This window comes from Polypterus senegalus, chromosome 10 (assembly GCF_016835505.1).
Source record: "Polypterus senegalus isolate Bchr_013 chromosome 10, ASM1683550v1, whole genome shotgun sequence".
In the NCBI taxonomy this organism is placed as follows: Eukaryota; Metazoa; Chordata; class Cladistia; order Polypteriformes; family Polypteridae; genus Polypterus; species Polypterus senegalus.
Window position 1 is genome coordinate 129444156 of NC_053163.1, and position 57779 is coordinate 129501934.

A 57779-nucleotide genomic window follows, 5' to 3' on the forward strand; every position below is an offset into this window, starting at 1 on the left:
GGCAGCACTCTGCGGGCATGGACCCAGTAAGGACGCCTGCAGAGATGCATGGAGATCGTAAATCCTGCCAGGTGCTGCCAGGGGGTGATCCTTCACTTTAACCCAGAGCAGTAACAGCAACAAACAACTTCACACAACATCTGACACCATCCTTAAAGACTTGGCATTGTAAAATTGTTTATCTGTGCAAAGATAAACTTCTTCTTTCGGCTGCTCCCGTTAGGGGTCGCCACAGCGGATCATCTTCTTCCATATCTTTCTGTCCTCTGCATCTTGCTCTGTTACACCCATCACCTACATGTCCTCTCTCACCACATCCATAAACCTTCTCTTAGGCCTTCCTCTTTTTCTCTTGCCTGGCAGCTCTATCCGTAGCATCCTTCTCCCAATATACCCAGCATCTCTCCTCTGCACATGTCTAAACCAATGCAATCTTGTCTCTCTGACTTTGTCTCCCAACTGTCCAACCTGAGCTGACCCTCTAATGTCCTCATTTGTAATCCTACCCATCCTTGTCACACCCAGTGCAAATCTTAGCATCATTAACTCTGCCACCTCCAGCTCTGTCTCCTGCTTTCTGGTCAGTGCCACCATTTCCAACCCATATAACATAGCTGGTCTCACTACCATCCTGAAGACCTTCCCTTTCACTCTTGCTGGTACCCATCTATCACAAATCACTCCTGACACTCTTCTTCACCCATTCCACCCTGCCTGCACTCTCTTTTTCACCTCTCTTCCACAATTCCCATTACTCTGTACTGTTGATCCCAAGTATTTAAACTCATCCACCTTCGTCAGCTCTACTCCCTGCATCCTCACCATTTCACTGACCTCCCTCTCATTCACACACATGTATTCTGTCTTATTCCTACTGACCTTCATTCCTCTCCTCACTAGAGCATATCTCCACTTCTGCAGGGTCTCCTCATCCTGCTCACTACTATCGCTATAGATCACAACGTCATCAGCAAACATCATAGTCTAAGGGGGCTCCTGTCTAATCCAGTCTGTCAACCTGTCCATCACCAATGCAAATAAGAAGGGTCTCAGAGCCGATCCCTGATGTAATCCCACCTCCACGTTTAATGCATCCGTCACTCCTACCGCAGACCTCACCACTGTCACACTTCCCTTGTACGTATCCTGTACAACTGTTACATACTGCTCTGCGACTCCAGACTTCCTCATACAATACCACAACTCCTCTCGAAGCACCCTGTCATATGCTTTCTCCTGGTCCACAAAGATGCAATGCAACTCCTTCTGGCCTTCTCTAAACTTCTCCATCAACATCCTCAGAGCAAACATCGTATCTGTGGTGCTCTTTCTTGGCATGAAACCATACTGCTGCTCACTAATCATCACCTCACTTCTTAACCTAGCTTCCACTACTCTTTCCCATAACTTCATGCTGTAGCTCATCAATTTTATTATTTTAGTTACTACAGTCCTGCACATCCCCCTTATTCTTAAATATCAACACCAGTACACTTCTTATCCACTCCTCAGGCATCCTGTCACTTTTCAAGATTCCATTAAACAATCAGGTTAAAAACGCCACTGCCATCTCTCCTAAACACCTACATGCTTCCACAGGTATGTCATCTGGACTAACCAATCCCATGGGGAGAACATTCAAAGTCAAGTCAGATCGAGCATTGGAGCAGCAGCTCTTACCATTGTATCACCTCCAGTAACAGAAATGGCGACTGTATTACAATTTCTGGGTTACAGACAGAACATTAGAAAATTGTGATGAGAATAGGCTATTCAGCCCAAAAAGCTTGTCCAGCACATCCACATTGATTGTCCAAAATAACATCAAGTTGGGATTTGAAGGTCCTTAAAGTCCTGATATCAACCACACTACTTGGTAATTTATTCCATAGTGCTATGGTTAACTAAAGAAAAAAATCTCTAACATGTGCAGGAAATCCACCTTTAAGTAGTTTCCAACTGTGTCCCCATATTCTTGTTACAGTCCTCATTTTAAAGTCTATCACTTAGACACTTCTCAAAAGCCCGACACACCCCTCTGACAGGACTGTTTATAGACTGTTTTCGGTTACCTTCCTCTTGATCTCAAAGACAGCACAGTATGCAAAATGTGTTTGGGATGGCACAGTCAAATGCAGCTCCCTCTGGATACAAAAAATAAACAAACATTTTAGAAGTCTTTCAGCAACTTGTTTTTCAAATGTTTGTGGAATTCTAAGCAGGAAGAATCAAATTAAGTAACCAACATAAAAAGAACTAGAGTAAAATTACTTTCATTCCAAAAGAATTGCCATCTCTCAATACTGTACTTGGATCTTAGTTTAATTGCTGGTTGAGGTGCCATCACTATGAAATGTCCCAGGATATGCAACTGACCTGGTGTGTGGTGTGCCTGGTAATGGGTGAACTAACAGGGTGATGGGGAACTGGTGCCTTCACTCATATAAACAATAGCTATTTAATAGTTCTTTACTGGTTTGTGTGGTTCCTCGTAGAGCCATTGCTTGACAAAGAACCATTTAATTCTTTGAAGGGTTCTTGTGACATTGGTTATTTGGGCATTGAAAATGTTCCTAATATGTGGACAAAACAGAAATCTTCAATGTATAGTAGGCTGCCTAGCAGGATACTATCAGATCAAGAAAGCCTGAACTTAGCCTGTGTTGTTGTGTTCAGCAAGAATCCTTTTAAAGTCAGGAAGCCATTGGTATTTCACAAGCCTGTTAACTACTATTCATGGTTACTTGTGGATCCTGTTACATATCTAAATAAAAGGTTTTTTTAGGAATCCTTCATATGAATGGTTCTTTCACTTACTTGAGCCCTTCATCATTCTTGGAGCATTGGCCATTGATGACCATTCACCAGAAACTCATATCCTGTACTGCTGCCATAGGTTATCCACATCCCAAGCCAAAGTCTGAGACATTTACATTGAGATATCTGTGCTAAGTGTTTCTCAGATCCTCGCTTACTGTTCCCTTGCGGGTTTAAAGTTAAGACTTGTCTTGAGATGTTGGTACCTAGCTTTCTCACAGCATGACCAAACCATCTCCACCTCTTCTTCAGAATCTCCTCCTGAGTGGAGCACAGCTGCATTCTTTGACACAGCTAAACATGGCTGATAGTCTCTGGCCATCCAATCCACACGACTTAGTGTAGGCAGTAATTGATGAATGTCTGGGTTTTCCACAGTAGACATTGTTGTCCTTCAGAACTCTGTTCAATATACATAGGCTAGCAGCCATACAACAAAACAGGTAATCCACCTGAAGTTAAGCATGTTTGGATGAGATACCATCTAGTAAAAGCTTTGCTTACTGTAGGAAGAGGTGTTGGTGAGGCCATTGAGGCAACTTACCCTGGGCCTGTAAGTAGATCCCAATACCCCACTGCAGTGATGAGGACACTGTAAAAACTGGTGCCATCGTTTAGATGAGATGTTAAACTGAGGTCCTGACTCTCTGTGGCCATGGCCACTTTTCAAAAAGAGTAGGGTATACTTCGATGTCCTGGCTAGATTGCTCACTGTAATCATCCTCTGTCCCTTAATGGCTAACAATCTCTTCCATTCATTCACCACTTAGTAGCTTATGTATGAGCATACTGGTGCATAAATGGCTGCCATCACATCATTCAGCTGGATGTTACGTATAAGTGGTTCCACACTGTGTAAGTAAAGTAATTTGAGTAGTTTAGAGAAGCATGATATAAATTTTGGAAGAAGATGATCCACTGTGGTGACCCCTAATGGAAGCAGTCGTAAAAGGAAGAAGAAGAGAGAAGCATAATATACATGCAATCATTTACAGCACAGACTTGACCCTTGTATTAAAAAAATAAAGTCTGATGGCTCAGCCAAACGCTTTCGAGTTCCAAATGTTCCTTAGATGGGTAAATGCTGATCTTGCCTTGCTGATCAAAGTCTTTATATCTGCATCTGTTCTGCCTTGTTTGTCCACCGCTCCTCCCAGTTAAGTAAATAAATTCACTTCTTCTAGGTATTCTCCCTCAAGCTGGCCAGGCTCTTCAAAGTCAGCACTGATCTTGAGCAGCTTGGTTTTTCACTTGCCGATCTTAGGCCCTATGTTGACTGGGACAGCAAACATATTTGAGATTTTGTGTTTCATCTGTTGATGGTTATGGGACAGAAGTGCGATATTGTCAGCAAAGTTCAGGTCTTCAAAAATGGCTACTCTATAGTAACACTCTGCAGAACACCTTGCCCCCTTAATTTTGAAGAGAGCATTGCAGATGGAATGAAGACAGAAGTCAGCTGGTAGCAGGATACCACCCCTACCTGGTGATACACTTGTAGTCACTCTAAGCTAGTTTAGAGCCCATGGCATGTTGCTGGACTCAGAACCCTAAGCCAAAGGCTATCAAAACATGCAGAATGCCACCTTCACCAGAAACCAAACCGAGGTCAAGCACTTTGAGGTGACTGATCTATTTTCTGCACAACTGTCCATGTGTAATACTCCCATCCTTGTTTTCCTACATTGCAGTCAGGCCCGGTTCTGCCGGTCATGGAAAAGGCACATGCATGGAGGTGGTCGAACATAACAAAACGCAGGCTCGGCGTGGGGCTCGTCTTTTCCCGTTGAATGACAGTAACTTGCTTCAAAGAAAAATGGGCAAGTCACAACACATGAATTGTGGCAGCTCAAGTACACAGCACATCAATCAAAGGTTTTTATTTGGAATTTTACTGATGAATTAATTTAACTTGTTGTCGATTCGTTAAATGTGTAAGTCAAGTTTTCTTCTACCTATGAAGAAATTTTCTTTAATTTTTTTTGACATTAAGGAAACTGCTAAAATTCCATTCATCCATTATCCAACCCGCCATATCCTAACTACAGGGTCATGGGGGTCTGCTGGAGCCAATCCCAGCCAACACAGGACGCAAGGCAGGAAACAAACCCCGGGCAGGGCGCCAGCCCACCCCAGAATTGCTGAAAATTTTTATTTTAAATACACTGGTTTAGAAAACGACTGAAGGTATTATAGGTTGAGGGGGCGGCTGAATTTAAATGGTACGATGGCGGCTTCGCCTCTAGAGCCGGGCCTGATCACAGTAGATCCTTTCTTTCTCACACAATCCCTCTCCTGTCTATCCCTGCCATGCACTCCTCTCTGCACCGTATCGCCTTTTCTATCTTACCTTTAATCGGCCCCTTCCTTTTGCGTCTCCCATGCTCTCATGTCCACAAAGTAACAAGCAGGTTTTTGATCTCGTTTTACTTTTGCTTTACGCCGGCCCACCTGTGAATACCACATGAAAGACTGTCAAACTAACTCACGGGGTTTTTCTTTTTTGTTGCCTGTATTCACTGTTTTAATGCACTTTGTGTTCAGTTCCATTCCTTGCCATTTTAGTAACTCACCACATTAAGTGAACAACCGGTTTCTTTGTATAGCACTTTGCAGAAAGGCTCACTAAACGAAAAAAATAAGCTAAATACAAGAGATAAATGAACGTTACAGTTCATTATTGTATATGTAAAATTCACTATATGGGCTACTATAAAAGAAAAATAAAGTAAGCAATCAATTGCCCTGCTGATGCTAACGCAAAAGAGAAGCTAGTAAATTTTAAGATCACCGCCTCCCGGTCTCCCAACTGACAGCGAAAAAGTGTGACGCCTCGGGATAGAGGTGTTACTTGGCAGAGAGCAAGCGCAGGTCTGTGGGGAAGGAAGGTGTCGCATCACAGTCCCCATCGCTGCGAGTCTGTGATACAAGAGGCTTGCCGTTTCCTGAAACGCCTCCAGTGTCCCCAGCAGCGCAGCTCAGCGCGTTGCGCCCGTGTAAAAGAGCGCATTAAACATGACGGCCAGCACCGATGTGGGACCCATATAAGAAACCTGTGCGGAACTGATAACAGACGGATATGCAGACTGAGACAATGGTACGTAACGCGACTCAAAAAGTGTCGGAGTCTTCAAAATAACTTTTAAGGTTTGGGACGACGCGCTTGAAATACGTCGGACTGCTGATAGGTGCACGCAGCGATGCTCGGGCTGCAGTTTTATCGGGTTGGATCGAACGGTTTGGAAAAAAAGTGGGGGGAACGGAAAAGCGCCCAGTTTACAGGTGGTGGGTGTGTGTGTGTGGTGGGAGGATACAAGTACTGCAAGCCGAAGACGGCTGACCGCGTGCCGTCTAAGAGCAGGTAAAGGCTGGTAAGAGACCACCTCGGCAGTTGGGCTTTAGCGGGTGTCCTACTGTCTCGAATCGAATTCTTTTTCAGTGTATACGTGCCAAGTTCGAAAGCCTTGTCTGAGTTAGTGAAACCGCTGGTTCCTTCTTTTTCAGTATCCTGGAGATTTTCGAAAGTTTAGAAAAGTTTAACACGTTATCCGGATGTGGCAGGCAGACTTGTAGTGGTGTTATGTGTGTGTGTGTGTGCATGAGTGTGTGAGGCGGATGGATTTACCAACAATTTTAACACCTCTCTTTCTTATTGATGATACTGGTATTAAAACCAAGTTTATAATTAGAAGTTTAAAATATCATCCCGGGTACTGTGTGTGTGGAGTTGGCATGTTCTTCCCTATCTGCATGGGTTTCCTCCCACAGTCCAAAGATGTGAGGGCTAGGTGAAATGGCGATCTTAAATTGTCACAAGTGTGTGGTTGGGGTTGATGTGTGTGTGTGTGTGTTTGCCCTACAATGGAGAGGCACCCTGTCCAGGGCTTGTTCCTGCCTCGTGCCCAATGCTAGCTGGGATGAGCTCCTGCAGACGGCCATAGCCCTGTTCAGGGCTAAGCAGGTTAGAAAATGACCAATTGACCTTCTTTCTTTCTTTTGATGCGCAAAATAAAATAGAACAGATTTCATTTGCACTGTTATGTTTTGTTTTTAGCATAAAGTCTACTAAACAAGAAAGGTTTCCAGTTTGAGAGTGGCTCTATATAAATGGCAGGATATCAACCATTGCTGTACACCACTCCAGTCCGTACACACGTAACATTCCCAATTGATTTGGAAGTAAAGCAGTGCAGTATACACTCTTAAAAATAAAGGCGCCCAAGTGGTTCTACAGGGCAATGCCATTGGGGAACTATATTTGGTTCTCAAAAGAACCTTTAATTTAGAACTGTAATGAGGTCAATAAATCGCCATGAATAGATGATAACAGATTTGTGAAATACCACTGGGCTCCTAATTTTAAAAGGAATTCAGGTGTTCTTGATCTGTCAGCCTAGGTCTTGGTCCCTCTCAGATAGTCTTTCCTGGGTTATTCGGATAAAAAAATGAAAGAGTGGGGGGCTTGGGAGGCTGGATTTGACCCCTTGAAGTTTCACAATCATCTATCCAAAATAAAAATCCAAACGTTGGGGATCAACAGACAAAAAGATCAGGGGCTTTGTGCTCATATACATAAATGAAAATCAGGGGCTGGACATAATAGATCAGGAGTTTAAGCCTCTGAAGCCCCCATCCCTTCCAAACCTTCACCCACCTCTGAAGCCACTGCTGTCAGCATCCTGCGTACTTAACATAAAGATTTATGTTTTGTCCATAAACTTTTCAAAGCCCAGAGAACAAATGTCTTATACACAAAAAACACTTGCAAGAATGAAATGGCTCTTTGTCAAATGAAGAACCACAAAATCCAGTAAAGTGCCACTACAAGACCTTCATTTTTAAGAGTGCATAGGCTTACATGCTGTAAAGGCACATACCTGATGGCGCTGCTCTCCGAGTGCTGGTTCTCTTGTGGCTCCGTTGTCCTCCTCCCTCTCATCAACTGGGCTCTGCGGCTCTTCAGTTGCTGAATTTTGCCATCATTTGACAACAACAACATTTATTACTATAGCACAATTTCATACAAACAATGTAGCTCAAAGTGCCTTACATGATGAAGAAAGAGACAAAAGACAAAATAAATAATTAAAATTAGGGAACGCTAATTAACATAGAATAAAAGTGAGGTCCAATGGCCAGGGAGGACAAAAAAATAAAAAATAAAATCTGCAGGGGTTCCAGGCCACGAGACCACCCAGCCCCTTCTAGGCATTCTACCTAACATAAATGACCTCAATCAGTCCGCATTATATTCAGGGTTCACATGGAAGAATTTGACGGTGATGGTCATGTGGACTTCCATTGTGGACAAACCATTAAGATAATGTGTCTAACATGAGTACAGAGGTTAAGCTTTATGCCAGGTTACACTTTTATTTATGTGGCAATTGTTAAATGGTAAAACTAATCCTGATGTATCTGAAAGCTGGTGTTACATAAAATAGAGCATGCAACAGTTTACATCATTGGCTATAATAAAATAGAATAAATAAAATCAAGCGAAACCTTTTTTTTAACTGTGAATTTGTTTTGTATAACATCGGACATTGGTGGATCAGGTGATTGGAGAGGTGAGCTGAGACCACATCCAAAAATCCCCTGTCTCTCTGTCTCTACCTCACAATGGCCAATCTATGCATTTCACCAACTCGGCAAATTCTGCTTTGGAGGCAGAGAAGTGAATGCACTCGCCATAAAAGCAAACGTGTGCAGCCTCCCTTTTGTGTTATAAACACGGCCTTAACTTTAGCATTCTCGTAAGTTCATGGAGATGAAGTTATCAGGGAACCATGGTCATTGAGCTGCTTTGATGCAACTGGCTATGCAGAAAAGCACAGATTGGTCACCTTGATAGCATGTTTGAGATAAAGGAAGCTGCCCAACCAGACACATAGCATGCTTATTGAAAGATGTTAATGTTTGATCCTCCTCAACAAGTGAACAATTTGCCACTTTTGGCCTAGTAGATGCATGAGTTTCAGTCAACCTTGGTCTTTATTTGTTAGAGCACCATTCACTTAGTTTTTGTTTTTCTTTTTTTTTAAGTTAGACCAAAAAAAAAATAATCATCAAGCCAGTACACGGCAGTGACAAGTGTGTATTAACACTCGGATGCTGGCAGACTAGTGAAATCAGAATGACCATCTAGTCATACAGCACTTTTGATGCACATCACAAACCTTAGATCCTTCTCAGCAAACATCATTTTCATACAGTTCTGTGTCTGAGCTATTTGCTTCCTCATTATCATCAAAATTGCTTTTATACTGGCACTTTTAAAGTTAAATTAATATGTGCCATACTGACAACAGAGGAACGTAATAAAACTGTACATGTAAAAGGCAAATCTAAAACAAATGAGAAGGTAAGTGTCACAGTAAGATGAGTTTAAAATACACATAGAAAATAAGGGGACGTTTTTTCTGGTTCCTTTTATAGTGACAGCCATCTGCAATGAAGTATTATTAGAACTTTAGCGTAAACTTTTAACACTTCAGTTGCAAGAAATCAGAAATGTCCATTAGACAACTGGCAGAATCAAAAGATGGCACTGATTTTAACTTCAATATGATTTTGCATATAAATATATCAACTAGAAGGCAGTAAAAGATTAAACAATTGCAAATGACTAAGTAAGTATCCAGAGTTGAGCATTACATATTATTAATTATTAACAAGCATTTGAGCTCAGGTGTGTTTGTTCTGCTTTTGTTATCTACTTAGCTATGTACTTGTCACCTGAAATAATCACTCAGAAACCAGCCCTTCATTTCTTGCACTCACACAGTGAGGATGGCCACAAACCAGGGTCTCTGAGTCAGCTAACACAGCTTTTCCAGTTGGAAAGGAATTTAGGGAAGTGAACAAGTGGGCTTCTGACTTCTACTACAACCACAAGGGTATCTATCTATCTATCTATCTATCTATCTATCTATCTATCTATCTATCTATCTATCTATCTATCTATCTATCTATCTATCTATATTTATATAAATAGTCTATCTATCTATCTATCTATCTATCTATCTATCTATCTATATTTATATAAATAGTCTATCTATCTATCTATCTATCTATCTATCTATCTATCTATCTATCTATCTATCTATCTATCTATCTATCTATCTATCTATCTATCTACATGTTGTTATATTGTTTTTTGCCAAGTACAGGCTAAGAGTGTATAGACATATTTACAACAATTACTGTATATAATAGTGGTAAAGTACTATGTCTTACAACATCTGCATATAAAAACACATCAAAGTAAGAAAGACTAAAGCAGAAATGAATCTCAGTAATTAAATATGAACAAAATAGTGCAAGTAGAAAGTCTTGCTAGCATAAGCATGGAGATTTGGCCAGTTGAGAGTAGTGAAGAAAGCAAAACTTCGGTCAACAGCATTCTTGGAGAAAATAAAACTCGAAGGCAGGGGTTCTTAAATGTTTTAATCTCAAAACCCAAAAAATGAAAATCAGTATATCACTGGGACCCAAGAAGAGGAATATTATGGAACAGTAAATAGCTAAATAACAATGGCCATATAATTCAAAACAATACATTATTTTGTCCTTTCAAACATGTATCTCACATATAAATTAAGAGAAAAGTGTAAAGCAAATGTATTGCTAATATATTATTATTATTATTATTAATAATAATAATACATTTTATTTTTAGCACCTTTCTCATGATGTTAATAAAGCAATCATTCTCATTCAAAACTGGGAATAGACTCCTGAGGTTCATCACTTCCAATGTAAACACTTACTGTAAGATTTTGTAAACCTTAGAAAAATCAGTTCTTAGGTTGCAACATGGGGATATGATGATTTTTGAAAGGGTAGTATAAATGAGCACCTAACTCATGGTGACAAGTAAGGAATACAGGGGTGGCCAGCTCCGATCTTGGAGAGCCGCAGTGGCTACAGGTTTTCATTCTAAACATTTTCTTAATTAGTGAATAGTTTTTGCTACTAATTAACTTCATTTATTTGTTATTTAGGACTCAGACCCTTTAAATCAGGGCCACAGTTGCTCCAGTTTTTGTTCCTACTTAATTGCTTCATGAGAAATCATTCTTTGCTGATGAAGCACTTATTGTTCAAATGACATTTTCTGCTTCATTTGACTGGTTTTGATGTTGATCCCTCAATTGCTTATTTTAGTCTTAAAAGTTGTATTCATTTTTTAACTGCTCTTTATTAGCAAAATGATGCAAATGACAAAGGGATCAGCAGTTCTACATCTAGCCTTTCTCCATTTCAACCCGTGTGTATTCATCATTCACTATTTGTTTTAATTATGCATTCAGAAGGAAACTGAAGAGAAAATGAAGAACTGAAAATTACTCATCCGTTGTAGGCTTCACATCACTTGGATGATGCATGTATCATTTTGGCATAGTTTAGTCTATAACACCTGGCAAATGAGTTGCTGCCTGAATGTGAAGAGTCGGAATGATTTTCCCTGCCTCACAAGCATGTTAGTGCTATATGCCCACCGCCCTTTCCTATACGTATCTTTACTTGTAAGTCATCTCCATCTGATTTCTTCACTGGTTGTGAGAGGGGAGATGTTCTTGTAGGAAGTATCTCTATAAATACACTATATATATATATATATATATATATATATATATATTGACAAAACGTTCATTGTCCATCAGTGGCCAAGTACAATGTCAGCCAGTTTCCACAACAGGGTTGGAATATCCAATGAATAAAGGTAATAAGAAGCAGAAAGCAAGAGGAGCATATGAGTAAGCATTTGTAGTTAACAGAGGTTCCAAATTGTACCACATGTGCATTTCGTTGTGCTAGTTCATTATTTTTTCTAACCCTAGCAGCACAGGTTCTCTTTGATCCATCAACAGTATTGTTTCACATACTAACAAAAAATACTATGCTAAAGCACAGAATGTGTGCTTTGGTGAACACAGAGATAATTTGGTTCATGGCACATAAGTTAAGAAACACTGCTGTATGAGATCCATAGTCATTTATAACCTGCTACCGTTTTGTGCGCGCAGCGGTATAAAATAGATGACAATAACTTACGGTGTTGCATAAATACTTGTTGAACCTCATCCATCATCTATCTATCTATCTATCTATCTATCTATCTATCTATCTATCTATCTATCTATCTATCTATCTATCTATCTATCTATCTATCTATCTATCTATCTATCTATGTCACTTTTACTTAAAATGTTTAGTGTTCCCTTTTGCTTTGTTGACATACAGTAGGCCAAACATAATACATAGGCCTATGTCTTTATAATCCCCAGGAATCCGTTCTTGCTAATAATGAAGAAAAAATTATTTGAATTTTAGAGAGGAAAAGAATAAAAACTGTGCAACATTCACTTGAGGTGTGTAGAGGTGCACACACAATCTCAACCACTGGTACAATTAATGCCATTGGAAATTTCCCTGTTTCTTTTGCTTGTGTTATAAAATTAATTAAATGGGGAAGAGAGACATTGCTAACATTATTTCTCAAGACAGATTATTGGTTTGGACACCTTGCTATGGACTGATGCTCATTCAGGACTGCTTTGTGCCCTCCACCCATTGCTGTCAGGATAAAAATAGTACTGGTATAAACCAAAGCTAGTTGAATGGATGTGGAATGTATGAATTACAAAAAGTGCTTCATAAATTTGAGATGGACTAATAACTTGTCACAGTAATTTCTACATAACTGGTTCCATAGACCTGCTTGTCTGATATGTAGCCAGAAAGACTGCTCTACTTCGCCTCCCCTCTCTTTTCTCACACACCTAAAAACTACCATCTCCTTGTCCATTCATTGATTTTTAATTCAATCATCTAGATCAACATTGTGTGGTGTCATTGCTTTCCAAGTTCTTTCAGCATAAGCAGGGAACAAGCCCTGAACAGGGCGTCAGCCAATCACAGCAGACACTCACCTCATTACCCATACTCACTGGGACAATTTAGTCTTACCTTCAAATGCTCATGTTTGGTAGGTGGAAGGAGTACTTAAACACTTACACTAAAAGGTGGCAAATGTACAAACTCTACAAGGGCAGCGCCCAAGATTTAAACCCAAGATCCTGGAGCCTATGCCTTATACCAAATATACTGAGCTCCTTTCAGCACATCATAATTAACTGGAACTCTTTTCAAGCTCTTTTGAATGTGCTTCACCTACTTTTTTCCTGGATTCTCCCTCTGTGGAGTCACTTAAAGCTATGGTCAGACTCATCCTCACATGTCAGTTTCTTATGTTAGGGCTCATCATTCTGACTGTGGCTCTTTCCTCTCTAACAGCCTAACTTGCCTTCCATGTTGCACCTTGTTCTTTCACTTCAGCCTTAGGTATTGCCATCTTCTGCAGGTTACTGTTGTCTGCACCAGATTTTTTTTTCTTCTTTCTTCCTACACTTCCTTTTGTCAGCAGTTGCATGCTCCTGATTGGCCGCCAGGGCATCGCATTGTTTGGGTGGGTGAGTAACTTCCTTGCCATTGTGCAGTGCTGCATTGTGCAGCACATCCATTGTCTTCTAAGAAAAGCAAATAAGGTAACTGTCGTTTGGGTGTATCTTTGAGTGACAGGACATAGCAGTGACTGATGAGTAACAGAGTCATCATGACACTTCTCAGAAGTGCATCCTGGTTCTTCGGTGGCTGCTCATGTCAAACACACACCTGCTGGCATTATAAATAAACATGAAAGTAAATTTGGAATGCATTCTGTTTAATTGTTTAAAATGCACAAATTCTAAGGCTACCATACATGATTAAGTATGTGATTGAATGCGTCTGCTATGTAAAATACATTGTTATAGTGTATTCTATGAATGGTACTATAAAAACTACTTGACTGAATGATTGATTAATTGAGAGCAGCCAGTCAGTCTTTGTTTTATATACAGGGCAATAGATGATGAAAGCAGTACACCAGTAATCACAGAGGCATCCAGTCCATGTCTCCATAGTAAAGTACGTTGTTCATCCGTTATCTGGCCATTTTATTTAATTATCATCAATGATTACCGTCAACTATAAAATGGCTTGCATCTCTCTAAAGTGTAAATACACCTTTAAATGTAGTGCTGCAGTGCCAATGACTTTTATGTCTCAGCTGCCCCATGTGTCTTGACTTTTCACAGGAGGAGAAGAAGGAAGACTTCAAAGCCCTGAGAGCAAGGTTTCATGCCCAAATGGAATTAAATGACTCTGGAGGTCCCAAGCAGGCACTCCAACCTCCAATTGCTGCAAGACAAGGACCTTCTTTTGGCTCAAGCTCACCTGGAAATGGGGCCTTCAGGGGCAGCCCCAGAGGCCCTGCAGTGACACTTAACATGGGTCCACCTCCTCCAGGACCCAAAATGCAAGGAACCCCTAGGAACTTTAAAAATCCCCCACGTTTCCCTCGACAAGAAGCAATAGATTCCAGCAGTCCAAGTAATGACAAACCTCCACTGGGGATCTTAATTCCCAAACCTCTTACACCCATTCGCTCTGCCTCTAGTGACGATAAAGCGCCGGGAGATTTGCCAGAGGCAGAGTCATCCGTTAAGCAGAGGGCCAATGATCTTCGGCAAAATCTCATGCTGAGGCAGCAGTTGAACAAAGGCTCACAAGAAGGCATCAGAGAGGCCCCCAAGGCGGTGGTCCTCACACCACCACCTCGCAGCCAGAAGAGCGTGACAGAATCACCTGCACCACTGAGAAAGCCTCTGCCATTGGAAAAAAATCTGGGACCAAGGCCTTTTAAGCCGAAGAGACCTCCTCTTGTCTGCCTGGACAATTTCAAAAAAAAGAAAATCCCTCCAATACCTGAACGCCCAACACCTGGAAAAATTAATGGTGAGTGCTTCGTAATATCGGCTTGGGAGTTTTAATTTCTGCTGCACAATCAAGAAATTCTGGACGCTTATTCCCACCATAAAAAATATTGCATTATTTCACAGTAAATATTACAGTATTTTGCAACAGCAAAGTTTTATTTCTCAAAGATATTGCCTGCTGCTCCCAATACAGGAGAAAGTAGGGTGAAAGGACATTTTTTATTGGCTAACTAAATAGATTACAAATGCAAGCTTTTGATGCAGCTAAGGCCCCTTCATCAGCTGCCTTGAAAGCTTGCATTTGTAATCTATTTAGTTAGCCAATAAAAGGTGTCCTTTCACCCAACTTTCTCCTGTATCAATCTATGGCTAACACGGTACAACACTCTACTGCTGCTGCCAATAACATTGTAGCACACACGCTTCGATCATCTAGTAACTAGATGGTCCTCAATCACGGTCCTGGAGGGCCGCAGTGGCTGCAGGTTTTTGCTCCAACCCAGTTGCTTAATAAGAAGCCCTTATTGCTCGAGTAACACTTCTGCTTCACTTTAGTTGTCTCGCTTGTTAAGATTTCGAACCCTTATTTCTTATTTTAGTCTTAAGCAGCTGTATTCTTAGTTTTAATTGCACCTAATTAGCAATAACATGCAAATGACAAAAGAGACCAGCATTTCTCCGTTTAGCTTGTTACCATTTACACCCGTGTGTATTTATCATGTACTGTTGGGTTTAATTAAATACTTGGAAGGAAAGTGAAGAGGAAAAAGTGAAGGACTGAGAATTACTCATCCATTTCAGCCTTCAAATCATTTGGATGATATAATTTAAAAGGGGAAAAAAATCTAGGATATGAGAATTACCTGACTTTACCGAGTTAAAGCACTAACAAGCCATGCAAATAAATTATTGGCAAGGATTGCTTTCTAATTAAGCAACCGGGCTAGAACAAAAACCTGCAGCCACTGCGGCCCTCCAGGACTGGGATTGAGGACCCCTGATCTAATTACTACTATTGGCAGGGAGATTAAGCACACACATAGCATTTAATCAAGTGACAAGAACTGGACAGAGTGTATAGGCATACGTTTCATTTTAATCAGGTTAAAGTTCAGTATGATAGGTACATCCAGCCATCCATTATCCAACCCGCTATATCCTAACTATAGGGTCATGGGGGTCTGCTGGAGCCAATTCCAGCCAACACAGGGCGCAAGGCAGGAAACAAACCTTGGGCAGGGTGCCAGCCCACCGCAGTACAGACGTTTTAACAAATATTCAGAGTGACATCACAGATCTAGCATTCCTGCCTCACAGTGCCACAATTTGCACCTTCTTCCTGTGAATTTGTGGATTCAGTGAGTGTGTTTAACTGCAATTACTTGTTTTAACACTGAGTACAGAAAATGTGTTTAACAAACCGAAAGTGTGTTTAAATTAACAAAATACATTTCATCCTTCATGTGCTGGGAATTAAATAATATCAATCCACTTTTTCTATCCCCAACCAGATCCCCCCAGCGTTTGAGATTTGGTATGAACACTAGTCACTGCATCACTAGATCATTAGATTAAAACTGAACAGATACTTTATTTATAGGTTTTTATTTCTTAACCACATGCGGAAAGCTTTTTTCTGAATGGCTCTGAAATTGACTTGCCTAACATCACCACCTTTGCTTCTTGTCTTACACCCAGTGCTGCTGTGCTGATCACTGGCTCCCTGTAACCCTAATCTTGGCATATTAGATATACTACTGGACCAGGCACATGCCTGGTGATACCTGACCACATAAAAAAAAATATTTATTATGAAATAACAGAAACTGCTTTGTAAAAACATGCAATATTTACTGCAACAATAACTCAATACTTTGGGTGAAATAATACAATCAGTTTTGTTTCTTTGAGATGGAGAATAAGCTTCTGTAAAAAGTGTCAATTTCAGTTCATTAATATTCACAGATACAGGTAACAGTTTCTCTTCATAGCCACCCAAATCTCCAGTGAGTGGCTGAAGAAATAGGAAAATAAAAACTAAATATTTATCTCTGTGCACTCCTGTAAATCCTTTTCTGAGAAATGTTGATGTTTTTTATTTTTGTCCTTATTATTGCAAAATGATTTGACTCATTGTCAATCTCACTTTAAATTCTGTAAAATATTGTTTTTCACTAGCTGAGTTACAGTAAGCTGCACAGGTCAAAAAGAGGAAAGGCGGGTGGGTAAAAAAAATCTTGAGTGTGGGCGAGAAGTTCCTGAGTGGCATATTTTTAATCAGTGGCATCAAAAACAAAGCTGTGAATAAAAAACACACAGACCGACAAACAGAGATGGAGCTGCATAGAAATAAAGAATAAAGATAAAACATAACATTTTTAGACCTGCTAAATCCAAAATCAGGGTCTGGGGACTAAGAAAAGACTCTCTGAACTGAAAAACAAGATTAATTTAAAGCAGTTTAAGACCCAATGTTGTTCAGTTTTCAAATTGAGATAGATAAAACCAGTCTAGGTTTACCTTTATTTAATATACAGTTGTGCTTGAAAGTTTGTGCACCCTTTACAATTTTCTATATTTCTGCATAAATATGACCTAAAACATCATCAGATTTTCACTCAAGTCCTAAAAGTAGATAAAGAGACACCAGTTAAACAAATGAGAGAAAAATATTATACTTGGTCATTTATTTATTAAGGAAAATGATTGAATATTACAATAACTGCAAATAAACGTTTCCAGTAACTTTTGCACACCAGCTTGGAGGTATTTTAGCCCATTCCTCCGTACAGAACAGCTTCAACTCTGCGATGTTGGTGGGTTTCCTCACATTAACTGCTCGCTTCAGGTCCTTCCACAACATTTCGATTGGATTAAGGTCAGGACTTTGACTTGGCCATTCCAAAAACATGAACTTTATTCTTCTTCAACCATTCTTTGGTAGAACGACTTGTGTGCTTAGGGTCGTTGTCTTGCTGCATGAACCGCCTTCTCTTGAGATTCAGTTCATGGACAGATGTCCTGATTTTTTTCTTTTAGAATTCTCTGATATAATTCAGAATTCATGGTCCCATCAATGAAGGCAAGTCGTCCTGGCCCATATGCAGCAAAACAGGCCCAAACCATGATACTATCACCACCATGTTTCACAGATGGGATAAGGTTCTTATGCTGGAATGCAGTGTTTTCCTTTCTCCAAACATAACGCTTTTCATTTAAACCAAAAAGTTCTATTTTGGTCTCATCCATCCACAAAACATTCTTCCAATAGCCTTCTGGTTTGTCCACGTGATCTTTAACAAACTGCAGACGAGCAGCAATGTTTTTTTTGGAGAGCAGTGGCTTTCTCTTTGCAACCCTGCCGTGCACACCATTGTTGTTCAGTGTTCTCCTGATGGTGGACTCATGAACATGAATATTAGCCAGTGTGAGAGAGGCCTTCAGTTGCTTAGAAGTTACCCTGGGGTCCTTTGTGACCTCGCCGACTATTACATGATTTGCTCTTGGAGTGATCTTTGTTGGTCGATCACTCCTGGGGACGGTAACAATGGTCTTGAATTTCCTCCATTTATACACAATCTGTCTGACTGTGGATTGGTGGAGTCCAAACTCTTTAGAGATGGTTTTGTAACCTTTTCCAGCCTGATGAGCATCAACAAGTCTTTTTGTGAGGTCCTCAGAAATCTCTTTTGTTCGTGCCATGATACACTTCCACAAACATGTGTTGTGAAGAGCAGACTTTGATAGATCCTGTTCTTTAAATAACACAGGGTGCCCACTCACCCCTGATTGTCATCCCATTGATTGAAAACACCGGACTCGAATTTCACCTTCAAACTAACTGCTCATCCTAGAGGTTCACATACTTTTGAATGTAATATTCGATCATTTTCCTCAATAAATAAATGACCAAGTATAATATTTTTGTCTCATTTGTTTAACTGGTTTCTCTTTATCTACTTTTAGGACTTGAGTGAAAATCTGATGATGTTTTAGGTCATATTTATACAGAAATGTAGAAAATTCTAAAGGGTTCACAAACGTTCAAGCACAACTGTACGAATCAAAAATCAGAAGCTATTTTTTTTTGCCAAATATACAAAGCACACATACATACATCTGCATACTGATAACATACAACATGTGACTAAAAGGAATATAGTCTAACAAAGTCCTTATAACAACAAAGACGCTAATTAATAAATTATATAATACTTAAATATTAGTTAACAAGTTCCAATTTATATGGGATAACTACTAATTACAGTATATTAAACTAAGCCCATTACTGTTAAATAGACTAAGGCTGCAATGTTTATAGCAAGAAAACTGTGGCGAGGGCATACTTAATTATCTTCCTTTACGTGTATAGACATCTCTACCATTAAATTGACAAACATGGATGTTCACACACCATTCTTGTCACAAACAGTCAGTTAAACAATAGGGTGCTGGTGCCCGGTCTGTCTCAACTGGCATCAGAACATTACGATTCTACCAGTACTGCCACTGTCCTTTGACACTTCATCATCTGACAAAGTCTCACAATATAAATGAAAGCATTAAGAGAACTGAGAGCCTGGCAACCACTCAGTGTTTGGCTGTGAACTGTCTAAAATGAAACAGCAACACCTCAACGTTAGAACTGAAAGATTCGGAGGTGAAGCCATGATAACACAGAAAGAACATGCAGACTAAGGACATTGCACGACTTGAACGCAAGTCTCTTGGTTTGTCTGCACTTCTTTAAAACAGGGTCAACATACTGCTGGCCTCTTTTGCACAAAGTGGAAGGCATTCACATTAGGCTTCCTTGGTGGCTTTTTCAAATTTAGTGTCATTATATGGATCTTCTCGCTGGTGGGCAAAGATCAAAATGTCGCTCTGCCTTATTCTGGTGATCTCTTGTGCTTGATGCTACCTGATAATGATCTGCTTTCATTTTTTTTTTCAAATTGCTGTGGTTACCTTGATTTTTAGCAAAATGTCTTTTCATATTTCTTCACTGGGTTGCACTGCATAGTCTTCACTGGGAAAAGCTCAAACTGGCAATGCAGGAAAAAAAAGACACAATCCTTATTTTAATGCAAGGGACAAGGGGCTCACACCCCATTGCTAAACTGGAAAGTTTAAGTTGTACACAAGCTATACACCCAATGGTAAACCTGGAACACTGCAAGGCCAAGAGATAGGCTTGCAGCACCCCCAACAAAGATGATTTCTCACAATGAAAAAAAACGGTATTTTTCTAGATAAGAAATAACATTGAAAATATGATGGAAAATTGGAGACAAATTGCTTAATAAAACAATGTTGAGCCTTAAATGTAACTGTCTGATCAGAAATCACTCAGGATCAATATGTCGTAAAATAATGAAAGCTTTTGCATGTGGGTAGAAATGATTCAGATGAAGTGTAGTGCTGGTCCTGGCACCATTTTCCCAAAGGGAGCTTTTAAAATTAAAAAAACCACCAGCACGTGCGCAACCATTTCCCCGAGTATTACAAGTCGCCATGACTGGGGATTGCAACTGGTCAGTCAGTCTTTCTGCCATCATAAAAATATGTCGTAGTCTCTTTCTTTATAGACGGCAGATGTACTGAACCACAGTGTAACAGTACCAGAAAAAGTACAAATATTTCCCTTAACAGATCTGTACAATGCTGGATTTTTGTAACTTTAGCAAAAAGAACATCCTCTGATGGGCATTTAAGATTGTTAGTTATGGGGGGCCCTAATAAATCTGAAGGAATTCTATTTTTGTGATCATCAGTTATCCAGTAGAGTGCTGGCCCAGTCTCTGTGTGAAGTGTGTGAGGTTTAAGTGTTATCTCTGCAAATGTTTTCTTCCAGCGTTTCTCTAACATTCCTAAAACCATGCCCAGTATGAGTAAGTGTGCATGTAAATAAATGAGTGTGTCCTGTAGTGAACTGGCATCCCACCCAATGTGGTCCCAGTCTTGCTGCCAGTGTTGCTGGAATAAGAACCAGCACCCGTGACCTTGATGTGGACCAACCTCATTAGAAAATGAATGGAATAACACTTATTTCCATACACTCCCACATACATACTTACATGTACACTTACAATATTCTATTTTTTATAATCGTTTAACATGAAATATGCCCAGGCTATCCCATTTTTTTTTCTAACTGTAAACATAAAATTATTTGAATTCCCTACTTTGCAGGTGTTTTTTGCCCCTGGTCATTGGATTCACCTCCTGACTCATGAATTTCTTTTAAATTATATCTGTTTTCTAAAGTGGCAGATTATTTGCTTCCAGTGTGTAGTCAGACATATTGAGCATAATAACAATTATTATTATTTCAAGAAGAATATCAGAAGCATCTTTGATAAAGCAGGAGGAAATCTCTCCTGAGAGTGGCCATTGAGATATTACTTGTTTTTTCTTTATAAAACAATGACAACAACATTTACTTCTATAGCTCATTTTCATACAAAGTAGGTCAAAGTGCTTTACAAGATATCAAAGAAATAGTGGCAAAAAAAGAAAAACAAGTTTGAATTGGACAATATTAACAATGAATAAATGATAAGAATAAATCTGTACACACGTACATAACAGATTTATACAAGTAATAGAAAAAGCAGAGTCCTTATACATAGATTTGTTTATTAAGTCACCAATGAGAAGTCTGGTAGTTTGGTCAGATATCTGGGAACGGCAAGAAAAATAAAAATAAAACTTTAGGGACAAAGGAAAAAAAAACCTCTACATGGGTTTAAAGGTCAAAAGATCACCCAGACCCCACTGGGCATTCTGTCTAACGTAAATGTACTTAGGTTGTCGCTCTTTATTGTTTTGTACGCTTCGTTCTAGGAGATTCTATGCAGTCCGTTTAATGCACAGTTGGATTATTTGCTTAGGCTCTAATATCATAGGCGACTGCACAGGACATTGATTGACACAAAGTGTCACCACGGATGAACCACAAACAGAGACTAATAATGATTTCAAAACCATGCAGAGTATGATAATTCTATGCATGTATGGTCTATTAGGAGTAGAACTAAAATGCAGCAATAAAAAAGCCAAATTAAAAACTGGGTCTTTAGAGGTTTTTTAAACTGTTCCACGGTGTTAGTCTGGCATATCTTTATCAGTAGAATATTCCAGAAATTAAGGCAAAATAGCAAAAGGTGCCTTCAATATTTCTTTTATTCTTAGCTCTTGGAATGATAATCAAACCACTATTAGAAGATCTAAGGTTCCGACTGGAAATGTAGGGGGACAGGCACTCCAAAATATAGGTTTTATACAAGTAATTGAAAAAGCACAGTCCTTATATGTAGTTTTGTTTTTTTAAGCTTGTAATGATAAGTCTGAGGGAACGGTCAGATGACAAGATTATTTAAAGCTTTATGTACCTTTAATAGTATTTTTAAATCAATTCTAAAGGACGCAGGTAACATTTCTAAGACTGGTGAAATGTGCTCAGATTTTCTTTTCTGGTTGAGATTTTCGACTGACTGACAGGGTCCTTCATGAGCCGTCCTAGCTTGGTAGGGCACCATTTTATTTATGGGTCCTGAAGGGATGGTAGTGGTATCCCCATGAAGTGTTCAGCTGAGTGTACAACTCCCTGAAGTGCTGTGTGGCTTTCTTTGGAGCCATGCCACACAGTTTAGGTCAGAGTCCATGGTTACACTTACAGTACATTCTATACTTCTGCCTTGACATTTAATGCTGAGGGATCACATTTATTTCTAAAGCCTTTACTATTTCCATTTTTGCCAACAACTAAGATTTCTTTTCATTCCTAATTAAGCTTAAATAAATCTCTGGATAATGGACACAGAGAACTGGTCACTTCCTAGCTCAGAAATAAGAATAAGCTAATAGTGACCCTTTAAAACTGTCACCCTAAATATCAATTAGCCCATCAATTACTGTATTTAATTTGTTTGTGGCACAATGCTTATTGGAGTTGTTTTGCAGCTTCAGAAGGCCGTGTTAAAATCCTGGCCTAGTTGCTCTTTATATGCAAGTTAAGTTAACATGCAACTCTAAACCTATCCCAAGTACATTAATGTGAACCATCACCCAGGGCTTGGTCCTTCCTTTCACTCAATGCTACTAGGAAGAGCTGCAACCATCAGGGAACCTGTAATGGAGCGAGCAGAAACGTTAGTGGGTGAATTCATATAAATATAGGCATAGTTTCAATTTACATTGCAATATGTTTTCTGTCCTGGCTGTTGTGAGTGTGCAAAATGGTAGCTATGATAGAGATGCTTGTACAGGTAAAAATCATTGTTTATTTTTGCTGAAATTTAAAAATCACTTTCTGGGAATATAATACTAATATGGTGCCCTTCACCCGTCTGTCTGTCTATCTATCTCATTCCAATTTATTTCTGTAAAGTGTAATAGTGTTTTTTGCCGAGTACGGGCTAAGAGTGCCTGTAATATAAAGTAACATCTGTATGCAGATGTTATAAAGTAATAAACCTTATAACATATGCATACATAAACACAACAAAGTAAGAAAAGATACAACAATTAATCTTAGTAATTAAATATGAAAACATTATAAAAATAGAAAGTTTTGTCAACATAAGCCTTGAGATATGAGCAGTTTATAATGCTAAAAAAAGCAAAAACTCCAGTCAGCAGCATTTTTGGAGAAAATAAAACTGCAGGGGATCTATAGTAAGTTATAACCTTTTAATATTTTGTGTGCACAGCTGTGTAAAATGAAGGGAAATAAGATCTGATACTGGGGTGATACTGGGGTCCTCCCTGTGTGGAGTTTGCAAGTTCTCCCCGTGTCTGCATGGGTTTCCTCCGGGCACTCTGGTTTCCTCCCACAGTCCAAAGACATGCCGGTTAGGTGGATTGGTGATTCTAAATTGGCCCGTGTGTGTGTGTGCCCAGTGGTGGGCTGGCACCCTGCCCGGGAATTGTTCCTGACTTGCGCCCTGTGTTGGCTGGGATTGGCTCCAGCAGACCCCCGTGACCCTGTAGTCAGGATATAGCGGGCTGGATATTGGATGGATGGAAGATCTGGTACTGCATCGGTAATTGTTGGATCCAGTTCATAAATCTTTCGTACGATATGTATCTATCTAATATGGTGCATCTCTAGTGATTGATTCTTCTTTTTTATACATAGTATCTCATAAAGCACCACTGCCAGGATTATCTGCACCCCCAGCAATGCCTCGCCTAGGACCGAAGCCAAAGCCTGCCCCAGTGACACCACAACGTTTGCTTAAGTAAGTGGAAAAAACTGAACCTCTAGGATCTTTTCTTTCTTTCTTTCTTTCTTTCTTTCTTTCTTTCTTTCTTTCTTTCTTTCTTTCTTTCTTTCTTTCTTTCTTTCTTTCACTAAAGGACTCAAATGAGAAGAGAACCAGACTGCAAGGGTTAAAGTAAATTTCTTTGAAGTGCAAGGCATGCAGCTGCAGATGCAAGACGTGCAGCCTTGTTATTTTTTTGCTCTTGTGTGTCTAATGCCCCACATTTTCCTTCAGGCCCTCATCAGATGATCAGGACACGTATGATGATGTTGAATCTACAGCTCCACTGCAGCCTCCTCCTCCGCTGCCTCCCAAAATCTCGTCAGAAGGTCAGTTGCCGTGCAGGTGTATTCTGGGTTCATGTAGACCTCCTTTCACTTGATGCAGGTTGAACTCAGAGTTGCAGAGTTAGCTTTTGAAGCACTCTTGGTGTAGACAGATCTGAAGCTTAGTGGCCTGCTTCACGGGTGTTTTGATGCTTATCTTGTGTGCATTTCAGATTCCCTGGCAGAACAAGGAGATGAGGTAAGAGGCTGTGTGGTAATATGAAGTGTATGGTGGGTGGTAGTGAAAAAGAGGTTATGGTGCTCAGGGGAACAAATGCTCACCTGTTTCTCTTTACAGGAGAGTGACGGCAGTGATCTCTATGAGGAGGTGGACAGGTAAGGTGATTTTTGAGCACTGTGGTTAGGTTGTTCTTTATAGATTTGGTTTTAAGGTCATTTTTCTTTTGCCTCAAACATGAAAACAGAAATAAGATACCTAACACGAATAGACAGACTGCTTGATGATATAAAGCAGGAGTGGCAAGCTTTTACAGTGGTAGGCCAAATTATCAATGATGACTCATACAATGGACTGTATACAATCTAGATGTGCCCACGACCCCATGCAATCTAGCACATGGTAATGAGAAACATCCATCCATTTTCCAACCCGCTGAATCCGAACACAGGGTCACAGGGGTCTGATGGAGCCAATTCCAGCCAACACAGGGCACAAGGCAGGAACCAATCCTGGGCAGGGTGCCAACCCACCGCAGGACACACACAAACACACCCAGCACACACTAGGGCCAATTTAGAATCGCCAATCCACCTGACCGGCATGTCTTTGGACTGTGGAAGGAAACCGGAGTGCCCGGAGGAAACCCATGCAGACACGAGGAGAACATGCAAACTCCCACTACCACTGCGCCACCGTGCTGCCCAATGACAAACATTCATTTCAAAAATACTTGCTCCCAGAAATGGTTTAACTGGAAAAAAGTGATTAAAATCTGTTAAGAGCAATGCTTAAACACCAGTAAGAGAGTACATTTAAAGTGATTTCACAACGACACTGTCCTATGCATGAGCATAAAAGTTATTACTTCTGCACAAGCTGTTAATATAAACCGAGATGCTCTATGCCCTAACAACGAATTCATTGCAGATATTTGTATTTGTTCTTCTGTACATGCTACGATTGTGAGCAACATACATTCTGTGTCAAAAACAAAGAAACTGTCGATGTCACATTATGTGATATCTAGTCATGTGATGTGTCCGATTTGCAGACTGCAATTGCTGATTGTGTCACCAGACCATGTCATCTTACACGACTGAAAATCACTGGCCATCTCACATTTAGCGACTGCGTGCAGACCTTCCAGCACCGTCTTATTCATCCGTTTTTGTGACGGCCAATAACATTCTGTGTGACAGAGCCTGTGTCGTGCGAAGGGTTAACAGGTACAAGTTCAGCCGCAGTCTTTACACACAAGCCGTCTACCATGACTAAAGACAAAATCGAGTGAGTCATGGACTAGTTGGAGTGAATCTCTGGTCATGTCAAATTACACAAGCATGACACTGACTGCTTCCATCTAAGATTATGTGAATAAAAACTGAAAATCACTAGAAAAGTTGTGTAATGTGACCTGGCCTTTACTAAACTTCTTTTTAAGTTCATTATTGCACTGAAAGTCAATTATTTCAATTTGTTAGACGTCTAGAGCATTTCCACATTAACAGGAAAAGGAGACAAATGTATTTTGCGGCGCCTAAAGTCCTGAAAATGAAATTCAGATTCACAATGAAGGTTGGCAATCTGAGGTACATATACTTCTGTTTAATCACTGTTCCTTAAAACTGGAAAAATGAGCAGGTTTTGCTGTGTTGCAACTGACTTAAGATTATTTCAAAGTGTGTATTTCAAGACAACGATCCCTTTACTCAATAGAAAAAAATTAAATGAGCTCACCTAGAAAGTTATAACTATCCTTCCCATCTGATTCAGTGATAAGCATTTGGAAGACACGCACATTGCCTGGAGACACAATCGGGAAGCTGCTGCCAGTACCTGCAGTTTGTTTCTTGTCTCACTTAACACACAAGTTGAAGTACACAAATAATTCATTTTGGTTGATGAGAAACTTTAAAACCTTTCGCTCTGTCTACCCTCCTATTTTGACATTTATGAATGGCACTCTTTATATTGATTTGTGCACTGAGACAGTGCTACAATTGGCTTCATTGGTATCACTGACAACCAAATCCATTGTTGAATGCAAACTTAAATTCTTTAAAAATGTACACGCAAGACAACAGCCCAGATGCTCTCCCCTGATGTAGAGTCTGGAGACAAGAAGCTCACATGACACAAGACACTGTATTTACTGGGACATTCACAAATCGTCAGTTCATCCTTAATTAAAATGAAACACTTTTGTTTCAATAAAATCTGCTGGAGGAAGCCTCATGGTTTTTAACTCCCTCTTCTCTAATGTAACAAAGAAGCCACCCTGCTTTAGACATTCCATGATGGAGTGGACTGCTCATCAGTCGGACGGGCACAAGAGGCCAATTATTCCATCATTTTCAGAATACTTGGTGACTTGATATACAGATGAAGGGCAGCATGGGTGATATAAGTGAAGACATTTTTTCATTTTAATGGACAGTGTTGCTTTTTTATCCTTTGCAGCATAGAGGTAGTACACAAGCGGCATGACAAGAGCAGGCAGATGGAGCTGAAGCGTCAGCAGGAGATGGAAAGGAAAGAGCAGAAAGATAAGGAAAAAAGGGAGATGGAGCTCCGCAAGAAGTTCAAGGTAAGTTGTGTTAGAACACCACATACAAATACACACAACAGAATCCTTGGGGTCAAGGTTTTAAAGAAGGTGAAGATTTATGGCTTTCACTCCATGTCAGTGGCTCATATTCTTCTTTTCTCTTGTGTTTTTTGCTTTCTTCTCTGTCCTACTAGCTCTCTGGTCCTATAGAGGTGCTCTACACGGCCAAGATGAGACTGGATAACCGTGGGGGAAAGTATGACCTGACCGTTAAGGCGGGTGACACAGTTGAGATTGTGAGAGTGAAGAGCAATCCAGAAGGGAAATGGCTGGCACGCACCCTGGATGGCACATGTAAGTGGGTGTTTGGTGGGCATAAAGCTTCTGCAGTTTACCTAAGCCTGACCAAAGCCTGGTGCCCATGATATTTCTAGAACAGGGGTCTCCAATCTTTTTTCCCCTGAGAGCTACTTTTACAAAATGAAAATGTTTTCTAACGTTTATTCTCATAGCTTATTTCAGCGTTTCTCAACCTTTAAGTATTTGCGTCCGGAGTTTTCATAACAGTTTTAATCGTGCCCCCCTAACGTTTTTTTGAAAGGAGCCCACTAATACCAATTTGTTCTTTTTTAATTAATGATATATCATAGATGCATATTTTACTATACCTACTTAACTTTTATCAACATTTATCTAACTCTATATTTATTTTTCTAGTATCAGAATGTAGTTTAAGTTAATTTGTTTTGGTTTCAATAGATGTATTTTTCATATTTTCAATTCTTGTTTTCTTTTTTCACATCTTCGTGCCCCCCTTTTTGTTTCTTTGCACCCCCCTAGGGGGGCCCACCCCACAGTTTGAGAACCACTGGCTTATTTCATCCCAAACAAATTGAATTATCTTGTTTTGCCTGAACATTTACAAAACGTTGGTGTCCATGACTCACATTTTGAATTAAAACATCACAAAATAATATTTGGTTCACCTGCAAGAGCATTTTGTATGTCTGTACGTATTTTCTAGTGTATCTCACACTATTGAATTAAAACATGAATGCTGTCAAAACAAAACAATGCAATTCCAAATACACAGATATGATTATTCATTTGTCATTTTGTTTCATGTCACTGTTTCACTTCACAAGAGTGTTCACATGTCCAGTTGCATGTGTGATGTGTTTTTTAGTTAGTCAGAACACTCAACATGAGGTGTATGGTGGAGTGGAGCCACTGAGGTTCACTCTTATGGAGTCATTGAAATGTTCATCTGTCTGTCTTGATCTGAACTTTGATTTCATGACATTCATGTCAGACTCACAGAGGTATGGAGACCCAAACAAAGCAGACATTTTCAGAGCTGCTTGGTGAAGATTCTTATAGTTATCTGGCTCTACTAAGCCCCAGAAATGCTGTTGAGACTTTAACTGCACATTATTTTGAAGTTTTACTAAAATATAATATATAAAATCCAATGTCTTTCTGTCTGTCTGTCTGTCTGCTTTTCACGAGAGAACTACTTAACGGATTTAGATCGGGTTTTTTTCTATAACTTGCTTGAACATTCTGGTTGATTATGCGACTTCCTTCATTTCACTATGTATCATAGTTTGCTTGCAGTACCGATTTATTTTTGTGCAAATCCAAGAGAGATGCAGCGGACCAAGGAGAGTGGCCTTCCTCACTCACTCGCCAGCTTCAGGGCTTGTTCCTTAACTCCACTTAGCTAGCAAACGAGAGAACAACTGAATTCAACTTTGATATTTAAAATAAAGTGTTACTTAGATCTTGATGAGTTTGAGTGTGGATATTCTCTTAAGTGTATGCCACATTGAGAAGATAGATTGTAACTCAGATTGTGGATCGTGATATGATTTTTTGGAAAGATCTCCCACCCCTAATTTGACTAATCAAGTTTTCAAATTTATGTAGGATTCATTAACCCTTTGGCGAGCTACCAGTAGCTCGTGAGCGACGTGTTAGAAACCCCTGTTCTAGAATTTAATTAATATTCTGCTAGGCAATGGCCACACTGCTTGACTTGGTTGAATGGATTTCCTGTCCCATGTTTGAGCCCAGCTCACCTAAGACTAGCTAAGCTAATAAATTGAGGTACCAGGGGGTTTGAAATCCCCTAATACAGTGTTTCTCAATCACTGGGTCACAACTCACTTTTGTGTTGAGGGCTGCTAGTGGTGGGTCTTAGCTTGGTATCGTTGGGTGCACAAGTAAGATGGGATAGGTTGCCTAAGCAATCAACTGAGAACTCTTTACAGCAAAACGGGAGGATGGCTGTCTGCAAGTGCTTCACAGGCTGAATGGGGAGAAACGAGAGGCAGTTGGTAGGGCTGAGCAATACTTTTTTTTTAAATTTATTTAAAGCAAGTAATGTTCCATGTACAAAAGTCAAACTTAGCCAAACTAAATTAAATTCAACCCGCACCCAAGAAAAACAGAGGAAGGCCAACCTCCAGAGTAAGATTTTAACAGCAGAACAGAGGAAAGAGAATCCTTTTCCCCACTATAAATGCTTATTCTAAAATGTTATTGATTAGATCCTGTCAGGTTTTAAAAATGTTTTGAACAGATCCTCTAAAATGAGAATTTTATTTTTTCCAATTTCAAATAGTATATAAAATCAGTTTCCCACGGACTTAAAAGAGGTGGGCTAGTATTCTTCCAGTTGAGCAAGATAAGTCAACGTGCTAATAGTGAGGTAAAGGCAGTCACAGTTTGTTTGTCCTTCTCCACTTGAAGCCCATCTTGGAGTCCACCAAACACAGCTGTTAGTGGATTAGGAGGGATTGGGACACCAAGGCTGTCTGAAAGGCATTTAAAGATTTGGTCCAGAATGATGTTCATGTGGTGCACACCCAAAAAAGATGGCCCAATGAGGTTGGATCTTGCCCTGGAAAAATTTTGAACAATTTTAAATGATGTGCTTGAGAAAAGATTTTAAGTTGAATAATTGTATGCTTTGCACATGTGGAGCTCGAGTGAATTCTGTGCATGGCTGCCTTCCACTCCTTTGCTGAAATGTTGAGTAAGAGATCCTTTTCCCACTGTACTCTGGGATCTTTGAAAGGAAGGGACTTTAAAAGGTTTTTATATATTATGGAAATGCTGTCTGAGTCTTCAAGACTGATCAATATTTCTTCTGCAATAGAAATAGGTGGGAGGTGAGGAAAACTGGGCAGATTTAGTTTACCAAAGTTTGGAAACAGTGGTTAAATTGTGTTGATGGGAAGCTAAATTTGGAGTGTAATTGTTTATAGGATGCAAATACATTATCTACATACAAATCGCAAAATTATTTAATCCTGTACATTTTCCAAACATTAAAAACTGTGTAAGTTTAAGAGGGTGGAAAAACATGGTTATCATGTAGCGGGGCCACAGATAAAAGCTAATCTGTCTTGAAGTGCTTCCTACTACTTCCATATTCTGAGTGAATGAAGGACAATTGGGTTGTTAGTAAATTGATGATAACTTGTATTTACTTGGACTGGGATACAAAACAAGGAATATAAAGAAGTACTCCAGGATTTAATTTCTACCAAGCTAGTGTGTGTTCATCAATTTATGTCAATGTCCTGGTTTTTATAGCTTGTATACAGTATCTGCTGCCCAGTAATGAAACTGAAAGTTAGGTAGAGCCATGTCGCCTTCTGCTTTAAGTTGTTGTAGGGTCGCCCTTTTGAGTTCCAAATAAATGAGGCTATGATTGAATCACATTTCTTAAAAAATGATTGGTTAATGTACATGGGGATGTTTTGAAATACAAACTAAAGCTTAGGAAGGATATTCATCTTGACAGTGTTAATTCTCCCTGCTAAAGTGAGATGGAGGGTAGACCATCTAGGGCTGAGCAATTCTTATAGTCAAACAAGAAAATCAAATTATTTTTTTAGATACAGTTAAACGGGTAAGCTAACACCATACTTTAATCAGCTGGTCAAGTGTGAGCAGTCATTGAGCTTGATTGTCTGCACCGGGTGGTCAGATGGTTATAAGAGCTCACTTGGAGAAAAAGATTTCTGTACATGTGGCTCACACCAGAGAGCAGTACTTAAAAAAAAAGCACAGGGAAGAAGCTGTCTGTTGTGCTCTGTCAGCTAAATTGTTTATTTAAAGAAAGAAAGAAAGAAAGAAAGAAAGAAAGAAAAAAGTCACCCGTAGTAAAAGCATGTTTTAGGTAAAGGAAAGAGCAGTGAGGGCAGCAAAAAAAGAAAAAGTTGTAAAGAAAACTGCAGAAAATTGAAGTAATGTGAAAAGAATTTTGAGGCCACAGGGATGAAAAACGAAGACTGCAAATGTCGAAACAAATTCCAAAAAAAAAGTACAGAAAACTCTGCATATAAAGAAGTTTCTTTATTTTGCACCTTTTCTCTTAAGGCAATTTTTATTATTTCTAGGAAGGATGTAATTGTGTTTCCAGTTTGCAGAATGAGGACAACCTTTTCATTTTGTGTTTTAGTTGAAAGTGATTATGAGCATTCATTGGTTGTCAGCTCTCATAAACACAAATCCCACCCTTATGAATAAAGACAACATCAAACTTGTTTGAATTTTTAAAAATGAATTGCAGATTAATTGAAGTGAGTCCCGGGGTATGTCCCATTAGACAACCATTTCATGGGAGCACACCACCGACTGCCCACGACTCACTATTATTCTGTAACTAACGGCTACACTGGACATTTTCTGGAAAAGTCACGTAATGTGACATAGCCAAAACAGAGATAATACAAGTTATTGAAACTGAAATTCAATTTTGTGCATCATGCACATTTATGCTAGAAAGGCAGGAAACGTCTAACAGTTTTTGGTTTGAGGCAAAAGGTTTTGGAGACTGGCGAGTGAGATCACACACAGAGTCTTGTTTGGAGCCCAAATGCCAAATTTGATACTAAAGAGTCCTGTGGGAATTAAAAAAAAGTAATTGGAAACCAAATATAGTGTAGGGCAACACATACACAATGTAGAAAGGCAGGTAACTCCATACATTGTGGCAAGTTAAAAAATAAGACCATCAAGGTCCAAGTTGAAAATGAGGGACTGAGATGAAAAAATCAAAATCAAATAAATAACTGAGGTCAAAACCAGAAAGACGCCTGACTAGCATAAAGGATTGTTTCTTGTGTTCTCTGCAGTTTTTTTCTAAATTAGTATGTTTTTCTTTAAGCCTAAATATTTTAAATGTATGGTTTTCAGCATCAAAGCTTACTTATTTCCTGTCTATATGTTAAAATTCACTTTGTTAATTCTGTTTTGCTTCTTTGAATGTTTTCCAAAATAATTTTAAAGCAGCGTTCCTATCACACAATGGGCTGTTTGTAGGAGTTGTGCTCCTGGAAGTTGCTACTTTTCATAACTGTTGGTGTAGTATTCTGGTGAAGAAGATTGTGGATAACAAATAAAACATTGTGAATGTATTTTGAGTGTGGTGTAGAGTTTCAGGGCTAAGATTTTGACAATCAGTTTTGATTACAATTTAGGATTACATTTTGGGTTTGGTTATTGGCCAGTTTGCTACTTGCTTGTTTTGACTGTGATTCTGTTTAGTTCATCTCCTGGTGCTTGAAATGAAATTTGTCTTTTACTGCCATTCACTGCCTAAGTATGCCATCTATAAACAACACTGTAATGTGTCTGGGTTGGAATCCTTTTCTGATTTTACATTTATGTTTTTCTGCATTGAATATTTTAATCTTACTCACATTTAGGTCTTTTTTTGAGTCACTGATTCTGATGCTGACATCCATTTTTGACAATTTGTCTTTATTTTGAAGGTTAATAATTTTTTGGACCCTTTCAAACTCCATTTGGTTTTCACACTCACCACCATTTTGGACCTGCCATCTTTAGGGCAAATGTTCTTATCCTCTAAGATAATTACACAATGTAAACAGTCCTCCAGGAAATCTCTTCTTCATCTGAGTTGCCATTTCACAACCCCTTTTCAAATCACTCTTTGTGTAAGTTATAGTACTAGGGTGTTGTACCGTGTTAGCCATTATGAATGTAGAGAAAAGCCAAGCAAAATGACACCTTTTATTGGCTAACTAAAAAGATTACAATATGCAAGCTTTCGAGGCAACTCAGGCCCCTTCTTCAGATTGCAAGATGTAATGTAATGTATAAGTTATGGTAGTTCTTCAGTTTCCCCCTCACCAACACTGTCTATTTGCACCACTAACAGATGGCTACATAGATAACAAGAGTGTGAACATTGACTACGAGGAGGTGCGACGTAATATTCGGAGTCAGGCTCAGCAACTAGAGAACAGCCCTGGTTGGCATAAAAAGGACGAGTTCTACGATGATGTGGGTTCATCTGACCAGATGAATAGGTAGGTTGGGGAGCTCTATATATTGCTTTTTCCTTTTTGGCCAGCTCTGAAGGCATAATATATGCTCTTCTAGTAGACAAAGTTAAGGTCACAAGCAGTTGTGGGTGCAACTAATATTCAAAGTCCCTTCTTTTTTCTGTTTACAGCAGCCGAAATACAGACAACGGTGAGTAGTCCACCTTCAATTCTGAGAACTTTTTTTTATCAGTGCTAATGATTGGCAGGACACACTAACCTGCAAAGGGGAAAGATATTTTTTGAAGGGTTAAAGTAAAAAATAATGATCAACTGAAAACTGTCCTTACAGATGAAGTGTATGATGACGTGGACATCATTTCTGAAGAGTTTCCGCCACCCCCACCGGAGCTCAGGTAATGGGAGAACTGGTGTCATCTGCAGTTGTGCTTATTCAGTTATCAGGAGGCCATTCATCTGAGAATAGTGCAGGCTGACATTCGGAAGTGAGGGAGGGCCAAAGCATTGGCTTTTAGTCCCCCTGAGAGTCATAAGGGGTCTCCAGTGAATGAAATGTGAAATCTGTGAAAAGATTTAAGGCAAGTGAAATTCGAATAATTTGTCTTCACTCCTCATTATAGACAGCTGACATTTGAATTTGATATAAAGTAAGAAATGGTGCCAGTTTGGGATTGCTATTTATAAATATGGAGGAGCGTAATGATTTGGTCAACTCGGCTGTTTGGCCGCTGGCTATAAAATATAGAAAGAATACTACATTTATTTATTTGGCTGATACCTTTATCCAAGGTGACTTACAACATTTATGATACAATGTTACATTTCTTTTTGGTTTTCCAATTGTAGTACAAGCAGGTCAAGTGACGTACTTGCTCCTGGACACACAGTGTCAGTAATAATAATACATATTATTCATATAGCACCTTTAGCAGGAGTGGGACTTAGCCAGTAGTAGGATTTGAACCCACAGCCTCGCGTTTGAAGCCCAAAGCCTTAACCACTGCACCAAAGTAGAAAAAAGAACTGTAACAGTTTAGTCTTTAGTACTAGATGGTAACTTTAAGAAGTATTACCACAATTATTTCACTAATGGCATGTATACAGATGGCAAGGACTGATAATAGTAAACTTTAACGTAGTGTGTTGGGAGGGATTGTTAATAATTGGAAAAACCCAAAAATATCTTATCTTTTAGTTTGGAGCCAAAAAAGAGCAAGAAGGAAGAGAAAGAAGAGAAGGAGTTCCGGAAGAAGTTTAAGGTACAGAGGCTCATCAGCTCTTCTTTGTGTCCTTAACATTAGTTCTTTGGTCTAAGTGACAAAAATAGTCAAGTCCCATCGTCTGTTTGAAAAAGTCTGAATCAAAGTCAGTGAAGAAGACAAGCCGAGTATACTTGTATAGACCATCAGTATACACAGAGAAGGCAAGAGGATTGGAAAAGGCTGAAAGGGAAAGTAGAGAAAATTAGACAACGTCAATCTTAGTCAGCACTTTCCTACATATGATTCAATCACAACGTCCATGTCACACTTGTCTTCTGTATTCCAATTCATACAAAGTGACACGTTAGCTGCTGATCCTTCTCCATATGGCCATATAACTCAACAGTCGTTCAACTTCCCACTACTTATTTGGTAGCAAATCATGTTACATGTGAAAGTCTTGTTCAGCCTATTACTCACAATTACCCATTCAGGCATCCATTTACTCAACCAACTTAATCACTTTTTAGTGTTATAGGGTCCTGGAGCCGATCCCAGCAGCATTAGAGGCAAATCAGGGACCGTCCCTAGAGGTGCTGCATCAAAAGGATCACTCATACTTAACATTGAGAAGCAGTCTATGGCCAACAGCTAACCTAAGAGGACATATCAGAATTTCAACTGTGAGATGAGATTGATGTAGCCAGCAAAAAAAAAAAATTAAACACATAGGGAATGTGTAGCCACCACACTCAGTCACCTACGGCTGAGAGAGAGAAAGAATAATCTTCAATAAGTAATAATCTTCTGCCATAATACTTGCAAGTAAATGTGCAATTGCACAATTAAGTACAAATATGTTGACTGTGATATTGATGAATAAAAACACTGACATTGACATTCCATTCAGGATTGGGTCCTACCATAAATCTCAAGCAGCTTTGATATCTGGTAATGGGGAAAGTAGGCTTGAAAAATAAATGGACTGATGAGCATCTATAGGTACTAAACAGTTAATACATGATTGATGACTAAATGATGCCAGGGTAAAAGAAATAAAATTTTGAAATTTACAGATATAATGGTGCCACCTGGATGATATTCCCATATGAGATAAGAACATAAGATCAACTGTTATAAGAATAGTCCATTCAAGCCAACATAGCTCACAAATCTCTGTTCACGAAAATATTCTACCATCCTGAAGGTTTTTTACATAATCAGATATACACATATTTTTTTTACAGTTTGATGGGCCAATTGAAGTACTCTGTCGTATGATGGTGGATCCCAATGCCAACATTAAGAAAGCCTCTGGGAAGGACCTGTCTTTGTCCCGTGGAGAAATCCTTAGTGTGATCCTCTTTGTCAATGAGAAGAAAGCCATCTGCCGCAACGAGAAGGGAAAATGTGAGTGGGAAATGGGGACTGGTGATGGTAAATGTTTTGATTTCAGGGTTTATGTCCAAAATGGCAGCATGTAAGTGAATTTCACTTGGTTCATAAAACCCCCACTTTCACACCTGTCCAAAGTGTCTTAAGCATAGTGTTGACATCAAAAGCATGTAGACACCTATTTTGTCATGGTAGGGTCCTAGAGTGATCCTGTTCTCCCCTTTATTCACGGTATCACATAGATTTAAACAAAATAACCCAAAATTCCTGCTATTCCCATCATATGTTACACTACTTTTTATATCTATGGCCTCACGCAACAACATTGAGCACTAAAACAGACAAAGATGAAGTTACACATTTTTTAATGCATTATAAATGATATGCCCAAAATAGCAGGAGACAATGAGTGTTACAAAATAATACAATCTGATAGCAAGCTGTTCATCTTGCATCCAATATACTTACTACTAGGTGGCTCTCTGTCTTAGTATACTAATTTAGTATCTGGACTGGCATGGCCTTTGATGGAATGGCAGAAATAGGCAGAATGCATAGGACACCCGAGAGAGAGAGAGAGAGAGAAAAAAGAGACAGGGAGAGAGAGAGAGAGAGAGAGAAGTGATCTCTCTTCAGGATGAAAAAACACATAACACCTGCATTGTTCAAGAAGACTTCAATAAAGGCTACGACTGAAAATTACTAGAAAAGTCACGTCATGTGGCATGACCTTTATGTCTGTAAATTGTTCCTGGTGGAGGTGGGCCTATTGCCAGAATGTCCATCAGCAACCAGCCCAAAGTGCGGAGGAATGGCAACAGAAACAAACATTTGCTAATCTTTGGTTATTTCTCCCTTTTTTAGATGGTTATGTCCCCAGGTCTCTTCTTCTACAAGCGTAAGTATTAAATATTTTTGCACTCCAAATGTGCATGTAGGTTTTAAAATTGCAGTGGGACTGAAATGGGATTACTGAAATATCAGCCTTTATTTTGTATTACTTTTACAGTTAAAAGCTCCCGAAAGAAAATACTGTCAAACATTTGTGACTTTCTAAATGGTATAGGGCCTTGTAGTTTATTAGACTTTACAGAGACTGTAAGCTTATACAGTATGTAGTGTTATATGTAGTGTTACATGAGACACTTAGAAATGGACACATCCTGGCTTAGACATTTTTTGAGATGCACTTCTGTCTTAAAAGGTAGTTAGGTGACTCTTTCCATAATTGTTTTTATTTTTTTGAATTCATTTCAAGGAGTTTTATACAAATTACCCCCTAAATGATAGCTGAAACAATTCTTGTGAAATAGAATATGTTGAGAATCTCAGTATTTACAAAAAATTGAAAAAATAAATTGTCTTTTGCTTTTTACACAGCATGAATGGGATTTAGTTGCTATCTGGAAGCTGTTTCATTCATTATCTCCACATGCGTCAGTCTTTAGTGATGGGAGCTTCACAAATGATTTTGTTCTCTTGAAATGCTTTTCATCGGGTCATTGATAACGAGTCATTGATTCATCAGCGCAAACTAAACAATGAAATTCAGCAGATCACAAAGGAGTGCTGTAGTGCATGCGTGACCCACCAAGTACAAGTACCCCCAATCTGATGGATTATAAGAATCAAATGAATCGATTCATTTAAATGAATAGTTTGAAAGAATTTAGTCAGTAAAGTGAATAAAAATATATTTCACAAAATATTAAAATAAAGATTTCTAGAGGAAAAAAAAATCACCACAGGTGTGCATACAGTATCTATAACTACCATAAGGCACTTCCTGGTGGGAGGAAGGGGGTTGCAAAGTAACATCGACTTTTCACATACTGAGTTTTCCTGTGAAATAAAAAACACTGTAATGTGTACAATGGTACGTTTTACTGTGTTTTTTTAAACAGTACACTGGACTCCTCAATGGTGATGTTAACAAGAGGCACACACTGAATTGATTGTACTGCTGTAGTATGGATTGCATGTGTTACAAAGCCAAAAAGAAACTGTAAAACCTCAAAAAGCTGTTTAGTGAGGTTTGCTTTTCACAACTGCAAAATCATTTGTGAAACAGATATTAGCGTCAGTTCCTCAAAACTGTATTCAAATGAAAGCTTCCGTTTCACTTGTCACTAGTGAAAGCCATGCCGTGGATGTTTAATGTTCACGGTTTATTGTGAGAAGGTTAAGTGAATTTCTCCCAACCGGTATGAAATGGTAACCTTGTGCTTTAAAAGTCTGATGGGTGACATTTCCTGTGATGTGCTGTCTCTCTAAACAAACACATTGTTTGAAAAGTGTGCCTTCTGCACAGCTTAAGATTCTTAGTTAGTCAGAAAACATAAAAATGATCCTTCTCTTCCAATCTCATCTAACATGTCTTTAAAATATTTTGTTTCAGGGAAGGAGACATTTATGATGATGTCGAGAGCAGTGGTTGGTATCAATTTTAAATTTTAACGCCACTTATTTAGAATAAACTGTGAATATCATAAAAATGTCAAAGAAAGAAGATACAAAAACCTTGAATCCACCCAGATAACCTGCTAAGCAGGTTAAAAAAATGAGTGGATTGAAGGGTCTTAATTCCATTATTTCAAGAAATACTTTATGGGGTAGCTGGGCAGTTACTAGGAAGTGTTACTCCACAATGTATGGTAGAGAACTTCTTAATGTTGTCACTTTTCTTTACTAAACAGATGTCTACGACAACGACTGACAGCCTGAGCCCCCATCCTAGGAGTGCTTCTTGCCAAAGAGTTTTGCTTTATTTTTTAAACATTTAGTGTCTTCTCCTCATGACAGATGAGAACACATGAAACCTGAGAAGCTGCCCTGTACCTCCTTATTAACCCTGCTGCTCTACCCTTCACAAAGCTTCATTGTGCATGTCTGCATGTTGTTTCAACCAGGATTAACCTGCTGCCATAATGGTGACTATAATAATAATAATACATTTTATTTATATAGTGCCTTTCCCATGCTCATTTGACTATGAATGTATTTTAAAGATGTTCACACCTTTGGACATCTAGTCACACTCTATCAACAAAAGATCATCTTCTTCGCCTTCTCTTGGAGACAAGGAGAAGCAATTCATTGTGACACGTCTACTAAAGATGTCCTCCTAGAATTTTTCAGCCCACAAGATAGTTAAGTTCTAACAAGTTCAGACTTTGTAGCTGTTTGAAAGGAAAACAAAAATCCTTTGTGTGATTTTACAGAATTTGTGTGTCTGATAATTTATTTTCTTTGACCTAGTACCGTTGTTCACACTAACTCGTATTTGCCTTGTATATACTGTACCCCAAATAAAAATTATTCTTGTTTTTTTAGTCAAAGTATCTGGAGAGTCATAATGCAACAAGGAAAATGTCCATGCCAAGGATGTACAGGGACTCTACATTGGTCCGATATGATTTTGAGTGGGTGGTCTACTGGCATCCCAAAAAGGACTGCCTTGTGCTGAACGCTGCTGGGAAGAGGCTCCAGCTCCCCTCATTCACTCCCACCTGTATGTCTATTGCCCCTCCCATCATGTACAATGGCAAGAAAAAGTATGTGCAGTCTTACAAGATAACCACATTTATGTATTCATTTTTAAAAATTTGTCTTAAAATATGGTCTGATCGTCATGTAAGTTACAATAATGAACACACAACAATGTTTTATCGAATAATGCACAGATCATTGTATCATTCTTGGCACTTGCTGAATACATCATTCAGATATTCACAGGTGTAGGTTGGAAAAAGCATGCGAACTCCTAGGCTGATAAGTTCAAGAAAATCTAACTGGAGTCAGGAGATGATAAACCTGGAGACAACCAGTTAAATGAGACTGGAGGTGTGATTTCAAGATTCTTCACCCGATAAAACAAAAGACTTGAATATTTTGAGTTTTCCATTCATAAAAAGAGTCTTAATGTTTAGCATGCCTCACAAAAAAGGAAATCTCAAAAGGTCTATGATCAAGAATTGTTGATTTGCGTAAAGCTGGAAAAGGTTATAAAATAATTTCAAAGAGTTTAGATATTCATCAGTCCACAGTTAGACAAACTATGTAGGAATGGAGATGATCTGTACTATGGCTACTCTCCCCAGAATTGGGGGCCCAGCCAAGTTAACTCAAAAAGCACAAAGAGAAATCACAGTGAGGTAAAACAGAACTCTAGGGTAACAACTAAAGTCTTGAAGGAATCACTTGAAGAGGTTAACATCTGTGTTCATGAGTCTAAGATATGCAAAACATTGAACAGACATGGTGTCCCGTGGAGGCTGTTACTCTCCAAATAACATTGCAGCATGCCTGATGATTACCAAAGATCAGCTTGACACTCCACAATATCTTTGGGAAAATTTTTGTGGACTGAAGAAACTAAGGTTGCATTGTTCAGGAAGAATATTCAGCAGTAAATAAGGAGAAAACAACATGAAAACATCATCCCAATGGTGTAGTACGGTGGAGGGGACATCATGATTTGGGAATGTTTTGCTGACTCCAGGACTGGTCAGCTTGCCACCATCAAAAATGAATGTGTAAGTTTATCAAGGTGTCCTACGAGATGATGCCAGGGCGACTGTTCTCCAGCTAAAGCTCAGTAAAAGTTGGGTGATGGCAACAGGGCAATAACCCCAAACATCAAAGTAAATTTACTACAGAATGGCTTAAAAAAGAATAATCACCTTCTGGAATGGCCCACTCATAGCGCAAATATTCGCTCAATGGAGATGCTGTGGTATGATCTCAGGAGGGCATCCTAAAAATATGGCTAACCTGAAACAGTTCTGTAAGGAAGAATAGTCCAAAATTCCTCCTGAACATCGTGCAGATCTGATCCACAACTACCGGAAGTGTTTTGTAGAGGTTATTCCTGCCAAAGAGCGGTTTTTAAATTCAAGGGTACACTTAACTTTTGCTAGAGCACACTGTCCATTTTTATATGTGTGTTTAATAAAGACATGAGAGATTGTAATTGTGTGTGAGTTATTAGTGCGAGCATATTGCATTTGTCTATACTTGTGACTTAGATGAAGTTTAAATCACATTTTATGACCAGTTAATGCAGAATCACACACTTTTTCTTGTCACTATAACTTCTACTGGCGGCACTGTGGTGCAGTGGGTAGCACTGTTACCTCACAGTTAGGAGACCTTGGTCCGCTTCCCGGGTCTTCCCTGCGTGTAGTTTGTATGTTCTCCCCGTTCCTCCATGGGTTTCCTCTGGGTTCCCCTATTTTTCTCCCACAGTCCATAGACTCAGGTTAGGTGCATTGGCGATTCTAAATTGTGTGTGTGTGGTAGGCTGGCGCCCTGCCCGGGGGTTTGTTTCTAGCCCTGTGTTGGCTGGGATTGGCTCCAGCGGACCCCCATGGCCCTGTAGTTGGGATATAGCGGGTTGGTTAATGGATGGATGGATGGATAACTGCTACTTGACTAACGTTACATGTGAACAGCCACTGATAGAAGAGGACAAGCCAATTTGCAGTCAAAATGACTGGCTTGGACAGAGTCCCTGCCAAAATTCAACAACTATGGGATGGAACATTACTGAAAGAGTGCAGTGAGTCATACAAATCCTAAAAATCATGGTAGAAAGCTTCTGAGTTTGTTTCATGTACCCATCCAAAGGTTTCCATTTTCATTTGACAAGGCTGACGATGCATATTTCACTACCAAACATTCTGCAGTTCCACAACACTCCATAAGAGAGGCCCACTTTGTCATACACATGCTGTGACAGATGTCCTGGGACCTTGCCCCACTAGGATGCCGGAAGACGGGAAGGACTAGGAAAAGGGCAGTATCTTACCTGGACGACAAGGGGGTGGGGGGATTACATAGGGGTCACAGAGCTTGGAAACTCAACCCTATGCAGGGACGTGGCCACCACCAGGGAGTGCCTGGACAGCTCCGGAACAGTGGTCCACAGCACTTCCGCCACACCCGGAAGTGCTGCCAGAAGAGGAGCTGAACTCTCAGGCAGCACTTCCACCACACCCCACAAGAGGACAGAGCTTGCCTGGGAGGAGTTGGAGGCGGTAGTGAGGAAAGAAAGGAGTCTGAACGACTTTTTGATGGTGATTGGTGCACTGTGTCCTTGTGTGGTTTAATAAACGTGTGTTTTGGGACATTCTGTGTCTGCCTGTTTGTGTCCGGGTCCAAATATTTCCACAATGCATACATGTACATTGTTAGTCTGAATTCTTGTCATCTGTTATTTCAATTCAACACACAGTCTGGAATAGTAGACTGTCTCACATGAGCAGCACAAAGTAGAAGACAATGGAGCACACAAATGGACAAGGCTCACCATTTCTGTTTGTCCTCCAGAAAAAAGATGGAATGGCTGACTCACCAAGTTTTACAGAGGCACCATCGGGAGTGTTCCTACCAGCTTTATTATGGTCTGCTATGGTGACTGTAGCATGTCTGACCTCAAGAGATTGCATAGTGTGGTAAGCCAAGAGTGTTATCAGGGTGCTTCTTCCTTCTCTGGAAGACCCATTCTTCAAACGCTGTGTCCGCAATGTCTGCTGCATTGTACAGGGCCCTTTTAACCCCTCTCCCAGATTCTTCATTTTTCTGGAGAAAGACACTGCACCATCAGAGCCAGATCTGTCAAAGTGTGATAACTGTTTCTCTCAGGTTGTCAGGCTCCTCACCACAATACAGCCCCCTCATGATCTTCCACCATACCCTGTCATCCTAGACTGCAATCTCTCCCTCCTGTTTTAGTATTACTTTATCTATTATATGAAGAGATCATTGCTGCATTGAACTGTGGAACTTGCATTTAATAGGCCTTAGTATTGTAGTGGCATATTGCCTATTAAAATAGCATGTTGTATGGTTTGTCTGTTTGTGTGCCCTGTCTCGTCTTATTTGCACTGCGTGTACACATGAGCTTTGTCATTTCATCTCTGTGTATACTTGTATATGCTTGAGATGACAATAAAGTTTACTCTGACTTGGCTTTAACTACAAATAATTGGCCCACTGGTTAAGTTATGCATAAAAGTAAAGCAGCAACTGGTACATAGACATTTAGAAAAGAACCTCCTGGACTGATAACTTACTGCTGTTTTATTTTTAGCTCTGTGGACTGTGGTTTTTGCCATTGTGCTGCCTTCTGTGGTCTCTTTCACATTATGTGAGTGATGCTTAAGTGCATTTTGTTGAATGCAGCACACATATAACATATCATGATCATTCAGCTCAGCATATGACTGTAGCATATGTAACATGATAGTTATAATTGAATACTAACCCTCACATATTCTGTTTCTGTTCTCGGTACTCAAATGTGGCAATTGGTGCCACGACCCATCTGCCAAGTTGTTTGCCTGCCTATGGTAAAGTCATCCCTGATGGAGAATCGCAGGAATCTTGGGAAAGAGGGGTCCAGCACTGTTTCAGCCATGGAATGGCCAAATGGGGGAGGCAGCTTGATGGATGAGGTCTTCAGGACTCTAAAAATATCCAAATCATATTATATGATATCATCTATTGTTAAATTCTGCTCTATACTTCTAAATTTTTTATTTTTTATGCTGTATTGAGGATTTGTTCTGTTCTGTGTATTGTATTGTATTGTATTGACCCCCTTCTTTTGACACCCACTACACGCCCAACCTACCTTTAAAGGGGTCTCTCTTTGAACTGCCTTTGCCAAGGTTTCTTCCATTTTTCCCTACAAGGTTTTTCCTTGTCTTCTTGTAGAGAGTCAAGGCCTGTTAAAGCCCATTGCGGCACTTCCTGTGTGATTTTGGGCTATACAAAAATAAACTGTATTGTATTGTGTTGTACAGCATTTACCCAATTAACAGTGTACATATTAATAAATTAATATGGTAAAGTGAGTGACTAGCACTGGCAGATACATAAAACCACTTCAGTTGCATTAACTAAGCCATCTACAGCCAGTAGGAAGGTTTGTTCTTGATTTGCTCTTCATCACAATTTATACTTTACTCTGGCACATAAATCACTAAAGTGGTACTGTGAGTTCAGCTTCCTGGGTTCAGGTTCAGTATCTATTTGCACTCTGTGTGGAGCTTGAATGTTCTCACTAAGTAGTTAGGTTTTCCTCCTCAAAGTGTTGCAAAAAAACTGCAGAATGAGTAACTTTGTACACAATGCTGCCAGGATAGTCCCCCCGCCACTGGCATCACATTGGATCAAGCAGGTTTGAGAATGCCTCCTCATTTTTAAATCGCTGCTTTAATTAGTTGATTACAAATGTAGTTATTTTAATTACATTTTCTTTGGTGAGTATAAACTTCCACATGCTGTTCTGCACATGTATTGTTTTATTTAACATTGCAACAATAAGGTTTGATGAGGTCTTAAACTTCTATGACCCCTTATTAAATTTAAAATAACCTTTCTAACATTAGACATTTCTTTTTAGTTTCCATGAAAGTACCGTCAATTGCTGATTTTTTTATTTAAATGATTTTAATAACATAATAATTTGTATGTTATGTACTTCCATATTTGTCCCCTGTGGTAGATATGCCACCTATAATGCCACCTTACCACAACAATGAGCATTTCCATTTTCCAGTTAATTGAACCTCTTTTTCAAGAATTAACTTCATAAAGCTCACTATCCATTTAAATCACAAAATAACACATACATAATTTAGTATTCTCAGATGCATTTAATTCCATTCAGAGTCATAGGGGTCCCAAAACCTATTTCTTTTCATGTTTCTTTACCCAATGTGTCTCTTTCTGTTCCTCCCTAAAATGTATTCACCACTTGGAAAGTTTTGATATTTTATTGTTACACAACATTGAATCACAGATTTAACTTAACATTTTGTCACTGATAACAGAGAAAACAATCTTATGTCAAAGTACTCATGCAAAGTGGTATTACAAATCTAGAACACAAAATAACTGATCTCATTAGTATTCAAACCCTTTAATACGACACACCTAAATCATCACTTGTGCAGTCATTTGGTTTTGGAAGTCACAGAATTATCCATCCATCCATTATCCCACCCGCTATATCCTAACTACAGGGTCACTGGGGTCTGCTGGAGCCAATTCCAGCCAACACAGGGAGCAAGGCAGGAAACAAACCCCAGCGCACACACACACACACATACACACAATGGACAATTTAGAATCGCCAATGCACCTAACCTGCATGTCTTTGGACTGTGGGAGGAAACCCACACAGACACGTGGAGAACATGCAAACTCCACGCGGGGAGGACCCAGGAAGCAAACCCAGGTCTCTTAACTGCGAGGCAGCATCGCTACCCACTGAGCCACCATGCCGGTCACAGAATTAGTTCAATGGAAATCACCTGTCTGGGTTTTCAATATATTGTAGCCTAAAGACTCTTGAATCGGGAAGGTCCATCTTTGGTGAGTCAGTATTGTGGCCTAACCTCCATATTGAAAACAAAAGAACACTTCAATGAAAAGCGCAAATCATAGAGACAAGGAAACTTTCAAGCCACTCAGTGTCCCTTGGGCTACAGTTAAATCAGTCAATATGAAATGGATAGTGTGTGGCATAACACAATCTACCTAGAGTAGGCCATCTACAAAAACTGAACGATTGTGAAAAAGAAGACAAAGTGAGGGAGGCCACCAAAAGACCAATGAGAACTCAGAAGGAGCTACAAGCTACACTAACTCTGAATGAGCAGATTGACTGTGCTATTGGAAAGTGGCAAAGAGAAAGCCACTCTTAAAGAAAATGCACTTGCCATCTTGACAGAAGGCACATGGGAAACCCTAAAGTCAGCTAGAAGAAGGTTCTATGATCTGATTACACCAAAATCAAACTTTTTGGCATTAGATTAAATTCCATGTTTGGCACAAGACAAACATTATCAAAAACACACCATCCCTACCATGAAGCATGCCGGGTGCAACATCAGGCTGTGGGCTGCTTCTCTGCAGCAGGCTCTTGAAGACTTATGAAGGTAGAAGGTAAAATGAAAGCTGCAGAATGTAGGGAAACCTTGGAAGAAAATATGATGCAGTCTGCAAGAAACCTGCGTCTTAAAAGAACATTTGTTTTTCAGCAAGACAACGAGCCTAAGCATAAAAAGAGGCCAGGGGCGGATCTACCGGGGTGGCACGGGGTGGCAATTGCCACCCTGAGAAAAAGCCTTGCCACTCCATTTGCCACCCCAGCACTAGTATCTCAGTGTTCTAAAAATAAAAGAGTTTCCTCGACCGATTTACAGCAGCAATGCTCTATTATGATGACATAAAAATAGCATATACCCGTAAATAATAGAACAAAATCGTCTTTCTATTAAAGCGTAGTCCGAACAAACGACTCTTATGAACTGCTTCGTTTTAGTGAATCAAAGACATTTAGTGCAACCAGCGGGATCATCACAGACAAATTCCGGCATTTTTAACAAACCGAAGCAGTTAATTTTGATATCTTCGCGTATATCAATGACTAACAGTTTAACTGTAAAATATTTTCAAAAGTATGTTGTTCAGTAGCTTGCATCTTCAAGTCCGAACCTTTGATACGTGGCGTCACGTGACAACAACGCCGTGTCCAGTCCATCGATATGCTGGAGTTGAGAAACAAAACCAGGTACTGAATTACTTTCATACTTGACAAATGAATGTTTAATTAAACATGTCTTAGTGTTGCCTGAGGTAGATGCTTGCTAGTTATATGACAACTAAACAGCAAGTATGTCTAATCAGTTCTATTTAACGTTAACCTGTATTACCTTGTTAGCTAGTGCAGCAATCAAAATATTCCATAGGAGCACATGAATTTACTGAGTTATTGTATAGCTTAATGTTTTCATATGTATTCATTAGGGAGGTGAAATTGTTCAGTGTAGTGTATGTTTAGAAATCTATAAAGTCTAAACTTCATACTTGTTGCATCTCCCAGGATACTATGAAAAGAAAGGCTGACATCCAGAGTTTTTTTAAACCAAAAAGAAAAGGAAAATCAGAATCAGATACTGTGGGAGTGGAAGGTGAAGATAAGATAGAAAAGGGTACAAAAGAAGTTGTGGAAGACAGAGGAGGTGATGGAGTGTTGGACGAAAGAAATATAGAAATGGATGACAAAGAGCTAGAAAGAAGTGAAGAAGCAGAAGATATCCAGCATGAAGTGAGTGAAGAGGTGGAAGAAAGAGGGTTAAGAGAGGAAGAGAGCTCAGACATTGAAAGAGAGGAGAGAGAGCTTGAAACGCCAGCACCCTGTTTGTCAGGTGTCCATGGTATGTTGTTCATTGTGCTTTTCAAATATTTCTTTACATAAATAAAAAATAAGCACAACCTATTTGATTTATTTAACCTATAATCATTTAAAGAACCATAGCTCAATGTATGTTTAACCTTGCTTATCGTGGTTACAGTCAGTGTTCTTTATTAGATATTGTTGAGATATATGCCTAAAAAAAAAAAACCTTTAGACAAAGGTTGCTGCAGTATGAATGATAAGGTGTTAAATGTTTCATACTGTAACATTTAAATATAAGTGATTTTTATTTTACTTTACTAGGTATATCAAAATTTAGGTCAGAAGGCCCAGCCAAAACTACATACCTTCCCAAAGAAGATGATTAGTACCAAACACATTTATGGCTTGAATACTCACAGTCTAGAGATGCCTGCTACTGTTTTGCATGTAGACATTTTTCTCTTCTGATGCTCCAAAGAGTGTTTTACCTCCTTTGAGGGTACAGTAATTGGAAGAAGGCTACGTTTAAAGATAGTGGGTTTTCTTCTCATGCCAAATCTGAGAACCATGTAAACGCAATGGTAGCATGGGCAGAGAACAAAAAAATGCAGGACAAAAATACTTCGCTGTTGGGTGTCATGGATGGACATTATCAGAAAAAGGTAACAGTGAATCGAAAATACATCAAAACATTGGCCAAAATTCTTGTCCTAACTGCTTCTGAAAATCTAGCCCAGCGGGGTCACAGAGAGTCTCCAGACTCAGACAGACGAGGTGTTTTTCTGGCCATGCTAGATTTGTTGGGCAAACATGATCCCATTGTTAAAAAGAGACTTGAACAGCAAGCTAAAAATGCTAAGTATACAAGTAAAACCATCCAGAATGAAATACTGTCTTGTCTGGCAGAAATGGTGAAAGAGGAAATCATGAAAGAAGTTAAAGAGAGTGTACAGTTTTCTGTGATCGTAGATGAGACTAAAGATGTTCAGAAAAAAGAGCAAATGTCAATTGTTCTGAGATACTATTACAATGGTCTGATTTATGAAAGCTTTCTTGAATTTCAAGAGGCAGAAAAGCTTGATGCTGCTGGGTTAACTGAGAAAATAATTGGCTGTTTGGAAAAGTATGGTTTGGAGTACAAGAAAAATCTTGTAGGTCAGGGGTACGATGGAGCTGCTGTAATGAGTGGGGCCTATTCAGGTGTCCAAGCGAGAATAAAAGCAGTGGCCAAGCATGCATTTTATGTGCATTGCAGTGCACACAGTCTCAACCTGGTCATAGACAATGTGCCAGACGGTGGGAATTTCTTTTCTTTGTTGGAAAGACTTTATGTGTTCTTGTCTGGATCTTATGGCCATCAAAAATGGCTTGAAGTACAGCGAAACATGTATGATGGTGTATCAAGGGCGCTCCAGCGACTCAGTGATACACCTTGGGCTTGCAGACATGTAGCATGTCGCAATGTCATGGATAGATTGCCTGCTATTTTGCAAGTGCTTGAAGAGCTCTCGGATGAGAACAATCCTCAAAGAGCCGTTGAAGCAAAAGGCATATTGGCCCAAATTGATGTCAGTTTTGTTGGATGTCTTGTGCTCTTTCGAAAAGTGTTGAGTGACTCTAATATTTTGTCTGTGATGCTCCAATCTAAATCTGTTGACCACTCTAAGGCTGTTGAACTCATTGACGCACTAAAAGAAACACTGACAAATTATCGCAGTGAGGCTTTTTTTGAAGACCTATGGTCAGAAATACTTAATACGTGAGAAAAGAGTCACATTTCAACAACATTTCACACCCGAAAGCGGTCAAAACAGATGGCTACAAAATTTCAAGATTCCATCGTTACTTCCACACTTGGACAGCATGTAGAACCAGACAGCAAGGAGACTTTTCGAGTCAAAGTGTTCTACCCAGTCTTGGACACCATGATTGGGGAAATGGAAAGACGTTTTTCAGATACCGATTGCAACATCATGAAAGGCATTCAGGCTTTAAATCCGTCAAGCTGTAGTTTTTTAAGGGAGGAAGAGATTGTCTCTTTGGCTAATGCTTATGAGTCAAGTGTTGAAGATATTAAACATGAGCTTCACCAGGTAGGGAGAGTCCTAGATAGACTTAAGATGAATGGAAAAGAAAGTCCTACTACTCTGATGGAGTTTGCTCATTTTCTGGAACCATATAAGCTTGTTTTCTTTGAGCTGTTCAAGTTGTGCAAAATAGGTGTAGTGTTACCAGTTAGCAGCGCAACATGTGAAAGGAGTTTTTCAGCTCTGAAGATAATCAAAAATTACCTAAGGTCTACAATGGCAGAGAGTAGATTGTCGAGTTTGGCTATTCTCAGCATTGAATCAAAACGCACCAAGGCCTTGAATTTAGATGACTTTGTTAAAAGATTTGCTGAACAACATGGCAATCGTCGCATTCAGTTACAGTAGGTTCAGTTACTTGCATTCTTTAGATGTGAGTAGTAAATATGTCTGCAACTGTACACATATGCACCAAAGCTGTTTGTTGGATGGTTTAATAGACTGCTGGTCATAACCTTGTTACACCAAAATTTGTAATTTAGTTTTCGGTCCATCCAAATTTGTTGGTTTTGTTAAAAAAAGAAGAGATACTTGGATTTAAAGGGACTTTTGTTGCTTTACTTGCACTAAAATTATTGAATTTGTTTTTATGTCTCATCCAAGATATTTGAATACTTTAAAATGTCATTTTGTTGCTGTTGTTGCACTGAATACTGTGATTTATTTTATTCATTTTGAAGACATATGTTGGTGATTTAAATGTGGTTTCTGTATATTTATTATGTGTTTTTGACTTAACGATCCATTGAGATATTGTATCAATGTGCAGTCTGCATTGTTTGTCATGCTTAGTAAATTAAACTTGGCATAGACTTTGCGTAAAACGCATAGGTTTGCGTAAAACACAATAAAGAGAAGTTAAATATACCGTACCATCTCATTTAATTTATCTGACTTTCCAATCCAGATATCAGATTCAAGTCAATCACAAATCAGCCTTTATTTCATTTTTATAGAACAATGTAAAAATGTGCACCCTAGTGTATACACCGAATAAAGAATAGCATTCCTTGAATCCACAAAAACCATGCAAGGATGCTTGCTTCAGTGTTGCCACCCCTCATAATTTTAATGCCACCCCCTTGCCACCCCATGAATAATTTTCTAGATCCGCCCCTGAAAGAGGCCAAACTAGAATGCCTTCAAAACAACAATGTGAATGTCCTAGAGTGGCTGAACCAGAGTTCAGATCTCAAATCAAATTGAGAAATTGTGGCTGGACCCAGAAAAGGCTGTTCACCTTATGATCAATATACAACATGTCAGGAGTTTTACAAAGAAGAATGGGGAAAATGACAGTGGCCAGATGAGCAAAGCTGATAGAGACAGAGCACACAGACTCAAAGTTGTCATGGCTGCCAAAAGTGCATTTTAGTTGCCAGTTATTTTGTGTTTTATATGATTATGAATCCCTGAATAGAGGCTAGTCTCCCACATTCTTTACAGTATATGTTGTCCGTTTTGCCTTCTTAAGACTAACATCTTTTTAACTCTTGTACTTTTATTCCTTATGCACATATTCCAGATGCACTGTGTTCCACCCCCAGCTGGCAAGTGAATGACTCCCTTTTTCAAAGTGAAGCTCCATGAATCGGTGGCAAACTTAATTCTTTCATTGGTCACTACTAGCCATACCAGATGCACTTCAGAACAGGTCATCCACTTGAAGCTAAGCATGTTTTGGCCCAACCAGTACTTGGATGGTAGACCATCTAAGAAAAGATTGGGTTGCAGCTGGAAAAGGTGTTGGTGAGGCCAGCAGGGGCGCATACTCTGTGGTCTGAATATGAATCCCAATGCCTGAGTGTCGTACTTTGGATGAGATGTAAAACCGAGGTCCTGACTCTCTGTGGTCATTAACGATTCTTGGGCAGCCATAGCAAAGAGTATGGTGTATCCCAATGTTCTGGCTAAATTGCCCTCAATGGCCTAGGCATTGTGGCCCTCTAATCAACCCCTGTCTCTACGTGGCTACCTCTCTCACTCCTTCACCGCTAATGTCTGGTGAGTGCAAAATGACTGCCATCACATCATCCAGGTGGATGCTACATAATAGTGGTGGTTGAAGTGACTCCCCAGTCACTGTGTGAAGCACTTTACAATGTGAGAAAAATTATATATAAAAGAAAAGAATTATTATTATTATTATAAATGTTTTTTTCTTCATTCCTAGCCAATTGCACTCTTTTGCTGCATTGCAATACACATAACTCAAAGCTCTTAATCTTTACATTCAATGTGCCAATGCAGTCCATTTGTAAGATGATCATGGCGTCCTCTAAAGACCTTAATCGTCAGCATGTTCAATTTACTTTGGTCCATTAATTACAACCTACCACTAGTAAACATTTTGCATTGGGTTTGTTTACTGACTGCTTTTATTACTTTTGCTCCCTAAATGTTTCTGGAACTTTATCCATCCATCCATTTTCCAACCCGCTGAATTCGAACACAGGGGTCTGCTGGAGCCAATCCTAGCCAACACAGGGCACAAGGCAGGAACCAATCCCGGGCAGGGTGCCAAGCCACCACAGTTTCTGGAAGTTTTCGCCACATATTTTGAAAATGCATCTCAACTACTACCTGATGGTCACTTATTTCAGGCTCTTTCTCATTGATTCCTTCTCTCTATTCAAATTCTTTTCTCACTCAACATTTTTTTTCTCTTGGACTCGATTCCATGCTTTCTCAGTTCAGCCCAGCACAGGATATTTTTTCTGGCTACCAACAACACTAAGGTGGCTCTGGACTCTCACTAGACGTCTCCTATGTCTTTCTGTCTGACACTTGAAAATCATTGTTTGGTTTGATTTTTCTTTAGGCTTCAGCAATGCAGATTAAAGGGTCATCTGGACTCAAACATCAGGAAATCTGTCACCAAACACGTTGGCAGCTACATGTTCGGCAAGAGAGGACAACCAGACTTCAATCTCTGTTTATTTATTTATTTTTTATTTCTGGTTTGATTGCGCACTTCTGGCCTCTATGGTCCTGTTGAGAGATCTCCATTTTGTTCCTTTCTCTTATTTCTTCTTAATATTGGTCTGTATAGGGTAGGGGTGGATGTAGTGGTGAGGTCATTCTCTTATATCTTATCTCATCTGTTGTTTGGTCATTTCTATATGTGTATTGATTGTAATACAAAAGAAATCATAAAAAATGAAATGCCAAAGGAAAATAAACACTGCAGAGTACCTATAAAATAAAAATGACCCAAATGGCTTGCCATCAAATGAGACTGAGAGAGTAGAGAAACTGCAGGCCACATATAGTATAATGAAAAAGTATTTCCCCCCTTCTTGATTTCTTCTGTTATTGCAATGCATTTGAGACTAAAATATTTTCAGATCTTCAATATTAGACACACTGCCCCTATCAATCAGCCCAATTACAGGGATATTGAGAGTCAACAGAATGAACACAGCTAAGGTGCTTTGCTCAGAAAAAAAACTGCCATCAGAATCACATCAGCAACACAAAGACTCAACAAGCACATGATGCCATGAGCAGAGGAAATTGTCGACAAATTCAGATAACAGTTGCTGACATGGGCTGCAAAGCCAATTCTAAGGCTCTGGGACTTCACCAAACTAAATGAGGGCGATAATCTCCAAATAGAAAGCAGTGGCTGGCCTGACAAAATTACTCAAAGAATGCAATGTAAAATCATCCAGGAATTCCCAAGGGATTCTAAAAATTCATCAAGAGAAATATTGGCAAAACTCTATAATCAGAAAAAACTGAGCAAAGATATGTTTCATTGGAGAAGAGCAAAGCAGAAGCTCCTGCTAACCAAGAAGAGCAGATACTTAAAATAAAGAGTCTAAAATAGCTCTTTACTGGGCTGTGTAGTTCCTTACAGAACCACTGATGGACAGACATCAGTTTCATTCTGTGAAAGGTTCTTTGCATATGAAATTGAATCTTTGGGTTTTAAAAAGGTTCCTAATATGTGAATTAAACAGAAATATTTACCATATAGAGTACCTAGCAGATACTAACAAATCAAGAAAACCTGAACTTAGCCTGCATTACTGTAAGTAACAAGAGTCCTCTAAAAATCAGGAACCCATTGGTATTTCACAAATCTGTTATCCTCCATTAATGGTTATCTATGAAACCTATCACAGATGTAAATAAATGTAGATCATTCCCCTATGACATTGCTTTGAAGAACTACAGCTCCTTTTCTTTTATGAGTGTAAACACTCATCGCTTATTTGGCAGAAAGCACCTGAATTATTTTTGGAATGCTGATCAATGGACAGTGTCACACACATGTGCTTGGAAGACAACTTCAGGGTTCATCTAGCAGTAATTTCATCTTGAGTTGAGGGTCGGTACTGTCACCTAATCCTTCTCCTTTCCTATTGCCACTGGACCTGAACAGCGATGACAAGAATATCACGGACTTCAATTCCAGTTTCTGCAACTTGAAGCCACCTCTTCCTGCCAACAATCTTAAATGAACCACCAGTCTCACAATAGACTCGCACCTGAAAAGATGCTTCCATACGGCAGCTATTGCTGAATATTTGTAAATGTCTTTTGCAATTACATGAAGTTCAACTCTGGTGCACTAACTTTTTTTGGGTGACAAGGGTCCTATTATATCTGATACAAAGTAAACTATCAAAAACATCAGAGTAAATTTAAAACAAGTAACTGAAACATATTTGTCACAATACTAACAAAATAAACAATACATTTGAGCTACATAGCTTGCAGTGTTGAGCCTTTTGGCTTCTCATTAAGTTTTGTGGTCATAACAATATAACACATTATAGATAGATAGATAGATAGATAGATAGATAGATAGATAGATAGATAGATAGATAGATAGATAGATAGATAGATAGATAGATAGATAGATAGATAGATAGATACTTTATTAATCCCAAGGGGAAATTCACATAAATTTTTATTACAAATATCCTAGTTTAAACATTTGAAGCCAGATGTTAACAGTAAATCGAATCTGAAAAAGTACCCCATCATTAACATCCAATCAAGTCTTTTCTTCAGCCAAAGCATTTCAGAAATTGTTTTCCTTATTTAGGGTCAGGTATATAAATATTCGGCTCCCTACTCCTGACATCACACTTCCCCCTCTCCTTGGCCCTCAGCCTCTGTCTCGGATTAGTGCAAATATATCGATCTTGCAAGTGAACTATGATTCTCAGTGTGATGAGAGAAGTCGCAAAATCGACCAGAATGTTCAAGCAAATTATACAAAAAAACCTGATCTAAATCTATTAAGTAGTTCTCTCGTTCACTAGCTTAGCGAAGGTACGGAATGCCCTAAGGTTGGCACATGAGTGAGGTGGGCCCTGCCCCTCCCCTCGGCCCATTCCCCTCTGCCCCCTCCCCTCAGCCCCCTGTGTATCTCTCAGATTCGTGCAAATAATTTGGTACCGCAAGCGAACTATAATACATAGCGCAATGAGAGAAGTCACAAAATCAACCGTAATGTTCAAGCAAATTATAGAAAAAAACCCGATCTAAATCCGTTAAGCAGTTCTCTCATGAGAAGCGGTCATACATACAGACAGACACACAGAAGTTGGATTTTATATCTCTTACATATATTTATCTTCTGGTTCGTCCTGCTTCCTCTTCAAAACCGGTCCCCCCCCACATGCAGCCCACACAGCTTTTCTCGATTCCTATTCCTCCTTCAGACCATAGACATAGAATTATTAGACGGCGCATGACCATCAGCATCGTTCATCAATGTCGCCGCCATATTGCGAGTGGCACTGCTATGGAGTGAAGTAATGGATAAATGTGCCTCACGCATGTGCTGCTTGTACACTCCAAACCAGATCCCAGGGGATTACATTTCATAGGTAAGGCTGAACAATTGTTTTGGTTATATTTGGCCATTAGAAAATCCCATTTTATAATCTTAGCATTCAAGGTCACCTTACAATAAAATTAAACAACATTAGTAAAATTAAAACAAGAGAATGATAAATCAAAAAGCAATAATTAGCAAACAAACAAAGATTACTGGCAGTGACAGTGCAAAATTCACAATTGGTATGCCAGTTTGAAAGGACAAGTTCTGAGGGCAGTTTTAAACTGTGTTATTGAATCGAGCTGACGTATATGAGAGGGAAGAGAATTCCCGAGTTGAGGAGCATAAGAAGAGATGCACGAGCTCCCATAGCACTGAGTCTGACGTGCGGTACAGAAAGTAAAGCTGCAGATGAGGATCTGAGTGAGCGAGAGGAGTGCAAGTCTGTAGGAGATCAGTGAGGTTGTGGAGAGCTTTAAATGTTAAGAGTAGTGTTTTGTATCGTATTCTGTAATTAACGGGGAGCCAGTGAAGTTGAGAGAGAATAGGTGTAGTATGTTCAGTGGATTTAGAACAGCAAGTTATTATCCTGGCAGCAGAATTTTGAAGAAGATGTAAGCGATGGATAAGTTGTTGTAGGAAGCCAGTTAGAATAGCATTACAGTAATCTATACGTGAGGTGACTCGGGCATTAACCAATACTTCAGTACTGTGTTGCGTAAGAACAGGACGAAGTCTAGAAATGTTTCGGAGATGGAAGAAGGCAGTCCGAGAAATGTCACTTATCTTGCCTGAAGAAGGGGCCTGAGTTGCCTCGAAAGCTTGCATATTGTAATCTTTTTAGTTAGCCAATAAAATGTGTCATTTTGCTTGGCTCTTCTCTACATTTAATAAAAATAATTATTATTATTTAACAATTGTCATTATTAGTGTATAAATGGATATAAATAATTGCATGTAAACGATTCGCCAAAATCTGTTGTATGTAAATGATACTGTTTTAAACGTTATTGTTTTTTCATCAGAAAACCCAGTTTCCACGTCTACCGGTGTTAGTTTAAATGGCACTTTTGCCACTCGCAATAGGGTGGATGCGCTGACGTATCGTGTCAACTGGGCAACACAGTGAATGCAGCGTCTATGTATCTATGTCTATGCTCTTGACCATTGGCATTGGTTTCGCTCCATGCTATTGGTTTCGCTCCTTGTTATATTCGTTATACTGCGACGGTTGCTTCCTAAGCCTTTGTTATAAAATGAACGACAGTATCTTCTCCGTCGACGGGTTTTTGTACAACGCCATCTCTATTCCGGGATCCGGCAACTGCCTGTTCCTATAAGTGGGTTATTTCTCGACACAAATCGTCTCCAGCAAAACACCTATTCAAAACTGCGTCTTTCAAGAAGTATTTCTTTCTTCTTGATTTATGAATTCCTTTCTCACCGTTTTCCGTTCCTATTCTTACACCGGCATATGCTACAGCGGGCATCAGGTAGTATATAGAGAAAAACATTAAGTACTGTAACACCTTGTTGACAGATTTAAATTACAGTAAATACTCATGGGGTATCTGCAGTATCGCAAAAATAATTCACCATAGATATTCTCAATGTATCCCTAATTATAAACTGCCTGTTAGAATTGTGGCTAACGTGCTATTTAGTTCCTGTTTTATTAAGCTTAGCCGATCACATTATTAACTTTAGATCAATTAAATATCTTAAAGACATTTGAGACCTTTATACCAAATGAAATCACAATATTACAATTTAAACCACACCCGATGTTGTCAATACTGCAGTGGGTTTCTTTAATGAGATAGATAGTGGTAGATTAATGCTATAAACCAAACACAGCATTCAACAGTAAGCACGTCACAATAAGTCAAATGTGATGATGATGGTGGTGGTAGTGATGGTGTGGGATTCTTTACTATAACTAAAAGAGCAATGGATTTAGCTCTGTATCAGAAAATTGTTGAGACTATCCAGTCATCCATCCGTGAGCTGAGACTAAAGTGTAGTTGGTCATGCAGAAGACTAGTACAAAACACTAAAGCAAATTGATATTAGAATGGCTGAAAATAAGTTTTGGCTTGGCCTTGTCAAAGTCCAGACCTAAACCTAATAGAGGGAATATAGCAAGACCTGAAATGAGCAGTTCATGCTCAAATGTCTACCAGTGTTTTTGAATTAAGGCTGTTCTGCATGGAAGAATATGATACACTTTCTCCACAGAGACACAAACCACTGATTTTGAATTAGAGGAAGCAATTGGTTACAGTCAATGCAGCTGAAGGTGGAGCAACACACATATGAAAAATCAAGAATTATTTTGCACACAATACCGTTTGGTGTTGGTGATTCAGTAAATGACATGACATATGAAAATATGTGTTATTTCTTCACTCTAATTACCTTTATCTAGTACAGGTTAGTTTTCAAACATTTGAAATAAAGGAGGAGATCAGAAAACATATTCACAGCATTGTATACAGCACATTGAAACATCCACCTGCATCAAACTAAAAGTGAATTATTTACTGGCAGCGTGGGAGAGCCTCCTTAATCAGTTTAATACTAAGAGGAAAAGAAAACAACATTCTCATCAAATAAAAGCCCGTTATTTGTTTGTTTGTATATGGTTGCTGCACTTCAGAACAGAAGGTTTTGAACTTGATCAGTTCTTGTCTATTTAATTAGAAGTCGTACATGGACACCGTCAAATGTTCTGTGAACTTCCCATAGTAGCGTGAAGAAAGTGCCAATATTAAGGATTATTGTGTGAAGGTAGCTAGGCAGGGTTCCT

The 57779-nt window shown here is 39.2% G+C and overlaps 1 protein-coding gene across 2 annotated transcripts; it reads left to right on the forward strand.

Annotated features, from left to right (window-relative positions):
• Positions 1 to 5754: 5754 nt before the first annotated feature.
• Positions 5755 to 41039, forward strand: si:ch73-40i7.2 (FYN-binding protein 1). 2 transcript variants are annotated; one of them, XR_005635351.1, is made up of 17 exons: positions 5755 to 5914; positions 13962 to 14661; positions 23785 to 23887; positions 24146 to 24240; positions 24411 to 24436; positions 24536 to 24573; positions 26879 to 27005; positions 27161 to 27320; positions 33166 to 33316; positions 33463 to 33482; positions 33624 to 33687; positions 34488 to 34551; positions 35742 to 35904; positions 36754 to 36787; positions 38288 to 38322; positions 38586 to 38819; positions 39223 to 41039. XR_005635351.1 is itself a non-coding variant. In XM_039766620.1 (16 exons), exons 1-16 carry the CDS (start codon positions 5897 to 5899, stop codon positions 38603 to 38605), a joined length of 1818 nt encoding a protein of 605 aa, XP_039622554.1. In that variant the 5' UTR covers positions 5755 to 5896; the 3' UTR covers positions 38606 to 39221. The 2 variants fall into 2 exon arrangements, 1 of the variants encoding a protein (XP_039622554.1); XM_039766620.1 differs by lacking the exon at positions 39223 to 41039 and having other exon boundaries at positions 38586 to 39221.
• The last annotated feature ends 16740 nt before the right edge of the window (positions 41040 to 57779 follow it).

What these genes read in the sequence shown, in the direction of transcription:
- si:ch73-40i7.2 (XM_039766620.1), top strand. An exon ending in ACGCACCCTGGATGGCACAT is followed by an intron (nt 27,321 to 33,165) that starts GTAAGTGGGTGT and finishes CACCACTAACAG; the next exon opens with ATGGCTACATAGATAACAAG. An exon ending in CCACCCCCACCGGAGCTCAG is followed by an intron (nt 33,688 to 34,487) that starts GTAATGGGAGAA and finishes CTTATCTTTTAG; the next exon opens with TTTGGAGCCAAAAAAGAGCA.